We start from the raw sequence: 72089 nt of genomic DNA on the forward strand, positions 1-72089 counted from the left end.
TGGCAAGTGTTTTGATAAGTATCATCTTTGTAATAAACGCAAAAATAAAAATTCGAGAGGGAGGGGGGGATAAAGTCTGATGAGCTGGAAGCCTATTCAGGATCACACCTCCTACAAATGGTTTCAATTGTGTCTCATTCTGAAATGGGAATGCCCGACAATTTTTGTACAAATAATCACAAACTTCTGCTTGAAAGTTTATCAACTTACACACACTTGACAAACTAAATTGTGGGATTTTATTTTTAATTAGAAATATACTTTAATCTGGACTTGACTTGTTCACCAAATTTTAGTCATGAATGTCCAACAGACTTTGTTTTATTGTTATTTAATGATAAACACATTTGGATAAGACATGTAAAACTGTCAATTATTATGATGCACACCTCTCTTGGCATTGTCTTGAATTTGGCATCAGTTTAAAAATAGTCTGAGGATTGTTTTCATGGACATTATCTTCAAAATAGCCCCACAGATGAGAATAGGAGGGAGTTAAGGTCCTGTAAGCACGAAACCCATTCAAGATCATACCTCCTACTCATGAGATGATCACTAAAGTGTCCCCTTTATGATTGAATAGTGATAAAGCAAAGACTGTTTAACATTCATGATTGCAACTTGGTGAACAAGGCAGACATATGAATGGATTGTAGAAAAGAATGTGAATTTTATTAACAATTCCATAAGTGCTATGTTTTTTTTTGTGAGTGGGGTGGAAGGAGTAAGGGTGGAGACCCTGTATGATATATGGAAAGTTTAATGAACAAGAAGAGACAATCTAGGCCAACTTAAACAAACGTATCAACACTTTATTAAGGCCTTCCTAGTAGGGCAAGTGTTGAATATTGGGTCTGGCATAGCCGATATAACACCTGACCATAAAACAAACATTTGTTCATTTTATGCAGTGCCACCTGCAGACATGGAAGAATAAAATAGATATTATTTAAATTCTTCAGATTACTGTTCTCAGTTTGAATGTTATTTTCACGTTTCGATTGATATAACCTCCGACCATCTTCCGGTGTATCTTGTCGAATTCAGGAATCTTTCTGTTGAACTCGGGACAGGAAGATTCCAGAGTTTGACAAGATACACCTGAAGAATGGTCAGAGGTCACATTGACCAAAACATTCTGAAAATAACACTCAAAATGAGAACAGTAAGTCTGAATAATCGAAATAATCTAAATAATCAATCCTCATCCCAAAAAACAATTCAGAAACAAATACATCTGTTGCTAAATAAACAATACACGATTGGAAGCCACGTCTCATACAGGGACATAGCTACATCGAGAACATTCGCAAAAAATCCCAGAATGAGCATTGCAGTTACGGATGCATGGGTGTCCAAAAATGCTATATCAACTCGATTCACTCTCAACTATAATTGGTTCTACTCATTTACTACAACCAAGAAAATAAAAAATATTTGATTTTCATAAATGTCTGTTAGCAATACACAACACAAGATCAAGCCACAAATACCCAAACTGTATGCCATAAGTGAATACAGTTGAATAAAGCCTCCATTAAACCTTAAAAAGCCCAAGCACCAAATATTTATTGTTGTAAAAAGAATACAACGATTATACAATACCAGACGTGATTGAATTTATAGACTTCCTTTCGGCTAGGAATAGAGTGCTGTAACTGTTTTGATACTATACTTTATCTATTCTGTTCTCGATCAATGAGGGAGAAGTTCTTCTGGACTGAGATAATTTTAATTTTTATTTTATTTTTTCCAATCGAGAGTATTCCTTTCTGAAGAGCAGAATTTTAAAAATCGATTTTGTGTCTAACTCTGCCTTTGTAGGGAGGCAAATAAATAAGGACTTCCTGTTGTTCCATTATGTTAAATTCTACGTTTTCTGACGGGAGTCGCTGAGACTGATCATAATTTACGGCTGAATTTTTCAGAAGCAATAGTCATCTGCAAATATGCAAATAATATTTATACAAGACAAAATGTCTTTTTGTTCATTTTTCTTTTCTTCACACTTACAACTCCAATACAGACCAACAACCCATCTAAATTTAAATAAATGATTGTGCCCAGAGGATTATTTATAGCAACAATAAAAATATAGACCTGTGATATCCATTGATTTTCAATCTAAAAGCTGATCTCTGACTTTAAAAACAATCAAGTGATTCAGATATTCTCTCTTCTGAACATAGATAGAAAAAAATCTTGGTGCTTATTCAAATTGGCACTTATGGTGGCATTTAAAATTCAAGAAAATACAAAAATGTCTGCATGATGCATGTACCAGTCATGGAACGAAGATGAAAATTTCCAAAAGTCACGTAATTTAATCAAGTAGTTTTATATTTATTAAAAAAAAAAAAAAAAAAAAATCAAATTTAGTTTCGAGGAGGGTAAAAAAAAGCGTCTAACGAATCGGTAGATAAGGGTAGACAACTCTAATGCATGTTGAAACTGTCAAAATAACCACTGATTATCTTTCCTTCTTAAGTAAAACATGACCTCGTTTGTAACTTATTGGTAAAAAAAAAAAAAAACAACAAAAAAAAAACTGGCAAATTTATTTTTTGTAAAAAAAAAAAAAAAAAAAAAAAAAAAAAACTACTTTATTAATTTTTGGAATATAAAATCTTCATTCCATGACAAGTAGAATAGAAAAGTTTTTCTTCATTTTTGTCTTTCACTGTAGTAGGTACTAATCTGAATAAGTACCAAAAGTTTCTTTTTTAAAACTGTTTCTTTTGTTTTTCTTTCAGTTGAGAGATCAGATTTCTACAAAATATTTGACACATTTTTTAACATTTTATTTTAGTCAGATATATTACACATAATGTTTTGAACCCTTGTGTTACATTTTCATTCAGGCAAACCCGGGTAGTTCAGCTTGTTATTTAGAAATGACATTTTTTCCAGGATGAAGATTATGACATTTTGTCTGACAACTTAATCTTTTAAAATCTTCATGTTTCTCCTCTTACCCATTAAAAATATTGACTTCATTTCAAACGTATCTAAAATGTAATGAATAGTCCACAGAATTTATCTCATTTCTAAATAGAAATGGGGAATATTACATTATATATATTAATAAAACAGTAGATGCATACATATGTGTGACTGTGTGTAAATATTTAACCGATAAACCCTTAAACTACTGATCACATAACACTGAAATTACCAAGAAATAGTAATCATACACGAAGGATGGTTTATAACGAGTAAAATTTTTGTTTGGATGAATTATGCGTATAGAAATATACTGGAAAGTTGAAATGCAAAATGTTCATTTCAACTTGACAAATCTTTATTACTTTTTCATATGTGAACATTCAATCAAAGCTAGAAGTGATTGATTTAAAATTTTTCCTATCTGTTGGGTTAGCTCAAATAGTAGTGAATGTGAAGGGAATGCAAAATATTTTGGTTTTGATTCTAGCTGATGGCACCCAAGTCATTTTTTTTTAACTTTTGAAATCAGTACTATATATATATATATATATGAAAACATTCAATAGAAAATTGGCTCTGCAATAATAAATATGAAATCTACATGAATTAAAATATATTTAAGCATATTTTACGACTTAGTCAAGTTGGATTTTCCTCACTAGTAAATAGTAAATTTACAACCAATTACAGCAAATGTCATGATCAGAAAACGAAATGGAAACCTTGAGATCTCCAGTCACTGATTCTACCAATTTACCTATTTAGACTTTTTTATAAATAGAGCTTAAAATATTACCTTAAAAATAATTATAGTTTCAGCATAACATCATAGATTTACATCATGTTTCAAAAGATGAATCTAAATACATGTGACAATAAAAATAAAGAAATGAATGGATAAACATTAGTAGCATGTATACATTAATAGGATAGCACATGTGTGTTATTTATTTTGTGTGTCACGCTTACATGCGAATGACTGTCGTTTAATTGTTATGGACTTCCATTTCTTGTAATAAATAATTTTACCAAGAATTCCTTATAAGTTTTGTTTCGGTTTCGATTATAACTAATGACACTCCAGTAATATATTTTTCTTATAAATAATTTTATCAAAAAATTCTTCATAAGTTTCATTTATAATAATTTTATCAAAAAATTCTTCATATATATAGCTAAAGGAACTCAAATTTATATATATATATATATATATATATACATATACACACACACACATACATTTTTTTCATAAGTTGTGGTTTCGGTTTCAATTCCAGCTGATGCACCCATTTCATATGGATATATCTTTATTTTTGAAACTTTATAATATATATATATATATATATATATATAAAAAAAAAAAAATCGATAGAACATTAACTCTATAATAATATATACAAAATTTGCAAGAATTAAAATATCATATTTTAAGCGTACTTTATGACCAGGCTACACTGGGCCTCTCTGCTAGTTTAGATAAATACTTTGCAGTTTTAACAAAAACAGCTACAATAATATCAGAGTGTCTCCATATACACTGAACATCTACAGAATGCCAACATCAATATATTACATATGAATGAGTCCCTTGTGAAATTTCCACAGGTCCTGCTGGTTAGAAATTATTTCAATAGTCTAAAACAATTTCTTTTTCTTTATCTACATATTGTATGTAGTTCGTTCACAATTATATAACCTAAACATCCTAGAAATATGTTACGTGAGGAGGGGAGCATATATTTGTCGGTTGAATAAATTTTGATATTTGAATTCCTTAGACAATATTATTAACATTACCAAGTTTTTTTTTTTTATATTAATTGTATACTATTTAAAATTCTACCCAGAAGTTGCTTTTGAATCTAGTTCCGACATAGACCTGTTAGTTATATTTAAGTATTCTTAATTTTATTACATCCACGGGTTCTTTATAACAAAGTTGATACAATTCTATCAAATAGCTTTGGAGCCTATACATGTTTATAGCTGTGTAGCAACATAAGATGCAAGTGTTTAAAAATGGGGTTAGTGTGATAAATGCCTACATAAGGTTAAAAATTAAGTAAACTGGAATTTTCCAAGTGGAATTTGTAAGAGCAACATGTTCCAGCTGTGACATTAGTGTTAGAAGAAGCCACTAATGTATTATTGTCCAGGAACCAACACATTGTAGCCTCAATCGCAAAGGAGACAAACAACAGGAAATAACTCAAATTCACTTTTTCGTGCAACAACATTTATTTCCTCATTCTCTTGTTACTGCTGTGACATCCATCACTTGATCGTCTTCTTTGAATGTGCTCTCAAATGTCATCCACACCTCTAACGTGATCTCTGTGATTGTCTTCTCTAACATGCTCTTTCTCCATTTTATAGTCTTTTTCTTTACCTGTGACGTTATTTCGCATGCATTTGCATGCACATGTTCGCTTACATAGGAAGCAGGGAAGATCAGTCTCTTTCAACTGAACCAGTAGAGAGAGAAAAAGAAATGAGTTTGGGTAGCTGCTTGGGGAGGGGGGGGGGGATTTTGATGCTTCATGGATATATATGTATTCTATAGAGAAAGAAGACAACTAGTGATTTTTAAAATCCAACTTCATTTCTCAATATTTCTTTATTAATAACTAGCCTGGGTGTCCAGCATTGCCCGAGTGTTTGGAGGTGTGTGTTGAGCAAAAAAAAAAAAAAAAAAAAAAAAAAAAGTGGTAGTAGGCAGGCAGGCTTGAACTCGTGACGTGAAGAGGGAAAAGAAAGTGAAAGAAAACCTGACGTCTTACCGCTACTCCATGACGCGACTGGAAGTTCGGAATGTTAAAATTAGGCAAGGTCAATCCAATCGATACGATGACTTGCAAAAATGGCTCACAAAAAATCGACCCCTCCTTGTAGAAAACTGCCCAGTGGAGGGTGAAGAAATGTTTTGGGCCAATTTTTCGATGTTTGTTGTTTGAGACGTCGAACTTCAAAATGATACTGATCTCGTGAAAATCCATGGCCTCTGTTGAAAGTTTTAGGCAGACATACAAACATACACACATTTAAACAGATAAGTGAGATTTATATTATGGAGGTTTATGAAAGCTGCTGCTGCAGAGAAGAAAAGATAACAGAGAGAAGCGAAGACGGAAACACCACTGTGACTACATAAATTCAAACAAGCAGATTCTGCCGACAAAAAGTGTGCACATTTGGAACTGAGTAACACCCCAACTATGCTAGAATTATTATTAGTTGTAATAGTAGTACTATTACTAATAATAATTATAAACATGTATAGGCTCCAAAATTATTTGAGAGAATTGTACAAAATTTATCACGAAGTGCAGTTGGATATAATAAAATTAAAAATGTAATAAGAGTAAGATAATAATTTTGGCCCCTTATGACACACTCAACATCTTAAGGGTTCTTCAGACAAAATTTGGTGTAATTTTGTCTGATAATTTTGGAGGCACTAAGTGTTTTATTATTTGTACTCATTAGGAGTTTTCATGCAGGTCAACATCAAAGATTGCTCACTGACAACAACCTGCAGTATTCCCTGGAGTCTGGGTGACAACAAGTCTACCCGAATTTCCAGTACTCTCCACCTCTTTTGATAACCTTTGCCAATGAATTTGCATTATTGCAACAGTCGTTTGCCATTGACTTCTCCCTGGCAATGACCATTAGTCATCACTGGAATTTGGGTGATAGTAAGCTTCTCTAAGGTCTCAGTCCTCTTCGCACCCATCCAGTAGAAGTCTGGTTCGCACTTTCACTTCTGTCTTTCAATCCTCCTTGACCTTTATCGACTATTTAGTGTGGTGTCAGTCAATGTAGACTCTCCAAATTTTTTTTTGGGGGGGGGAGAGGAAGGGATTATTATTATTATTATTATCTATTATTAAATAGAGATTTTTTTTATGTCTATCTGAAGCTTAAACCATACAATTGTACAGTTTATTATCTTTTAAATCAGGGAAGAGGAATAGTGTAGTATCTGTTCGATGGTTATGATACCATCCTCCCAGGAATTACTTTTTCCTTTTAAGAGGTGGGGAGGGTTATGCAGTATCTGTTTTATGATTGTAATATTATTCTCTCAGCCATTACCTTCTTTTTTGGAGGGGCAGGTAGTGTAGTATTTTTGGAGGGGCAGGTAGTGTAGTAGGTGTTCTGCAACAATATGACCATCATCCCAAGCATTAATCCCCTCATTTGGGGAGGCAGTGTAGTATATGTTTGTTTGTCATATGTATTAGCAAAAATATGCTCCTTCTGGTCACATAGTTTTTTTAGTTATTAATTATTATTAATAGTAGATGCTGATTTATCATCCAAACTCAAACTCCTGACCCACTGTCTCAATGTTGCATCCCTCTGCCCATTTTACAAGTATTTTAATAGAATGTGCTCTGACAAACTCCTAACACTTGTGTCTCCTCGCTGTAAATCCTTTCAACTAATCTGACAAGCAACAAAATCCCACCCTTTAACTGTAGAGATCCTTAAATGCCAGAAAGACTTCTAGTCTAATAGTTTCTTCCTTCGGACTGCTAGGCTTTGGAATTACCACCTGGTTTACTGCTTTTCTGACTTTACAGATATGCAGGAGTTCAACTGTAATGTTGCACAACTCCCTACATAGTGTCCCTGTGCCTTGTATAGAGTGAATAAGAGTAAAAAAAAAAAAATAAAATAAATATAAAAATTAGAAGTATAACCCATTTTTGCAACTTCTGGCACATGCAGCATCTCAACAATGCTTATGTCAAATTTATTAAAATTCTGTCAAGTTGTTTTGAAGCCTATAAGTTAGTGGAGAGCAGACGCAAAAAAGAAAAGGCATAATTATAGTAAATATTTGTAAATTTTTTTTCTTTTAGACTTTAGTTATTCCCAAAAATGTCTGGATTTTTAAATTCAATTAAAATATTTTTTTTATTAGTAAATGTTATTACATACATAAGGGATTACTTATTTCTTTTTTAACGTTTGAATTCCTTTAAGATAAAGATTTGAGTTATTGTTGAATTCTTTTTGCTTTCAAATCTATTTTTACATACGTTTCCAAAGTTTGGAGATGAGGATTGATTATTCATATTATTTGGATTCTTTGGACTATTGTTCTTATCTTGAGTGTTATTTTCACTATGTTTTGGTTGATGTAACCTCCGACCTTCTTCAAGTGTATCTTGCTGAACTCGAGAATCTTTCTGTCGAACTTGGGAATCTTCAAAGAATTTGGAATGGAACCGTTTATTTAATCCAAAAGAGTAACATGCTCTAAACTATCAACCGTAGTGGATAAAGTGCATGGTAAAATTCAGTTGTAAAGTTACACTCTTCTGAGGGTTAAAAGTTCAATCCTCAGCGCGGGGCAACACTTAAAATACAATTGCAAGTTACTTAGGACATTTACCCAATCATGGCTGACAAAACGAGAACATGTTACTCCCGTGGATTAAATAAAGGATTCCATTCATATTCCGTGCAGATTCACAAATTCAACAAGAAACACCTAAGGAAGGTTGGAGGTTACATCGGTAGAAACGTTGTGAAAATAACATTCAAAATGAGAACAGTAATCCGAAGAATTCAAATAATATGAATATTTTATATTATTTGTAAATTTCTACTTTGAGTCTTCAAAACCAGAAAATTAAAATGCTTGGTTGATTCTAAAAGTTGGAAGTTAAACTTTTTCATATATATTTTTTATATTAATAAATATTAATTAATAAATATTAATTAATAAATATCAATTATAAATATTTACAATGTGATAAAAAAAAAATATGGCAATAAATTTATCAATGATGACACAGGCTTCACTATAATTACGGAAATGTTCACATTATTTAAACCATATTTTGTAGTGAGACTGTTTCCCTGCAGGCTACAACATGGTCACCTTCAAATCTAATGTAAACAAATATTGTCATGAACCATCTTCATAAGCGATCAAATTTTGTTCATTAAATTCATAATGCTTTTGTTATTATTATATTTGTCATCATTCAACTGACAATCTATCCACTTGATTAACATTTACGCTTATCATTGAGTGGCTTTTGGCCTAGATAAGTGATGAATCATTAGATATAAAAAAAAGCTGTTTTTTTTATAGTTTTTTTTACAATGGCCAATGATGGGTTTAACATGATGTAAACATAATTCTTTGTGGATTGTTGTTATTGTTGAAAAAGAAATAGACACTCGAGAAATATAAATTCAGTAAAAAGAAAGAAACTTTTTTTCTTTGCTTTTTTTAAAAAAGAAAGAAATAACATTCTTTTCCTTTCAATCTTTTTCTTTTCGTTTTTTTAAAAAGACATAACCATCTTTTCCATGCAATCTTTTCTTCTTTTTTTTAAAAAAGAAATAATCATCTTTTTCTTTCAATTTTTTTTCTATGTTCTTTTTTTTAAAGAAAGAAATAACTATCTTTTCTTTTCAATCTTTTTTTCTTTTTTTAAAGAAAGAAATAACTATTTTTTCTTTTTAATCTTTCTTTTCTTCTTTTTAAAGAAAGAAATAATCATCTTTTCCTTTCAATCTTTTTTCTTTTCTTTTTTTAAAAAACAATAAATGCCAATATTTTCTTTTCAATCCTTCTTTCTTTTCTATTTTTTTAAAAGAAAGCATACCTTTTTTTTTTTTTTTCAATATTTTCCTTTTCTTTTTAAAACAGAAACATGGTTAACTACAAGTCATTTACTCCACTTATTATGTTTTGTAAAAGTGTTCATTGAAAAGGAAATCATATCACAGATTGATTCATTGAGTTTGCAGCCTTTTTAGTTTTATAATTGTTCAACTGTCATCACTTCAACAGCATGGGTCGCATCGGGAACCTCTTCTTTGATTGCCTCACTGTTTCGTTCGGCCAAGGCAACTTGGAGAGCAATGTTTTGTGCCTCAATATCCGTCAGTGCTGTCAGGCTGGATTGCATACTTTGGTAGACAGACATAGGAATTGTCATTATTCCTAGTAAACAAAAAGAAATGCAGCAATATTTAAACAATCTTTTCTAAACACAGAATCAAATCTTAAGATAACTAAAATACCTTTCCTATGATAGGTAAAAAAAAAAAATTCTCCATAACAAAACAGTTTTGTATCAATATTACATCCCCTTAGAAAAATTCAAGATATAATGATACTTAATCTTATGTTTAGAATCCTTATTTTATGTCGATCAAAATCTATGATATGATTTTGATTTTAGAAAAGGTTTAAAATATAATAGTTAAGCTTAAGGGGTCTCAAGAAGAAATTAAAATTCAAGAAATCTTCCTTAATTGCTATCTATTGTCTATGGATCACATTCAATTCGAATCTGAATTATTTAAATTTTGAAATGGGAGGTTGTGCCCATATCTCCTCCCATACAAAAAAAAAAAAAAAACTTCAAAGAAATAGAAATTTGGGGAATATTAATAATATCTAATATATGTTGCAAAAATTTCACAATAATTGAAGGTATCTGAATTTCCACAAGGGCCTCCACTCTCTTTTTTCCTCCTTTGCATAAAATTAAACTAAATATAGCCCACATTTGGGTTCCAAACGCCTAACAGCTGTGTTCTTAAATTCCTAATGATTGGTTAGTTTAGGAGTGAACCCTGTGCATACAAATATATATATATATATATATATATATATATATATATATATATATATATATATATATATACACACTATACTAAAACTGATGATCTTCATCTGTACATGAATATTTTAGATGGTGAGAGGAGGGGTGAATAATGTACACAAAAGGGTAATAATAATAAGAGTAGTTGGAGGCAAATAATCAAAAGAGAAAAACAGGAAAGAAAGAAAGAAGAGAGGAAGAAAGAGAGAACATTAATGAAACTTTTGCATTGTCCCTCTTCCTCTCACTTATTTACAATATTCCACGATTCCTTTCAGTATTCCACTTATCATTCATCCATTTTTTCATGCCACGTTTCTGTTCTTACTATCTAAAAACTTCCCATCTATGGAACACTGTTCTGCTGACCTGCTTCCCAGCTAATTACATTATAGTCATCTTCAAGTCCAATGTAAACAAATTCTTGTTAAGCCATTCCCTTAATCAAATTCAACCAAATTTCTGTAGCAGTCAATGTTTATACATCGAAGTACAAAATCAAAATGCGTAAATGTGTGTGTGCACATGTCATCTGCGCATACACTATCCTAAATAAAAAAAATTATATTTTCGATCAATTAGAAAACTTTCTGAATTTATTTCAAAATAATCTGTCTGGGTGATACCTAAATCCTTTAAAAGGCCAAATTTTTCTTCAATAAACCAGTGTAACCCAGTCGACCCGTGTCTATGGATTGATTGCTAGCTGTCCCTCTTTGGACGTTCAGCTGTACAACATTTCTCTCCATTCACACACAAACATTAATGCATACAAAGAGACACACAACTCATCAACATTATCATCTGTCAATCTGTATAAACTTTATTCATTGAAATATTTCTAATCTTTCTCATTGAAATATCTTACTTATACGAAATCAAAAGAACACTGACTCTTATAAACAACATTCATAATTTATTTAATTGAGCAGAAAAGTTTTGAATACGATTTTTTCCTGACCCCTGCAATTCACGGCTATTAATTGATTCAGACTTTTTTTCAATGTCCAGCTAATGAATCCTCCTTGTTTTTACAAGAATTCTAAAAATATTTACAAACATTCTATTTTTCCTAACCAAATATAAAATATCTCTTTTCTGGATATATGCCTTTTGAATTCATTCTTTTGTTTTGTTTACCTTATAACATGTCTCTCGTTTTTCTCACATTTTATAAAACCTGCAAAATTTTTCATTGAAAATATTTCTCTTAATCTAACTCATCCTAAAAATACTTCTCACATTACAAAACATCCTAAAATAAAACCCAAAACTGGTGTGAAACCTATCCCTAAATTTCCATCATTAACGGTTACTACACTACCACCTTACATTCATTAACCTTCATCCTCGAGTGGCCTTTGTGTCTTAATAAGTGGGGACTCCCTTGTAAAAAAAAAAAAAAAAAAAATTGTACAAATTCAAGGAAATAAATATAAACAGAGGCTAAAAAGAGTTCAACATAGTCAACAAAATATTGGTCCTCTTTATTTAGATTAGAACCGACGGTACCAATGTTGTTCTAATCTTCTGTAAGATGTATATATATGAATAAAATATACATTTGATTTTTATCATTTTTTGTATACATAGAAGTTACACATTTAAAAAACAAAACAAATAAATAAATAAAAATGCATTCCCTTAAAAGGTGCAGCATTTGTGTGCAAGGTAAGTAACTCTATACTACTCAAATAAGTGAATTTGAATACACAGGTGGTATTCATGACACGCTACTACTATCATAAATAAATAAAAAAATTAAATGAATGAATAAAGTACCTGTACAACTTGTCCCAGCCCTTCTTAACCAGTTTTATTTTCATTTATTAATTTCTTAATTTTCAAATTGTAAATAAAATAAAATAAAATAGACCGTTATTTTTTTCCGTTCATGGACATGTGGCATGAATGCAGATCTCACAATATTATTGTAAAAAAAACAAAAAAAATAAAAAAACAAAAACAAACTGGATTCTGCATGAAATTTTACTCATAAGTCCAATCTTTGTATAGAACATCATACACCTTTGTGATTTTGTCGATCTCCTTAGGGAATCAGATCAGAGTTTCTTCTAACAAAAGATGTTTGCTACTTTCCATCTGGACTTCCTGCCCCCATTCAATTTCCTGTTAATCACACTTCCCAACATACATAAATAATCAGAAAGGGGTTAGTACTAATTTTGGCAACACTCTGGAGTTCTGCTTAGTTTTTGTCTTCTTACTCAAAATATTGTTCCAAAATAATTACACAGAATCACTTTTACCATTAATAAACATGAAAGAAAAAAAAACTTTGCAAAAAAACAATGTGCTTATGCATTAACCTGGTTTATACTTAAATTCTGTTAAACTTAATCTTTTAAAAATGGATTTTAAATTTTAAAACTTGTATTTTTTATCAAATAATTTATTGAATAAATATTGAAAAATGTTATTAAAATTGTATAAGTTTCTCATTTTTAACAACAAAATTAACACATTCATTTGTTTGTAAATAGGTGTCTGCTTGTGAATGTGCTGCTGCAAACTAGGGAGAGAACTTTAATGCCTACTAGACACTATCCTTGAGTGTCTAAGGTCTCTCTGTACAAGGGTTTGTCAGAACAACCTGGCATAAGGATACTTTTCCCTACAAGTAAACCTTGACTAAATATTCAAAATAACATAGTATTTGCAGTTCAAATAAGATCTCTTCAGTATGGCTAATTCACACTGGCTTTTCTAAGGAATGGTGCACCTTTTCCAAGTGATATTACCTCAAGGAATAGCATGAAACTAGATACTCCACCAGATTGGATGAATTTTGCCTGAAATCCAGTAAGATCAAGACACCACAAGAAATGTATAGAATAACATACACACCTGATCAAAAACTTAGACCACTTGAAAATCTTTAAAAAGAAATATTTTTTTAAGGATAGATTTTAAACTCCTCCCACTTAAGATTACCAATACTACAACAGAAAAGGTTACAGGAAAAAAAAAGCTACGTTCCAAACATTTAATTCAGAAATTTATATTTTTATGAAATGAAGCATTTTAAACTTCTCTTGCATCAACTCCATAACAGGGTAATAGAGAGTGTGGCAGAATAAGAAAGATCCGACTTGCGTTAACAAAACGTCATTTGGCTGCATGCAACCTGAATGATAGCAACCTTTTTCGATTGGACTGATGTGAAACGCTGCCTGGTGTTGTACCTCCCTCCTGAATTTGGGATGATGATGATGATGATGATGATGATTGCTGCTGTTGCTAAGCATCATTTCATGAAAATCAGATGATTTTCGTTGGCATTTGCTTTCTCCAATATCTTTCTAGTTAGAAATTCAGTATTTATGGGACCTAACATCCCTCAGTGAAAGTGTTTCTGTGGTATGAACTGGATTTGAACTTGGCACATCCATTAATAGTTTGTGTCATTGACCATTTAACCATCGTCACCTGATGATGATGATATGAAGTAGAAACTCACTAATAATTGTTTGCAAGATTCGCATAAAGAATCTTACTGTTGCAAGGGAGGTAATTATTAAAATATGAAAACCAGTTGAAGTGGATTGGCAAAAAATGACTATTCAAGTGTGAGGTTTTATTTACCTTCAAGTCCATGATTTCCTGATAATAAAAGTTGTCTGTTCTGTTCTGTGAGTGCTGTTGTTTGGTTAGCTTGTTGCGCATCAAGATCCACTTTGATTGGAGTTGATGCCAAATTACCGGAGGATAAAAGTTCAGCATCGGACACAGCTTCTACCAATGTCTGCACTGCTTGGTTAGCTTCATGTTGTACCTGCAACAAAGAAATTTAATGGGGTTTCAATTTCAATAATAAAAACAAAAACTTGAAACATGGTAATAGGTTTAAAATTAAGCAAAGACAGCCTTTGAAGCATTCTTGAGCCTCACCATTATATACTTAATAAAAACTCACAATTATGTCAGCTACTTCAGCCATTAGTAATTACTATTTTCGCTCTTTAAAAAGAGGTTAGGGATTTTATTCTTTAGATTATAATCACCTGACAGTAAACATTAAAAAAAAAAACAATATATTAATTACCACATTTTCTTTTTTTCCGCCTTATTAAGTTATGGTCATAATTTAGCAAAAGACAGAGGCTACTAAGCTAATTAGTGAATGCATAAAACTTAGGAGTATCACGATAGTTAGCCACCAGTGTGATTATGCAGAGAGTCTAATGTGAGTGTATATTATTGCAGGTTTGGTCTGTTCAGTCACAGCACGAGGTAGTATTAAAGCATTATGGTGGGGCAAGAACCATGAAATAATCTGTAGGCAACAGACGCAACTGTTACATTCCAACAAGTAGACAACAGATCTAATCCAAGAAAATCATATACTCCAGAGGGAACAGGGTAGCAGCAGCAAATATAGAGTATATATCTGATGACATGATGCTGTAGACACTCAAGAGAATCAGAGAACACCTTGTCAACTCCGGCGAACACTAGGGACCTGTATTCCAAGTGGGGATGACTCATTGCCTTGTAAAGCCTACTCAGCAAATGGCATTCATAAAGAATTTGATAGTTCAGGATACACAACTCCTGTGTATAATGATAGTATAATTTTATTTGGAATTTTTTTTATGTGTGTGAAAGGTGATAACGTATGCATGGAAATACCTAAACTATTGTAAAAAAATTATATAAAATTTAATTTTAATTTTATTTTGTTTTAGCTGGGGAGGGGGCATCCTACCGGATGCCAGGCATTCCCCCACTATCTCAGACTTCCAACCAAAAGATCTTTTAAGATTCTAACTGTATTTTTTTTTTTACAAGGTGGTCACCACTTATCAAGACCCGGAAGCCACTCAGGGATAAGGGTTATTGTAAGTACAGTACGTTAGTGTGGATATTTAAAGTGTCTACTTAAGGGGGCGGTTCATCAGGAATTTGTTTACGTTGGACTTGAAGACATCCAAGTTGTAGCCAGGAGGGAAGCAGGCAGACGGAACAGAGTTCCACAGGCATGTAGTTCTAAGAAAGAAGCTTTGTTCATGGAATCTACGTTTTGATTTAGGCATAGATAAAGAGTGGGGAAAGTTTTTGACAGTGGATTCAGCTATCATTAAGTGCAATTGTTTGTATTTCTTTTGTATTTAGTTCATCGGATATATTTGTCAGGTAGTTTTTTGAAATTCTTTTTCATGATTCCGGTTGCTCCTATAATTACTGGAGTGATGGAGATCTTAAGATTCCAATTTCTTTTCATGTGTACATAAGCCCTTGGTATTTTGTCATATTTTTCCTCTCAGCGCTGTTTAACTTAGTATCTACTACGGTTGCTCATCAAGTGTGTTCAGTAACAATCTTTCCGTGATAATTCAAATGACTATTTTTAACAGATTAGGAGAATGGCCAAACATCAAATGATGAAATTGTGTCCAAGATGGGTATATTTGCTAATGACACTATACTCTATACCAGACATATGGGAAAAACGAATGTACATATATCCAAGGCAGTGTGTGACACCTTAGAAAATGGGATTGTAAATGGTTGGTAACATTTAATGCTACTAAGATAAAACTCGTTTTCTTTAAAAATAATAAGAAACTTTCCAGTCACAAATTGACACAGATAATAACACTACACAGTCAAACATTCAAACTCCTTGGTCTAATCACCACAATATTGCATCCCTGTGCTTGTTTTGTGTAAATGTTTCAGCAAACAGCAAAATCCCACGCCTTCATGTAAAGCCTTCTACTCTAATAGTTTATTTTCTCGAAATTTTAGACTGAGATTCTTTCTTTGCTGTTTAATAAGCAGAAATTTAAATGTAATGTGAACAGACATCTCGCTGCTTAACTCCCTACTTAGAGTGTCCCTGTAGAGACAGATCTTAATTCACAGTAGTCCCTTACATCTCAGTGGCAATGTGCCTTGTTTGGTGTAAAAAACTAAAACAGAAAGCTATGTTTCTGAATTTTTCAGATGGGGATTGATTATCTATATTTTTATTTGGATTCTTTGGACAACTATTCTCATCTTGAGTGTTATTTTCATGTTTCGGTTGTTGTAACCTCCAACCTTCTTCAAGTGTATCTGGTCAAACGCGGGAATCTGCATGGAATTTGGAACAGAATCCTTTATTTAATCGAGGGGGGTAGCACGCTCAAAATACAATTGGGAATTACTTAAGACTTCTACCTAGTCATAGCTGACCATGCTAACTCCATGGATTAAATAAAGGATTCCGTTCAGAATTCCATGCAGATTCCAAAGTTTGATAGAAAGATTCCCCCCGAGTTCAACAAGATATGCCTGAAGAAGGTTAGAGGTTAAATGAACCGAAACATTGTGAACATAACACTGAAGATGAGAACAATAGTTCAAAAATTCAAATAATACAAAAAAAAAAAATTAAAAAACGAATTCATTTATTTTCTTTAATATTGTCAAAATTGAAATACTTTACTGAAACAGATTATAGCATTGAGATTTAAATATAAGAAAGACAAAAAAGTGTTAAAAAGCAAGTATAAGGAAAAAAAAAAAAAAAAAAAGAACTTACTGCATGTAAGACAGTGGCTTGAGTGCCATCTGCCAAGGTGACAACTGCCCCATTAGTTGGATTTGTGTCGATTTGAATGATGGATACACTGCCATCAGGGTTATTAATGGCCTGCACCATGGTGCCGGCAAGACCATTGCCGTTAGGTATGGCAAACGTATTAGACAGGCCGTGTGATGTCAAATTCTCTTCTGCATATTCTGGTAAAAGATCTTCTCGTCCATGATGTTTGTAACAGTTCTTTACAATCTGTCTCAAGGCATGTGTCCATGATATCTTCCAGAAGAAGCAGTAAAAATAGTAGTGTTTTAAAAACAAAAATTGAAAAGGAAATATATATTTGGTTTTGATAAAACCAACAGTAAAACACTGTAGATCGTTCACTTCAAAAGAATTACAAGAAACGAGTCATTTATTTGGTTAGCATCTCCGGTTTTGAAAAAATAAAAAAAAAAAGCGAAAGAAAAATATATTTTTTTCTTCAATAAGAGCAGTTGAAGCACTTTTTAGCATGGTGGTCAATTATCTAGAAGTGATGTCTTGATGAAAACACTGGTTTCCATCACTTCGCTGGGTTGGTGTCAAGAAAGGCATCTGGCCTATAAAAATCTTGCCTCAATTAAGGAAATGTTTGAAAGCCAATTTCTAAAATGGAGCATCTCACTAGTAATTATTCAACCAGGAAACCTCTTCTAAGGATGTTGGGTTAATTTTAATTGAGTAAATGGTACTTATGCAGCGAATGATACATTTTTCCATAAATGCTGAGTTGGCATATTCAGGCAGTTTATGTAAACTGTCGGAATATAGTGAAATGCTCAGCCAATGCAGCAGACAACAGTTGATAAAATGGAAGAAATATTAGTTTTAATTGTGCAAAAATTAAAATCATTAAAAATAAATCATTCTAGTAAAGCCATCACAATGAATCTATCGGTTTTGCAGATTATGCTACAGTCGCCGGAAAAAGTTCTTTCATTTTGCCAGGAATGGAAATTAATCAGAAATACATGTGGTCCACAACATTGCAAATGTTAAAAATTTACAGCAAGAATGTATCATCAGTTTAGAATACACTGATGAATCGAAATATTTTAGGTAGATATTTTTGTATTGTTTGGGTTAGTTTCTATTTTATGGTTATTGTTTTGCATTTGTGAAAAAAAATTGGTTCCCAAAGGGAAGGCAACTCTAATAAAGATCGACAGGGGATTATCTCCCATTCATCACCGAAATTTTAAGGGTGTACAATATTTGTTTTTCTACAATTAGAGGCTTACAAACGCTACTAATCTCTAGGCTTATTCTGCTTAGTAATTTTCTTTTTTTTTTTTTTTTTTAGCATATATACTGCCTCCTTGAGTCCCATGACCCTCCACCTTGCTTTCCTGTCAATTATGTTGACCTCGTTCCACAAAGAGAAGTGTGTTCCTATTTCTTTCCATATGTGATCAGCTACTTCTGACTTTTCGACCTCTCCCCGTGTCACACCTTTACGATGTTCTTCTAACAATAGTCTGAAAATATTTTATATAAGACATTTGCAACGACTACTTCGTTTTTCTTCATTAAAACAGCTTGACGAAATTTAACAGATACTTTTTTAATAAGCTGATTTGTTAATTTTTATTCGTAAAATCTAAATCTGATTTCATGCCTTGAAACTTATTGATGATATTTGACTTTGCCTTCAAATTTGAAAGTAAAATTGATAGGTTATCGATAAATGCCTAGGCACGAAATAATTGATATAGTGTCATCCAATATGTAAATATTTTATTAAATAAATATATTATTCATGCCCACGCTTATAATATGATATGAAGAAAGCACAAAAGAAAATCAAAACAGGTGAAATTTGACCAAAATAAAATATATATTTAGAATAAATATTCCGTTAAAATGTATTATCACTATACATTATTAATGCAGTGATTTCATGCAATTTGAAATATTTTAATTTTTAAAGGCGTGTGTAAAAATTTGGGGGTTAAATATCTCACCTTTTAGTGTAACTCAAGTTTTCGAAAAAAAAAACTGAAAATTTGAAAATGTCACTTAATTTGTATCTAATAATATTGTGGGTTCCCTCCACTGTGCTAGAAAACTGCTCTCACCAGAGAGTATCCTCTATTTTTACAAAACCACAATTCATCCGTGCATGCTACATCTTGGCTGCTGAATCTACCACTAGCCTCTTACTCTTAGAAAAAAAATCCAAAAAAGAGTCAAATCTAATAGATCTTGGACTATTGGGCAGTGGGCACACTCCAATATCTGTCCCATCACCACAATGTCACATCTCCGTGCCTGTTTTACAAGTATTTTAATGGAATGTGCTCTGATGAACTCACTGCACTTGTGCCCGCTCAATATAAATACTCCAGACTAACCCAACAAGCAGCAAAATTCCACCTTTACACTGTTGAAATCCCTCGATGCCAGAAAGCTTTCTACTCTAATAGTTTCTTCCTTTAAACTGCTAGACTTTGAAATTCCCTCACTATTTCTTGCTTCCCTGACTGTACTAACCTACTAAAGTTTAAACGTAATGTTAACAGACATTTTGCTGCTAAACTCCCTATAGTCCTCTGTTAGACATAATCTCAAATAGTAGCCCTTACATTCCAAGTGGCAATATGCCTTGTTTGGGATGAAAAAGTGTCTAAAAAAAAAAAAAAAAAAAAAAAATCTATTGTTCAGATTTCATATAAATCAGAAATATTTAAATTTTAATATATATCGTCACAACCTTTAAAATTTATCATTAGTCATCATTTATTTTGAGATTACATCTAATTTTTTTTTTTTTTTTTTTAGATTTAACGCAAATTATGGCTTCACCAACAAATACTGTTCTATTTCTATTAAAGAAAAAGTTGAACTGCTGAAAACTTTCTGTTGGTTTAGAGACATAATAGGTGAATAATTAGTGTGTTGATGAATTATTATTCATGTGAAATCGAATGGACTGGCAAAATGGTTAATCCAGAAAGTCTCTGGAAGCGAGGATCCGGAAAAATCAATGTTAAACTTGTATAAGAGGGTCGTTCCAAAAGTAATGCCTCCTATTTTTTATTCTGCCAGAATAGATCAGAGAGGATTGCAAATTGCATTATGATGACTGAATTTATGCATTCATAACCTAAAAGTTTCATCTTTCTGTTGCAGATATTGATGGCGTGAGACTCTAAGAAAGCAACCCCTGATATGGAATGTGTCAGAAGCAGAAATGCGTCATTGAATTCCTGGCAAAAGTGGATTGAGAATATTGGTGACTATGTAGAAAAATAAATTCTGGAACACAAAAGGACGTTCGTGTTAATGATACCACTCCCATCTTCGTAGTGCTTCAACTTTTTGAGTTAAAAATAAAGGAGGCTTTACTTTTGGAATGGCTTTCATATGACAAAGCATGCTCTGGACACTCATACACAGCCATCGTTCATCGACATTTTGAAGAGACATCCCTCATACAAAACGAATTTCATGCAAAAATTAGACTGGCAGAATCTAGGCCATTGTTGAATCTGGCTTGTTCTCTGTCAGCCTGAGGTATGGTCCTGGTCAGTTCTAAAAGGTTGAGAAGAAACTAGTTTATTGCTAATCACCTGAGGCACTCTTACCAGGAAATGTCAACGGGGCTACCAAGGCACTTTTTGTTTGGCTAGAGTGCTCTTTCCTCAAGGTGGTGGCTTCAAATCCCAGTTTCCAACCTTGTGTCACATCTTTGCTGTGGGAGGAAGATAAATAAGCAAAAGGGGTAAACTTTAAAGGTTTTTAATGAGTTGTCTTCCTGGCTGAGTCGAAAAAATTGAATTGCGCCTTGTTTACTTGCCAAAGGTTGAAAAAGAACTAAATTTATCTTTCTTTTGTCGATAGTCAGAACTATTTACAAAAATAACCTCAATCACCTTACCTATTAACTATTTGTGGAGCAAAACACGTAATAGAGACCACCGTACATATACAGGATACATATAGTATTTGAGGTCATATTTTATTTATGATAATTTGCATGTATAAACTTAAATAGTTGACTTGCAGATTTATTCCATACAACTGCCTTCCACGTCATGACTCCCACAATCCAGTACCAGAATGTGTGGACCAAGTGGTTCTTCCATATTTTGGACATTATTGGTGATATTTCAAGAATCTTTTATAAGGTTGTTGATTAGTTTTTCTTTCATTAATGCTACACACATAGCAGTTCAAGAGATACAGATCTTATGCGTTTCTGTAATTCAATACTTATTTTCTTGGTCTTCTTTCCTTTCCTCTCTAGAGACAGGACTTTGTAATGAAGCAAGAGTCATACAATCCCGAACATAATTTCACTTGTGTTTTGATATGTCCACCCTACAGATAATAAACTCTTCCATTTATAATAAAGACTGGTAGAATATGTCTCATAGTGTTAGCACACAAGTTATGCACGAGTCATGCATTTTATTTGTTCTATTTGTTTTTTGTTTCCACTAATTACCAAGTTGTGCTTTTCTTTCAGACCTTTACAGGACCACAACAACTTGACTTGATGTTGCTTAAGTCCAGTAACAAAGAGAAATCAAAGATGATAATCAGTAAAGGACTGATGTTACTTCTATAAGATTAGTTGCTCTACCAAGGATTCAGGATCTAGTATACACTACTAGTTCATTCATTATTGGAAGAGAGATCCAAGCATATTAAAAAAAAAGTAATTTTGCAGTTGCTCTACCAATAAAATCAACTGTAGAATTTTTTAGAAAGGGGTACGTTCAAAATGATTGTTTCTTTTTAGAGCACAATTGAACTATAATACTTGTCATTTGTACATTTAACTTTATTTCAAGTGATAACCTAGCAGCAAACAGAAATAGACTCAATGCACCTAGCATGAATGAAACGAAGCGGGTGGAATCAAGAGTTAGTTCCCTAGACAAAACATGCCAAAAGTCAGGTGTCAAATAATATTACAGAGAAGATTACATCACATGTTTGGGAGACAGGACAAAGTTTCTAGGAGTCCGAGTTAGGGAAGTAGACAGACAAAATGTGCCCGACAAAATACAAATCTAGTGAATACCTTTTCGAGACTGTTTGTTTGTCAACCATTTTAAGGTCAAGTAAGAAAACTAAGTAAGAAAAGATTAATTTTAGCCTCTCCCCTTGTGAACGAGCTTCTCTCTCCAATAAAATCTTTGAAACTGCAACAAGTGTCTATTGTTTCCATGCACGAGTTTTAGTCGCCTTGGTTAAACATCCGATCACCAGCCATTAATGATAATGCATGTGTACAAGTGTGCGTTTGTGTGAAAAGGCCATGTGAAATGGCACGTTTAAATGTTCATTTAAGCTTTCGCATATGCAAATGTTACAGCTGCAAAACAAATAAACACAAATAAATACATACTTGATCTTTGTCTACTTCTGAGCGAACATCACTGCGTACATTTGCCCACGGCAAATCACAAGGCCACCAGGGTGGTCGGCATTCAACTCGACCCCAACCTGGCTTACCTCGACCTGTTGAATATTTCAGCATTAAGGGTATAAACGCCCGCAACTGAGCCTGAAACAAAAAAATAAAATAATAATTGGTGCTTCTTTAGTATTAGTCATGATTTTAATTCACATTTCCAGAGAAAAACATTATAATGCTACTTTCTTTAATATTCATTGATGAAAATGCAAATCTATGAAATACTATTACTCCTCTTGAACGTCGTCCGTCAACGATATTAGGGTGGACAAGAATTGGATATAATTCCTATTTAGTTTGCTTTTTGTTATTTCATGAAATGAAAATATTTAAGAATTCTTTGATTGTTTGATGTTTCATTATTATCAATCACAATTGAAATTTGAATTTTAAGTAAAATCACTTGATCACGTGTCATGCTAAATTAAGTATCCTCACTAAAAATTAGAAAAAAAAAGATTGAGTAGAAGATTGCTTAAAAGTTTATATCAAAAATAAACATTGGTTTTATTGTATTTTCTCGATCCATTATTGGTAAGAGTGGAAGTACCAGAAAGTGCCGTAAAACGGGGAAGATAAGTCAATCTTTCATTTAAGCAATTAAAAATAAATGATGTAATACGACAAAATTAATCTTCTAACAACGTGCGCGATGATCACATTCACATGTCTACAATAATCATTAACACCTCTTGCAGAAGATCCACCATTTTCTAGAAAGCAATGAGTAACTTTTGTGCACTCCTAACCCAAACCTCAAACTCCTTATAAACATTTTTTTTTTTTTAATTCTTGCATTATAAATAAATAAAAAAAAATTACATTCCCCCCCCACAACATTATTGTACAACATTTGATTAAAATTAAATATACTTATGCAAGTAGTCATAGTAATTTAGTTTCTGAATATATATCTATATATATATATATATATATATACACACTGATGAAAGTTTACATCCAAAACCCTAGGAGGAGTTTGTGAACAATCATGAAGTGTAAATTTATATGGAGAGATAGATAAGTAAAAATATTACGAAAGAAAACAGTTCTCATCCTGAATTTTAGATTTACAACACCCCGGCTGATGCAACCCTGACCCTCCTCATGGTCCTGTTTGAGATTCCGTACAGAATCACGAGTTTGACAAGGCAAGGAAATTTGAAGTTGCATCAGCTGACAAGTTGTGAGAATTACAGTCCAGATGTGAACGGCAATGCAAATAATATGAATAATTAATCCTCATCTCAAAAATTCAAATACATGACTAAAGAAATACTTATTTTTATACGTTTCTTCTTCACAGACTTTGACCCTATCACAAGTGCTGCTTTTATAGGGGAGCGAAATTTTTCCCACATTAAAAACCAATCTTATGTCTAATTCTGCCCTTGTTAGGATATAAGTAAACAACCGGGTATTAAACACTGACAGTACATAAAGAACTTCCATTTTTACCCATTTCAAAGTAATATTATAGGAGGGGTAGGAGAGAGACAAGAGGGGAAAAAGCAGAGGTTGGAGATAAAATTGTTTTAATTGCTAACAATTGTGAAGTTTCCGCAAACGCAGCACATGTGAATGATTTCTATTGATTTCTATTGATGAAGTGACAAATTGCTTTGAATCATTCATTTAGAAAAATAAAAAATTCGCAAAACTTACCTGCGTCATTTTATCTACAGGTGTTGGAATTCCATCAATGACCAAAGGTGGCAGTTCGTGAAGTGAGGGGTCATCTCGGTGAGCTGGAGGGGCTTGTTGAGCAAGGGCCGATTCGAGATTTGGCATTACCATCTCCCGACAATTCCGCAACTGAATAATAATAATAATAATAAGAAGAAGAATATATACGGGAAGAAGAGAATTTGAACTATAATCTTGAATCGGCAGGAAATATACAGTTAGCTCTTTTAACCATCAGTAATTATTATTTCCTACACTGAAGATTACATAAGCATAAAACACTAGTGTCTGTAGGTGATAATATATATATATATACTAGACTACTCGTGATCCATTCAGTTAGCATATATTATATGTAGCTGTGGAATAGTTAGTATATGGAATTAATGTATAAGCCTGATTTTCATGACAGAAAGAAAATATTTTTAAAAATTACATAAATCAAGTAGGTTTTTTTTTTTTTTTTTTTTTTTTTTTTACATAAAAACATTTTTATGAAAGTATATTAAAATAAAAAAAAAAAAATATATATATATATACACACACATATATATATATATATATAGATAGATAGATAGATTATTACAACATTAAACTTGATTATACTGCCAGTATGTGTGTTGTGTGATTATCTTTAGTCGCTTTCAATTTATATATGTGTGTGTGTGTGTGTGTGTGTGTGTGTGTGTGTGTGTGTGTGTGTGTGTGTGTGTGATTGTCTGGACATGCTTTCAACTGAAAATAGTTAAATAGAAACTACTTCTCTTACAAGAAAAACAATTTATTTGTTTTTTTTTTATTGTAAAAAAATAATTTAAATGCAAATAGTAGTAGTTTGAAGAATCTAAAAAATATGAATAATAAATCATCTAAAAAATTCAATCTTGAACCTTACAGGAAAATTTAAAAGAAAAAATCAATAATTAAAAAAATTCAAAATATTTTTATGAATTACAATTTGTATATCAGAGATAAAAATGAATATTTTCAGAATCGGTTAATCAAAATGTTAAAATTATTTTCTTAAAGTTACAAAGGCATATTTAAAAATCAAATAATTTCATTCAAAAACTAAAGTTTATATAAAATACATAAAAGTAGTAAGATTGGTTTCTAATTTACTAATTTGGCGATACATTAAAAAAAAAAAAAAATAAATAAAAAATAAAAACTGAAACAAACCAAATTTCAATAAATGCTCCTGTTTACTTTCCTCCCCATTAGGGCAGAGTTAGATATAAAGTAGTTTTTTAATGTGGAGAAAATCCAACTTCTTAAAAAGTGGCACTCTGAATAGGAACAAAAAATGTTACTAGTTTGTGTTCAATCCTATTTATTAGTAATTAAAGATGAAAATCTCTAACTTATTAATATTATTAGTGAAATCTGAGTAAGATGTGTTATATCTGCAAAGAAAAATTAAATCAGGTGTTTCTTCAGACTTGACTTGACACAAAATTCACTCAGGATGTGTTGAGCTGACTCGTCCAATAAAACACATAGTATCCTGGATGAACACTGACCACGCACAGTGGGCTGCAGTAACCAAGATACTTATGGACAACCAGTTGCAGGACCAGCGGCAAGCACTGTAGACTGTAACTAAGTTCAATGTCAGCTTTGATGGTGTATAATCACATCTTCAGCCAGCCTCTGGAGTGTCTTAGCCAATCTTAGAGTGGTTCTAAGGCTATTGCTTCGTAGATGAACTCTCTTGGGTTATGGCATGCAGGATAGTCAAACCAACAAAATCTCGTCTTTAAAAGAGGTTCGTTAATGGGGATGATCCTGCATCGCACCCCAATTTGGTTATTGGAGACAAAATAGTGCCAGCAGATCTGTAGAATTTGGTGAAGGCAGTATAGGTCGAACACTACCCACTTTTTGAGATCCACAGCTCTCATTGGCCAGATCTCGTAGTCATAGAGAAGGATTGTCCAAACACCTGATAAATCCAGACTTTCATGCCTATTGTGATCTTAAGATAAATGAGGTTGTAGGTGACGGAAATACATTTGCAGTTTTGCTCTCAGCCATGGACACCATAATTACCATATTTAATCCATATTTTTATTTTGTATAACTAGTTTATTCCCATTCTCTGAGCAAGGTTCGTACAGTAGCTGGGTATGTCAATTTCCATCTTTACCTAGCTTCTTCTACTTTATACAAATATTGCGTGATTTCATATAAAAAATATTGCATGAGAGAGCAAGTAACTATGATGAATGTATGTATGTATTGCTTTTATGAACAAAAACATTTAAAATTATGTTTTTAAGCAAAAATAATTCGCTTTGAACTAAGAGCGAATATTCATTTTTTGCGAATTGTCAACAAAAAAAAAGAAATGGTTACTTAATTTTAAGTAAAAAATATTTATGCAATGTTTTTTTAGTGTTATTTTTTATGTTAATTTCTTTAAATTTATAAAATATCTATCCAGTTAGAAATGTTTTTTGGATTTATGTAAGATTTGAATTGGAGTATTGACACCATAAAAACTACTGCCTTAATAATGTGTATTCTGCCTATTCTTTTTTTTGATAACCAATCACATGTTTCTATCTGTGCAGAAATAGATAAACTCTAAAAATAGCATAGCTTTTAAATAGTATATACATAGATTTTTCTCATAAAATCAGGCACAAAAACGTTGCAAGCTACAGTATTGTACACATCTATATACTTTGCCTGTTTAATATCCCCACCCCACAAAAAAAAAAAACAACAAGTTTGTGAATGTTTATACTAACCACACCTTCCAATGGCTGAGAACCAAAGACTTTAAAAGAATTATAATTTTGGGCAGATTTGCCTGGAGTGCAACACAGTACAACAGCTTGCTGCCCTACACGGGTGGTATATTCCTCAATCGTAGCTTTTAGCTTCCTATATTAAAAAAGAAAAAAAAATGTGATTCTGAATATAAAAAGATTTGGTGTTTATCTACAATTAAACCTATTTTAAAAACAAAAATACAGAAAAAAAAAGCTTTTAAAAACTTTATAATGTATGTACACATCTCAGAATAAAGATGTCATATTCCAAAAATCACATGAATCTATCACATATTTTTTTAATTAAGATAATCAAATTTTATGACGAAACAAGACATTATGTTTTAATCCACCATGTTTTATAAATAAGGAAACAACTCAATTCGAACTATCGAAATCAAAGTCAGCTTGATAAAATTAAATTAATTAGATTGCTAAATATCGTGAGAAATGATTTTCTATATATAAAAAAGACTATTTTACCAATTTAATCGATTTTTCTGCAATTTAGTTTCTTAAAATAGGTTCAATTCTAAAGCAAATATAGACAGCAATACTTTAAACTGCTGCAAAATTTATTTCATTAATCAATTAAATCCGCAAAAGAAATTGACAAAATTCAAATTGATTTATGGAAGGACAGCGAAAAAAAAAATGAATAAATAAATAAAAAAAAAACAGAGATTAAATTTAACTATTCTAGTTGTGCAATTTCGATTTTTGATTAAAAAAAAAAAAAATTATAGAAATAAAATAGATAAATCAATATCAATTAAATTTGTTCAGGAAAATGAATTCTGTGCCCTACAAATGTGCCATACACATAAAAAAACATTGAAATAGCTTAAAATATTTCAATATTGGTATAAATAGAAAGAGCTTGATGAGCTAAGAAAGAATATTTTTAAATTTTAAAAATCTGATTAAAATTAAGGAAGTTATGGCTATTTTTGTGTCTCACACGTTTGGATATTTTCCCCTCTTTAAAGACCATATGTGTTTCGTCACATTTTTTACACTACTTTTTCAGTAAAAATGTCATATCTTTGTTAAAACACAAGACTAAGCAATGAAATTTATCATATAAGTGTATTTTTGTACAAGGAATTAGAATATGCAACTGAAAATCTCCAAAAGTTCATGGTTTCCAAATAATCTGCAGTAAATGTGCATAAATATGCTGCAATTCCTTAAAAATGCCATGTATCCATAAACGGAAAAGAAGTTGGAGAACTCAAAGTTGAATTGTAATGTGCTTTATGTACAAAAAACTTAAATCTAAACATAGGACCATTTAAAAATTAATATATTGCAATATTTCTTTGGTATTATTGTAGATTAACACCTTCTGTTTAACCCCACCCAACCCCTTCTGACCACTCCTCCAAAATGTGATTCTACCTTTTTAGGCAATTATGTATGAAATGCCATGAAAAACTTTAATAAAAGATAAACAAATTATTTTAGAATTTAATGTAAAATAATTCCCCATTACAGGTCATTCTAGCGTTTTAGGGCAGTTAACTGTTTTTTTTTTATGGGAGATAAATCCTGTATGCTTTTTGTTTTATTTTTTTAAGACGATTATGTGTGGTTTTAAGAGGGTTTCTATGCAATGAGAATATGGGGAGGGTTGCCATTCGGACTTTGAATTAATCGTAGGGCTAAAGAAAATTATGTGTGAACATACTGAAGACTTGACAGAAACAAAAACAATATTAGAGGGGGGGGCAGTTAATTTCACAAAAATTTAATTTCAAATAAATATCTGACAGAAAGTTATGTGTGTGTGCGTGTGCGTGTATTCAACAGGTAAATAAGTCAGCAAATGTTATAGTTATTTAGTTTTAATTTAATAAGAAACTGCGTTAAGAAATTTTGAAGGAAATTCCATAAATTTGTTGATTTCCATTTTCGAGGTTGAAGGTGTTTATTCCATAGGCCGTTTATACTACGCTGGAGCAGGTTGTAAAAATACCTTTCGCTTAATAAGTAGAAAAAAAAATAACGGGGTTTGTATTACTGTACACATAGATTCGAAAAAGTTATCAAAAAGCAAATACATAACAAATAAATGTTATCAAAGGCACGATAAGTTACTTTTCTACCTAACTGGATATGTTTTTAGTGTTTTTATTTAATGTAACATGTTTATTCAGCTCGAAAAACATACAGTGCTTACCGATGTATTGGAAAGTTAAAAATGGTGGCCGACTATCTCTTTCACATGGTAAGTTTGGGAAAATGAGTTAAAAATAAAAAACTAGTCAAAATACTGTTAAAAACCCGTCAAATATATATCCGTCTATGTCACGGTAACATATATTGAGCGAGCTTCTAACAGTATTTTGTCTGGTTTTTTATTTATAACTCATTTTCCCAAACTTATCGCCTCAAAGACAGAGTCGGCCGCCATTTAAAATTTTTTAATACATCGGTAAACACTGTTTTTCGAGCTGAATAAACATGTTACATTAAATATAAACACTAAAAACATATCCAGTTAGGTAGAAAAGTAACTTATCTTGTCTTTGATAACATTTATTTGTTATATATTTGTTTTTTGGACAACTTTTTTAAATCTATGTGTATAGTAATACAAACGAGATTTTCATACATCTTTTGATTTTGAAAAAAAACATTTGTGGCTGTTCGCAGTAAAACATTGTTTTAATTCGCTGTTCAAAACTAATGAAATGAATAAAAGTGCATGCAAGCTATATATCTACAAAAGTTTATTTTGTTTTTTTAACCATGTTTTTAAATTTGACCAGAAATGTGAGAAATTATAATGGATTCATAATGCCAAATTGGTTGGGATTGTTGTTATTATACATTCTGAAAACCGAATAGTTCTAAACTAATGTTATTCTGATAACAAAATAGCTCTAATTAAACATATCAGAACATTTATATTCATATTTTCATGTTTTTCTTAATTCGTTCGTGAATAAAAATTAAAGAACGCGTGTTGTTTTAACTGTGCTATGACTAATATTACAGCTGCTGCTACTGCTGCTACTAATACTAAATTAATTTGACCAAACTCGAGAAATAGAAACATTTTTTTTCGGGTAGGTCCTTTAAAATTATTATTAATTACCGCGGTCCTACTCAACATAGAATAATACTTTTAATTGATAAAGATAGTAAAAAGAATGATTTATTTACTAGTGGGTGTCCGATGAAATGTTTTTTCAAAATGTTCGATACTCGTCATATTAAAGCCTTATTTTTAATACGACAAAAAAAGAAATGGTCAAAAATATTTCGGACACTTGACAGTATTAAGATTAACACATCTTCTGATTGTTTCCTAAATTTCATAACGGAATTCTTCATACAATCATGGTACGGGCCTTTAGAAAACAGGGAGGGTCATTACAAAACCTTACCGAAAACGCCATTTTATGACGTTCACATTTTTATCACTTTATTTGCTTAAAACTCTTAAAATATATAATGTACATTCATATTTATTAATTCATTTGAAAATATATTCATTTCCGAACAAAAGAGTAGTAATTTGAAGACTTGAAGTGCTTTGGTTTGAAAAATATGGCTATTTTAGTAGAACTACCTTGAAATCTGTAAATATCCAAAGCGTTTTTTTCGTCTGTGTGTATCACTACTACAAGGTATAGGAATTGAAATATGAATTCTTTAACACCTCACAAGGGATTGAACTTATTTGTAGCAGTTATACTATTTATTTATTTGCTTCCCCACTGAGCAAATTAGGCACAAGGCCGTTTTTTAGTGTGGGGAGGAAAAACCAGCTCCCCCAAGGGGGCACTTTGGCAGGGTCCAAAATTAGCAATTGTCTGATATGAAGGGTTTCCCCCATATTGACCAAACTAATTGACTTAAAAAGTAATTGTCCGATATGAAGGGTTGCCCCCCACATTGACCAGAACTGATTACTTCCTTTTCCGCTCCTGGCCCGAAGGCCAAGAACAGCCTCTGCACCTCACATTCTCACATAAGGCTAACAAATAATGATTAGAAAGTCAGTTGATGGGATGCTTGATTTTATGGCATGTTAATCCTTGTTAGGTCGATTTATGTTAAAGCATACACATTTTTTGTGTGATACTATAAATTACCCCCACCCCCACACGTCCAACCAGAAACCCTGAGAGAGAGAAGCTAAAAAATGAATGACTATAAAAAGACATTAAAGAAAGACATTAAAAGCAACAGGCCATTTGAAAAAAAAAAAAAGCAACGTCATGACAGCCGTTAACAGCCAGAGGGTCAAGATAGAGAATTTGAAAGATGAGAAAGAAAATGGACGTCTCTGATTTGCAGAAAAAAAAGTAGAGATATTCGGGAGATGCTGGTTGTTAGAAAGAGAATAAGGAAAAGGGTCGACAACAATGGAATTAGTCTTAGGTGAGATTTAAAGTTGAGAGATGAGAGTTCAGCTCGAATGTAGAGACACTAATGACATGTTTAACAAGCCGCTTATCTACAATGTATGTAGCTGTGTGTGATACCTTATTATGTACATAAACTATGGACTAAACTTTGTGTCCTAATGACCATCTATATACTAGATGGTTGGTTGTTTTTGTTTTACGGCATATCAACCCATTTCAGGTTATTTAATGCCGAATCCAGTGATTTTGAAGAAAAGATTTTAATAGAATATATTTGTTGTTGCTTTTTTTTAAGTCAGTTTCTATTTAACCCATAGTTGGGACCCTAACAAGTACTACCACTCCGGGTCGGAGTGGACCTGGAAGCAATGGCAATTAAAGGGTGGCTCAACACTCCCCAAAACCTGCAAGCTGGGGCTTCACCATTGGATATAGTTTAAGGTCATATCCAGGACTCATCTACACTAGAATCCCAACACAACCTAATATGAAGAAGAACCATGGCACATGCGTAAAGCAGTTGGTTAGGGATGATACAAAACATGGACAGATTAGGAAATAAGGACCCTGACCGACTTTACTTAGAAAAGGACAGGTTTTGGTTGACACTAGTTTAACCATCACCTTGGCATGTTCGAGTGAATTTTCACAACCAAGAGTGCGTCTTTTTATATATTCACACGACTTTAATTAATCTTTGGATTTATATTTTTATTTAAAAATAAATAAATAAATAAAAATAAATAATAATAATGAGTTATATTATTCATTCACAACCAAGATTGATTTTTTATGGAGAGTGCGTTTATTTACAATTTTTTTTAATAAAAATAATAAAATCAAAATTTGATATTTTTACCAAATAAAGACTTACAATTAAAAAGTTAATGTTTAGGGGTATTTCAGTCTGTTTTGAACGAATATCACATTTAAAATTGTTGTTGGCAAGTAGTTGTTTACAAATAAAAAATAAAAAAAGGTAATGTGGCCTAGAGTACTGTCTGTGCAGGAAAAGTTTTTTTTTTTTATAGATGGGGGAGGAGAGGTCATTTTTATTTCTCCCTTTTTTTAAGTGGGGTAATTCAAATCTGCTTTTTTTTTTTTTACATTTATATATTTACAAAACTTAAAAGTTTTTGAGTGGATTTTCGTGACGTGAACTGAATTGAAAATGTTTGGGCATGGATGACGAGAGATGTTTATTGAAATGCCAAACAATATTCAACAAAAAATGAACTTCGTGAAGCCATCTTCAGAAGCTGGCGCAACATCCCCACACCCTAATGGAAATGCTTATTTCTAGCATGCTTCAAAGAATTTTTGAAATCATCAAAACCAGTGAAGGTAGAACTCATTATTAAATTTGGTTGTTCAATATTTTCATACACTTTTTGTACAATTTTGAAGAATTTATACCCCTGGCCTTATAATTTTGATTATGTGTAAAATATCTCATTTTATAAAAATGTAAACTTCTGAATTAAATGTTTGGAATATAGCCCCCCCCCCCAACCTTTTAGGCTGTAGTATTCGTAACCTTAAGTAGGAGGAGTTTAAAATCTATCCTTAAAAAAATGGTTTCTTTTTAAAGATTTTCAAGTGGTTTTAAATTTTTGATCAGGAGTGTATATTTTTTTTAAAAGAAGATTTAGGGAAGGAAAAAATAACAAATTTAGATTATTCAGACTACTGTTCTCATCTCGAGTCTAATTCTCACAACATTTCGGTCGATGTAACTTCCGACCTTTTTCTCAAACTGGGGAATGTTTCTGTCCAACTCAGGAATCTGCACAGAATTACAAACAGAATCTTTTATTAATCCATTCTAAGTTCCATGCAGATACTCAAGTTTGACAAGATATACCTGAAGATGGTTGGAATAACACTTAAGATGGGAACATTAGACTGAATAATCGAATACAATTATCAATCCTCATCTAAAAAAATTCAGAAACATTTTTACATGTTTTTATTATTACTAAAAACAGATTCCAGAATTTGACAAAAAGATTTCACAGTTTAACAACATACCCCTGAAGAAGATTGGAGGTTATGTCAACTGAAATGTTGTGAGAATAAACTCAAGATGAGAAAAGTAGTTCAAATCAATCTTTATCTCAAAAATTCAGAAACTGAAACAAAATTTAGAGCAAAGATTTCTGTTGGTGAGAACACAATAGGATGACATTACCTTAACAAACGTGTCTGTTGTCGCCTCCGTATGGATGGATTGGTTTCAAATGAATGTGCCCGCTTCCTTTTCCTCCCACTCACAATGGCCGCTGCTGCAGCTACCCCAACAGGACCTGATTAAAAAATAAATGAGTCAGTACTACTATCTAATCATCAATGCTAAGCTAACTGACAATCTATCTTACAAAGAACCAACAATGCGTTATTGCTACCTACTTATTAACTTGTCGCTTTTTGTTTCATTTTACTTCAGTCGAAGTTCTTAAAAATCAAAGAACCTCTTTCCTGGGGCTAACATGTGATCTCTATAAAAGATACAGTGTTAAGAAGATAACATGGTTAAAGGGAAATAACTATTTTCTGTAAAAGCAAAGTTGCCTCCACTGCTTTAACTCTGAGATAACAGTTATACAAGAACAACATGAGACTACATGCCAGCAGCCATGTTAGGAGAGAGCAGGACACCGTATGGCACATGCAGATAAATCGGACTAAGCCTCAATTATACAAATAGACTTAAGAACCTTTTTCTGACTTACAAATAAAAGACTTAATTCATAAAACGAATCACAGCAACTGGCGATGATAAGTTTTGAAAAGTTCTCTGCATGATGTAGTCACGTGTTCCTATTTACTTGCCTGGTTTTTTATTGTCTTTAATGTCAGTTGGTGTCTGAGCTAAGACAGAACGAAAATGTCCAACCTGTCTGATGATCAGGCAGAAAATAAAGGAATTCTAATTTGTTTATCTTCTTTGTTCCACAATCACTGACCTTCATATCAGTTAAAATCAATTCAGGTAAAAGCTTAAAAATATTGGAATAGTTATTCATCACAAAGTTTGCGACTTGAAACATTATTTTAAAATAATAAACATTTCATTCATAATTATATTATAAACATGAAACAAAATCTTTCTCACTTATTCATACATAGATAAACATTAACTTTTGGTGATTTTGATACAAATTTATTTATCTTTTAAATGTGACCGTAAAGAAAAGAAAGGAAAAAAAAAGTTGATTTGCCTTTTTCACTTCCAATTTAGAAATAGATCACAATTGTCTGAAAATCAAGTTGATTCCTCTAAAGAGGGATCTTGCCTCCGATTGCCGGGCTTGGGCCGCAGCGGTAAGAGATGTGCATCTTCATGAAGCCGACTCAACTCCTCCAGGGTGAATGTCGTTTCAAGTACAAGTACAAGTATTCCTCTAAAGAAAGGAATATTTGAACACAAATGCTAAATATTTGTCTAGGAAATAAAACCATTTATAAACACATAATTATTTGTTATATGAAAATCAAAACGATCATTGAATTTAAAAACAATAAAAAAATAATAGTTAATCAATAAAATGCTCTTTTTCAAAGCCAATATGCAAATTAGTTAATCTTGTAACTGATATTGCATATACATCTTTTTTTTTTTTACATAGGCATCACCACTTATCAAGGCCCAGAGACCACTTGAGGATAAGGGTTAAGAGTGTACAGTAGTCAATAGGATAATATAGTAATCGTTAGTAATGGAAATTCGGTAAATTTGTTAACTTAAGTGGAACAGCTCATCAAGAACTTGTTTACGTTGGACTTGAAGACAATCAGATTGTAGTCAGCTGGAAAGCAGGAAAACGGAAGACAGTTCCACAGGCGTGCACTGCTGAGAAAGAAGCTTTGTTCATGGAATCTACGTTTAGGTTTAGGCAAAGATAAAGAATGGGGGGGGGGGGAATTATTGATAGTGTTTTCAACTAGACGAGTGTTTCTTGTGGAAGTTTGGTGAGGAGGAACCATAGATTGAAAGCTCAATCGAGCATTTGCCATGAAAGTAACGATAAAGCAGAGACAAACTCAAAACATCTCTTCTGTGAGATAGAGGTTGCAGGGAAGAGAAAAGGACATCTTCTATGAGGCTATGAAGTCTATTTTGAACTCTATCAAGGCAGAACAAGTCCTTTCTAGCAGCTCCTGCCCAGATGTGCCTGGATGTACCTGGCTCTTATATAGATAGAGAATTGCATCAGCAGTGAGATATCTACTGGATCGATAGAAGGATCCCACCATTTTTCCAGTGGTCTTGGCAACAGATTTGATGTACGTATTCCATTTCAGATCAGGAGTCAAGCCCAGAAGCTTGTCAAAACATGACGCCTACCCAAGATGAGAACAATTCATTTCAATTGATGCCAGATAGGGATCAGAATGTTGATGATGTAAAGATAGAAGCTTGGTTTTAGATGCATTAAAAGTAACCAGCTACTCCTTTCCCCATTGTACCACGTGCTCAAGATCAGAGGAGAGAGAATTGGAGAGAACTTGATCGTTTACAGTCTTAGATGTGCTACCATAGATGGTAGTGTCATCAGCATAAATGTCTACAAATGATGTAAGGATGTGATTTGCAAGATCATTAAGGTAAATCAGGATGGACCCCTGAGGGACTCCAGCATTAATACTGTGAGCTTCTGATTTTTGTCCAACTACTACTCATAAGCAATATAATAAAAAAAACTGTACATCCTTACCGAAATGGTCCCAACTGCCACATTTATTCATTCAGATTAGAGATTTGCTTCAATTAGTCATGTTGTAATTACATGTCCCTATTTACTTGCCTCTCTACGAGTGCAGAGTTGTTTTTTAATATGGGAAAAATCCAGCTCTCCAAAAAAAGAGTATTCTGAATTAGGACCAAAATAAAAGTTTGTCTCCTTCACTGACCAAGAATGAAGTGTTTTATCAGAACAGATATGACACATTGCTCCCAGTCAAAAGGCCAAGGAAGTTGTTGATTAGGTAGTCATATTTTCATACTTTATGTAGGATTTGGAGTTTTAATAAAAAATATATTAAGATTATTTTTTTTAAACATAATCTTATTTTATGAATATTCCAATTTAAATAATCCTTTTTCTAAATTATGGAATACATGTATTCTTGCATTATAAAAAGCTTAATATTTAAAATAGAAATTGAAAACCAAAAATCATGCAATTTTTCGATATCTATTTTAAAAATTCATACATGATGCTTCATAAGATATGAAGTTTTTTTTATACAAACACGTGCCACCAAACACAACACATCACCCAGACTTGACATTTTCTATTTCAATGGGAGCACTCCTTCTCCATCCTAGGATTAATACCAATAAAATGACGAAAAGAAAAAGGAAATAAAAAACACAAAAAAAAGACAAAACAAAACAGGTTTTCTATCAAAGAAGACATTTTTAAATGTCAAAAATCTCAGCTTAAATAATCATAATAATAATTAGATTTTTTTTTCTCAGTGTAAGCATTGTGTGAATTTGACCTAGAATCTGTAAGTTAAAAAGCCAGTATAACACAGAATTTATTTTTTTTAATAAACATTAATTTATTTAAAAATTAAAAAAACCCAGTTTCAACAATATCTGTCTTCAAATCATTTTTTTTTTTTTTTTTTTTTTTTTTTTATTGCTCTGGACATGATGTCACTAGAAAATCAAAATCCATGTGATCTTTAACTGTGTTTTTTTTTTTTTATTGCTCTGGACATGATGCCACTAGAAAATCAAAATCCATGTGATCTTTAACTGTGTTTTTTTTTTAATTGCTCTGGACATGATGTCACTAGAAAATCAAAATTCATGTGATCTTTAACTGTGTTTTTTTTTTTTATTGCTCTGGACATGATGTCACTAGAAAATCAAAATTCATGTGATCTTTAACTGTGTTTATTGCTTTTTCAAATGCTCCAATCAGAAATGAGGAAAAGAAAGAAAAAATACAAAAAGAAAGTCTTGCTCTAAAGAAAACATTTTAAAATGTCAGAAAATCTCAGCATTTTTATTTTTCTTCCTTGGGAGTCACTACTTATAAAGGCCTGGCGGCTACTCTAGGATAAGTGTTAATGAGTATTAGGCAAATGGTGAAACAACAGCATGATGGTCGGTAATGGTGGAACTTGGGTATGGTTTAATTATAGAAAGATAGCTCAACAAAAACATAGCTTTCAAGTTTCATGTAAAATATCATGTTATAGCCAGCTGAGAAGCATCCCTACGATACTGTGTTCCACAGACGAACATTTCTGGAAAAGAAACTCTGCTCATGAAATTTTCGTTTAATCTTAGGCATAGACAGAAAGTGAGAGAAATTGTCAGTGGTTGTTATAGATAGACGAGTATTATATATTAAAAAAATAAATGATTCTATTGATTTTAAAATTGCATCGTTTTTGCTTTTCAATTTCTATTTTAAATATATATGCATATGTGAAGTTTAAATAGGATGTTAACATTTCTTTATAAAAAATGCCAATATAAATAGTTTGCGTCATTAGCATGCACTAATCAACATAGGATGGTTCAAGATACAAACAGTAATTACCTGCATTGGCCAGTTGGGAAGTAACTGAGTCGTTGATTGTGTTGTTGAGGAGGTCAGTTTCATCAAAAGGTTCACTTTCTGGAGAACTCGGCTCATCACTGAGGCCATCACTCATGATACTTCCAGTGTCCATGTGAGCAGAGAGGCCACTGAGGTTGGTCATGGCAGACAGGATGACACTACCACTGCTGCTGTTCATGAGGAATAACTGATTCAGAGAACACAGAGAAAGGAAGTGGGGGTGCTGGTAAGCAACCCAAGTGGAAGACAATAATAGTCAAAGGGCCAGAGCTACACCAATGGACTATGGGTCAGTAAAGGCTGCAAAGAAAAATAAACAAAAAGAATTAAAGGAAATCCAGTTACGTGATTTTGTTTTTTTTGTTGTTGTTTGCCAAACGTTGGCAAGATAAGCTAAAATAAAGTGTAATGAGCACATAGTGATAAGCACAATGTATTAAATCATAATGAAGAATATGTTTTGCCTCCATCCTGTCAAAAGTAAGTGCCTGACAATTGGTAGTATTGGGACGATTAATCGGGATTGGAATTAAAAAAAAAAAAAAAAAATTTGGGATCAGTATCGGAAAAAAAAAAAAAAAAATTGTGTCTATTTTCCAATGCCAAAAACAATTCTTTTCATGGTTTTTATTTGCTTGTTTTTGATTAACTTAATTTTCCATGGCTCGCATTAATGATGAAAAGATAAGTATTCATTGGTTTTAAACTACCAGTAAAACTAAAATCCGTAGATCATTTCCACACATGTATTTTTACATTTAAGAAATTATATGTACATATTTCATATTTTTTTGTGGTAAAAAACAACTCTACATTTAGAAATTTTAAAGACTTGGAATCAGAATTGGTAATTGTAGATAGGTTGCAGGGAAGAGAAGAGAGCATCCCCCACTAAGCCACAAAGTCTATTTTGTACTTTGTCAAGGCAGGATAGGCTGTTTTTTGAAGCTCCAGCCCAGATGTGGCAGCAGTACTCCATCTTTGGACATACTTGGCTTTTATAGAGATAGAGAATTGCATCAGTAGTGAGAGATCTTCTCGAGCGGTAGAAGGATCCTACCATTTTCCCAGCGGCCCGGGCAACAGACTTTATATACGTGTTCCATTTCAGATCAGGAGTAAAGGTCAAACCCAGGAGCTTGTCAAAACATGAAGCCTCCCCAAGACGAGAGACATCCATTTCAATTGATGCTAGATGAGGAACAGAGCATTGATGATGTAAAGTTAAGAGCTTGGTTTTGATATGTCAAGAGCAACTGCCCTAGAAAAGAAGCCTTTGTCGAGAGATTCACTAATCCTATGGGATATAACTGTTAGCACATCAGCTGTAGATCTAGCAGAACGGAAACCATATTGCATGTCACTAAGGATGTTATTTCTGCTGAGGTGGTTGGCTACTTCTTTATTTAATATGGATTCCAGTAACTTACTCATGACACACAAGAGACTTATTGGTCTGTACTGAGAGGGGGATGATTTATCACCCGAGTTCTTAAATACAGGGCATACTGACGAGGTTTTCCAGAGTGTTGGAAAGCACTTCTCCTTAAGGCAATGCTTAAACAGTTTTGTAAGTATGGGGGCAAGTTCTGGTCAAAGGCTTTTTAACACTATAATTGGAATGCCGTCTGGGCCAGTTGCTTTACTGGAATCAAGGTTCTTGATTAGCTTGGCAACCTTGTGAACAGATATTTGTATGTTGGATAGGGTGTTGTCTGTTGTAGGAGGAAATACGGGGAGTTGATGCCCTTTGTCGCAGAGGGTAGAGTTAGCTACAAAGTTCTTGGCGAATAGTTTGGCCTTGTCTGATGCTGATGAGATGACCTCAGGTCCATTGATGATGGTTAGGATGGAACGCACGCTTCTGTTCAGGATCCTGTTTGCTATCCTGTTTGCTTTTGCGGATATACACAAAAACGCACAAACAGACAAACAAGCAAAGACACATTTTCGCTTTTATATATATATGGACAAGCGGGGAGGGGGGTACCTGGCATTGCCCGGGTGTTTGGAGATGTGTTGTTGTTTTAGATCAAAACATGGCCGGGCGTTTGGAGGTGTAAAAGAAAAAAAAAAGCTTTAGTAGGAAGGTAGGCTTGAACCCCGAAGCCTTGACGCGAAGGTGGAAACGAAAGGGAAAAATTGCCAGACACCTAACCATCTCGGCCACGAGGGAAGAGGAATTGATAAGTGTGTTAACGTTTATAAATTGAAATTGACAGGTGCGAGGAAGTTAAGGTGCGTGATGTTTGACCTTGAAACATGACGTAAGCAATGGCTGTTCAGCAGTTAAGATTTTGTGCAGGACAGCCTTTAACGAATTTTGGGGAACGAAAAGCAGCTCCCCCGTTTATTAGGGGAGTGTCTTGAAATGAAAGCAACTGTCTGATGTGACGACATTGACCAAACGTTACATCGCTTTCTGGAGACCACTGACCGTGGGCCAGGGAGCTTAATATGCGAATTGAGTTTCACTTTTTTTATACCGAAAAACAAAAGCAACATGTGGCAATCCAAAAATGTGGAATATTTAACGTTTCAAAGTCGGGCAAATTAAATAGACAGGCAACCCCATTGTTAACTCGTAGATATTATGATTTAGACGTGATATAAAAAGTTTTAAGAATGAGGGCGCCAAGCGAGAAGCTCGCCAAAAAAAGCCTTTTGAGGACATACACAAAAAGTGAACATACATACACACACATTTTTGCTTTTATATATATAGATGTTTATTTGTTGCATCTGATAAGCATCGAAAATTGAAAAATCCAATTAAAGAAAGAAGTTTGGTTTTGACAAAAGTTAACACTTTTATACAATCTAACATCAAAGTGCATTTGAGAAGTCTTATCACCGCACAAGCAGAAGGTGTTATGTAATGGATGGCTGGGACCATCCGATACATAACTGAAAAGAAAAACTTCTTTAAAAAAAGATAATAAAAGATTTGAAAGGTAGCCATCGAATATCGATTGTCCACCAGTGGAAGCGGCAAAAATAATTACGTCGTAAACAGAGAAATCGGACGACGATGTTTTTGTTTACAAAAGTGAAGATTGTGGGGAGACGCATTTTTGGCTGAAACGTGACATTCCTTGCACTGCAATGTAGAACGGAATGTCATATGAAGCTAGCATGAGTTTGGCAACGCATGTGTATAAACAAATTCAATAGTCGGTCAACTGAAGAGAAATGGGTTACGATGTCTCTGGGTCAGATGCAGAAATGCATGTGTACAACGAAAACTGAGAAACGTGACCAGGAAATGCGTGATCCATTATCGATAACAGTTGATCGACCAGTGGCGTGGAAAATTACCGAGCAAAAACACATGCTAATATAAAGAGGTGATTTTTGGAGTCCAGCAGTAGAGAAGAAGAGGAGAGGAGAAGAAGAAAAAAAAGTGAGAGAGAGACGTCGATAGATGAGACGTGCATTGTCGAGAGCATAACGTTTCCCCCCCTCTCCATCACTGAAACAGAACAGTAAGCCGCACCGTTAAATTGTGAACTGTTAAAAATCTCTATGTACAGAACGAGAAAAATAATTCTAACACAAAATATATTTTTATATAAAAAGCCAGCGTGTCTTACGTCTTGATTGGTATGCTGAGTTACGGCTGATCTTTGTGTGCATGTTAATTTTCTTTCAGCCGGCAACATTGTTATGACAAGCGATTGGCAGCTGACGGCAAGTAAGAGAGAAAAATGCACGGTCAAGGGGAAATAACTCTGCTGTCTTGGCCGTTACCATAACAACCAGAAAACTAAACAAAATAGACGATCAATAAAAGACGGCTGCTTGGTTTTGTTGCAGCGGGGAACTTACTAACTACGACCGTTCCCAACCTGGGGTCCTTGCGCAACGTAACAAAGGGCCCAGCCTATAAAATCACTGACTTTTGCATTTTAAACTTTAAGTGAAGCCATTATTTACAGAAAATTTTATAAAATCAACAATAGATTCTCTACAGTGCAATGTAGACTACAATGTATTGTGGACTAAATCACTGCAGTGGGAGTGGGGGTCCCTAATTGGAGCAGGCAATCAATCAATTTGATTAAAACGGAATAGCTATAGGTATATGTGTGAATATTAGCGTGCATTTTTTTGCCAATAAATTACTATAGGTTAGCAGTGTGTATATGCTGTCGTTATGTTTATCAGTTCATGTATCTCTTGTTATGTGTGTGCTACTTTCTGAAAGCTTTCCAGTGACAAAGGACCTAGGCTGGATTGTGACATTCACATGTGTGTTGTCTCTAGAAAATGAACAGGAACAAGGAAGAAAGCTGTGTGAGTTTTTACATTATGTGCTGGAATTGGGAGTGAATATTCTTGCATCTGTGATTGACTAAAAAGAACCTAGTGATTGGAGATTTTGTCCAATAGTGAATCGATGCGTAAAACAACATTCACTGCTGCTACTAACAAACTTTTAATAAGCTGATGTAATGCTATTATTTTTAGACTTCATCTTTCTTTTGTATATATTCTATCATTAAAAGAAAATAGATAATGCATGATAAACTACGTTTGACTTTCTTATTTGTAGGCTTAATGTTGGTGACTAGTTTCACTGGAACCAAGTTTTTAAAATTTGCAATATCTTGCTCTTTCTTTGAATCAGTGTACAAATTGTACAAATAGACTTATCAAGATGCATTTTTGTTTTCACAAACTTTGTTCTTTCAGCGACGAATAACCTTTTCCTTGGTCTGATATTCCTTTTTATTGTTGTGCCAATATCTTTAAAGGTCATCTCTTTCAAATTTTTTAGATATTGAAACTCTGAATTGCTTCACATGCAGCTTATTAATTTATTTTATTGCGGACTATTATTCTCATCTTTCCTAGATGTTGTTTCACAACGTTTCGGCCAACTATTCCTCTGCCCTTCGTCAGGTGGTAACTGCGACGAGATAGGAACTCCGACTCTCCTAACTGCATTCTCATCAATTACTGCCTTCTATAGTTGTTGCCATCACACCACGTTTTTAGCCAAGTAAGTTACCACCTGACAAAGGCCAGAGGAATAGCTGGCCGAAATGTTGTGAAACAGCATCTAAGAAAGATGAGGATAATAGTCTGCAATAAATAAATAAATAATACTAATCTCAATAATGAATTCCAATTAAATCTATAATATAAAGCTGAACGTCTGTGTGTGTGTGGGGGGGGGGGACTTTTTTGGTCTTATAAATCCATGTTTATTCATTGTCTGATCTTACATGGTCGGGTCCTTACCAAATGGTATATATATTATTTTGATTGGAATTCATTATTGAGATGATTATTATTTATTAATTTATTTATTGCGGACTATTATCCTCATCTTTCTTAGTTGTTGTTTCACGATGTTTCAGCCAACTATTCCTTTGGAGTTCCTATCCCGTCGCGGTTACCACCTGATGAAGGCCAGAGGAATAGTTGGCCGAAACGTTGTGGAAGATGAGGATAATAGTCCGCAATAAAATAAATTAATAAAGAATACTCATCTCAGTAATGATTTCCAATTAAATGATATATATTGACATGCAGCTGTTGTGAAGAATATGCCAGTAATTTGATTTTGATCCCCTTTGCTTCTTTTATCTTTTAGTTTTCTTACCCTGGCCAATGCCTTATCCATGTTTCTACATCATCTGGATTGTCTAGTGGGCTCATGCATTCTATTGGCGATGCGATTTTTGTGTTGCCATAACCACAAGACTTGCTATGCAATTAACACCATTTAAATTAGATTGTGACAATTTAAATAAGTAAATATTACTGTGCAAAAAGAATATGTTTTGTTTTAATAAATTGAAATAGATAAGAACTCAGATGTGGAGAAAGTTATTGTAGTTGTTCAGAAATGTTATTGATGATGTTGGCACACAGAGAGGATCAGGTGCTAATCTGATGTAGAATGAAGACAAGAAGTCTTTTTCTAACTTTTAATAACAAAATTTTTGATTATCGTCGTTAGTATGCTTGTATAAAGAAAAGGGTTAGTTGTGGAAAGAGTTATCATGTACGGATATAGATGAATGATTAGACAGTAGGTCCATGCATTGAAGTCCATGTGCAGTGGTAGCCATGTTGGCTTGTTTGTTTTCTCACCAGCCAAGGGTCAAACGGCCCAGGCGAAGTCACACTTCAATAGAGAAGTGTGCTGTTAGCAAGAGCTGGGAAGAAAAGGGAGAGAGAGAATTGCTATGGCTTAATCTTTATGCACTTCTGTCATGTGTTCCACTCAACTGAAAGATGATGTCTGATTGGGCAAGCCAGAAAGGAAGTTGACTGCTACAACCAATCAGCAGTGCTGTTATAGAATAAACATATTTAAAGTCTTAAGCTGTGAGTATACGCTGCTCCTGCTGCTACAGTAATTGAAAGAGTTAGGAGTAGATGAAGTAAGGTCAGGGAATTTCTGCCATTACTAATGAGCGGAACGTTATTATTGTTGACCAAGGGAAGAGTTTATCAAGCATATATATGTAGGATGTGATAACTAGGGCTATGACAAGAGAATCTTCTTTTCATTATTTTGACTCTGGAGTATATACCAGTTAATATCTTATATGTTTTTAGATAGAATGGTGTGGTTCTCGATTGATTAACTGTGTCTAACTGTGTCAGATATATACTCAAGAGTCAAAATAATGAAAAGAATATGCTCATATCATAGCCCTAGTGATAATGTATGGAAGTGAAACCTGGCCAGTGAGTGTTGAGAACATGTATTACATGGATGGAAATGATATAAGAATGATATGATGTGTAATGTGAGTCTTAAAGATAGTCATAAATCTGATGATCTTAAAAGAAATATTAAACCCGGACAGTATAGGGAGATGTGTGCAGAAGAGTAAACTTTGACGGTATGGTCACATTGAAAGAATGGATGAGAATTCTTGGGTTAGTAGATGTAGAACAGTTGAGGTAGCAGGGTCAATTCACAGAGTAAGGCCAGGGAAAACATGAAAGGAAGTGATAAGGATGTACCTGAGAGAAACAGATAAATAAAGACTTGTCCAGAAGTAAATTTCTAAAAACAGTCCAATGCATGCCAGCATATAAAATGGACGTTAAACTGATGATGATGATGATGAAGAAGAAATAATTTTAGAATGAGGAAAGGCAGACTTACCTGTTCTAATTTTCCTCACTTATTCATGGTTACAAGTCATCTGTTTTGTGTTCACTTGATATAAAGGAGGCCACAATTCTTCTGTTATTTAATAAATTATGTCAATCTCACACTTAAAGAATTGGTTGGACACCTACAGGGAAACAAAAGAATATATATTTAAAGCAATGCGTTGTTTGATATAGCAAGATTATGAGTAACTACTGGTGGCAAAAACAAAAAAGCTGAAATCAAGATAAATTTGCCAACCTGCTCCCCTTCTTCACCGTGTGTGTGTGTCTGTTGACAAGACGGTGCAAAAAAAACAAAAACAAAAAAAAAAAACAGCAACATTTTTGCTAAACAACTTTAATCCATTTCAATTAAGACACTGAGTACACATGTACGGCTACAGAGACAGGTAGTCATTCTTTAATGAAACCAAAGGCATCTAACTCCTCTACCTCCTTCATGAATCGTTTTAAGTCTTAGTAGCATTACAAATTGATTTTTTTTTTCAACTAATTATTATTTTATCAACTTGGGTTAAAAGAACTGTTAAATAAGCTGGAAACCATTTAAATTATGCAAATACTATCAGCAAAGTTTTGTATGTATTTCTGCTTTACTATAATAGAAAAAAAAACATTGGATAAAATTTGTAACGTTAGCACTGCAATCGAGACCATAAGTCATAAAATAAGAACATGATTACATCTAATAATTAACTAAAATGGTTACTCATCATTCAAACACTAGTCAGAAAGTGGGTGATCATCTTCCACACAGGATTATGCTTATTTTTCTTTGTTATAAAGCTCTCAACTAATAATATATAAATTATAATAACACATTTTTAGTTTTGGGTTCTGTTCAATAATTGAACCACTGACAATTGAACTAATTTAATAATTGAACCACTAACCATTGAAATAATTCAATAATTGAACCACTGACAATTGAAATAATTCAATAATTGAACCACTGACAATTGAAATAATTCAATAATTGAACCACTAACCATTGAACTAACTCAATAATTGAACCACTAACCATTGAACTAATTCAATTATTGAACCACTAACCATTGAACTAATTCAATAATTGAACCACTGACAATTGAAATAATTCAATAATTGAACCACTGACAATTGAACTAATTCAATAATTGAACCACTGACGATGATACTAATTCAATAATTGAACCACTGACAATTGAAATAATTCAATAATTGAACCACTGACAATTGAAATAATTCAATAATTGAACCACTGACCATTGAAATAATTCAATAATTGAACCACTGACCATTGAAATAATTCAATAATTGAACCACTGACCATTGAAATAATTCAATAATTGAACTAATTCAATAATTGAACCACCAACCATTGAACTAATTCAATTATTGAACCACTAACCATTGAAATAATTCAATAATTGAACCACTGACAATTGAAATAATTCAATAATTGAACCACTGACAATTGAAATAATTCAATAATTGAACCACTGACAATTGAAATAATTCAATAATTGAACCACTGACCATTGAAATAATTCAATAATTGAACCACTGACAATTGAAATAATTCAATAATTGAACCACTGACAATTGAAATAATTCAATAATTGAACCACTGACAATTGAAATAATTCAATAATTGAACCACTGACAATTGAAATAATTCAATAATTGAACCACTGACAATTGAAATAATTCAATAATTGAACCACTGACAATTGAAATAATTCAATAATTGAACCACTGACAATTGAAATAATTCAATAATTGAACCACTGACAATTGAAATAATTCAATAATTGAACCACTGACAATTGAAATAATTCAATTGAACCACTGACCATTGAACTAATTCAATAATTGAACCACTGACAATTGAACTAATTCAATAATTGCACTACTGACAATTGAACTAATTCAATAATTGAACTACTGACAATTGAACTAATTCAATAATTGAACTACTGACGATTGAACTAATTCAATAATTAAACTACTGACAATTGAACTAATTCATCTTTCACACAGGCCAGATATTTATCATGCTTGTCCCTTTTCTATGTTCTTGCATTGTGATTTTTTTTTTTTCTAATTATTGACTTGTGCCATTTTTACTGTGCACTATTATTCATGTAAAAAAGAAAAAAATTCAGTTCAAAATAAGCATTTCTTTTTCAACTTACAAACATTCAAAGATTTATTATTTTTTTTACATTAGCGGGGCGAAGAGGGCATTTGGCCTTGTACAGTTGTGAAATATTCTTAAATATATTTTAATTCATGCAGATTTTGTATTTATTATTATAGAAACAATTCTCTATTGAATATTATAGTGTGCTTAATATATAGTACTGATTTTAATAGTTTAAACAAAATGTATATATTACTTGGGTGCTATCAGCTAGAATTGAAACCAAAACATTTAGTGCTCCACTCACGTTCCCTATCATTTGAGCTATCGATATTTAACATCATTGCACAGTTGCTGTAGCATTCTTTCTAAATGACCGCTTACACAGGTATGTACATACACACATCAACGTGTATAAATGTCAAGACATATTTACATGTTGAGCATTAAATTTCTGATCATGTTTAGTTAAATACAAGTTGTTATTTTACCCATAGCTATGGAGGGGGGTAAACTTTAGCTTCATACATTGCTCTATAGTAATAATGTGTAATTGAATGCAATAGATTTTATAGGATTTCCACTCGGTATAGACGATTCCATAGTATGTGATAGTATTAACTGGGCCAACCACACTCATCAACAACGATAATTGAAAGAAAAGTTGGTATTGATTTAGAACCTAATCAAAAGTTGTTTTAATATCTTCTAGCAGTTTATAGTAAGTTACTGAAATAGAAGCCAGAAAAGCCTTATGTGATTCGCCAATCAGTAATCAGTAAGTAATTGTTTTAGTCAATAGAATTAAAAAACACTTTTCTGATATTTTTTTTGAAAAGAAAAACAAATGTTTTTGATCATGGTTGTTTCTATAAAAAAATTTCATTGTTACAAAAAAAAAAAAAAAAAAAAAATACTTATTTTATTGAAACTTTTCTTGAAAAAGCATTTTTTTTTTAAATACTTTGAATTCTTAGTGCAAGCAATACTAAGAATGCAATTGCAAATTATTTAACAATTCTACCTGGTTATGGTTAATGAAATGAGAGCATGCTACCTTCTAAAGATTTTCATTTAAAGTTCCCAAGTTCAACAGAAAGATTCTTAATTTGACAAGATGTACCTGAAGAAGGTTGGAGATTACATCGAAACGTTGTTCAAATAAGACTCAAGATGAGAACAGTAGTCCAAAGAATCCAAATAATAGAAATTACCAAATTTCCATTATATTCTCAAAACTACGAGAAGTCAGTGTTGGGTTATTAAATGCTGACCCCAAAGTTGGGAGCTGGATTCTTTTCAATCTGTCTAAAGTCAGAGTTGAGAATCAAGAAGCAGAAGTTAGGAATCACCAATTTTTCTCAGAAATCTGTTTTTCAAAAAAAAAAAAAAAAAAAAAAAAAAAAAATGACTTCATGATTAGATTTTTTTAGCCAATTTCCCATTTCTGAGGTAGTGTGTTAAACTTTACTGTCAAATGTCAGAATTTTTGCAGGAGTTTGGAATAAGAATTGTTTTTAAAATCTGAGTTAGAGAGAGGTGGGGTGATTCCCCACATCTAGCTATGAGACAGATGAGTAGCTTTAGTAAAATTAGGCATATAGAATAAAGTTCTTCACCCGCCCACCCATTGCTGCCACCTCAAAAAATAAAAATAAAAAAAATCCTTAATTAATCTACATTAAAAAATTTGCTATCAAACAAACAATTATATCATTTTTATATTTAAAAATGATATGATTCTCATGATAAAAAGTTGGGTTTTTTTTTTGTATTTTTATCTTAAAACAAAAAAAAAAAAACTTTTAATGTGAGAGAAACTGTTTTTCCTACCAGATTAGATTAAGATAATTGGACCAAGGTTAACTGGCCCAATTTGGTTTTGTGCTTTCAATTGGACAAAAAAAAAAAATATGAAAAGTCTTAAGTTGCCTTCAAAAACTGGTTTCTTCAGAAAGCTCATTTGGATTTTATACAAGAGATGGAAATAAAAAATTATTAACACATGATCAACTGATAGAGCAAGAGATTCAGGGAGTGGATGTGAAATAAATCTGCCTAAACCTAGTGGTGGTGGTAGTGTTAGTGGTGATGATGACTTAGTTATTAAAATATTTGCATGAAGAACACAAAGGTGATTGGATGATTCCAAAATTTTTCCCTGATTCTTATACAATTACCGATTCTGTTCTAAATTACCAATTCCCATGCAATAACTTTAAATTCTAAAATAACTGTTTTTTTTTTTTTTTTTTTTTTTTTTTTACAAAGGCATCACCACATTATCAAGGCCCAGAGGCCACTCAAGGATAAGGGTTAAAGAGTGTACAGTAGAAGTTGGTCAATATAGTAATCATTAGTAATGAAAATTTGGTAAATTTAATAACTTATATGGAACGGCTCATCAAGAACTTATTTACTTTAGACTTGAACAAAACCATATTGTAGTCAGCCGGAAAGCAGGAAAACGGAAGACAATTCCACAGGCGTGCAGTTCTAAGAAAGAAGCTTTGTTCATGGAATCTACGTTTAGGTTTAGGCACAGATAAAGAGTGGGGGAAATTATTGATAGTGTTTACAGCTAGACGAGTGTTTCTTGTGAAAGTTTGGCGAGGGGGGACCATAGATTGAAGCTCAGTTGAACACTTTCCATGAAAATAACGATACATCAGAGACAAACTTGCAACATCTCTTCTGTGAGATAGAGGTTGCAAGGAGGAGAAAAGGACATCTCCTACGAGGCTACGAAGTCTATTTTGAACTCTATCAAGGCAGGACAAGTTCTTTCTAGCAGCTCCTGCCCAGATGTGGCAACAGTATTCCATCCTTGGACGTACCTGGCTCTTATATAGATAGAGAATAGCATCAGCAGTGAGATATCTACTGGATCGATAGAAAGATCCCACCATTTTTCCAGCGGCCTTGGCAACAGATTTGATATACGTGTTCCATTTAAGATCAGGAGTAATGGTCAAGCCCAGAAGCTTGTCAAAACTTGAGGCCTCCTGAAGACGAGAGCCATTCATTTCAATTGATGACAAATGTGGATTAGAATGTTGATGATGTAAAGAGAGAAGCTTGGTTTTAGATGCATTAAAAGTAACCAGCCACTCCTTTCCCCATTGTACTACGTGCTCAAGATCAGAGGAGAGAGAATTGGAGAGAACTTGCTCGTTTACTGTCTTAGATGTGGTACCATAAATGGTAGTGTCGTCAGCATAAATGTCTACAAATGATGTAAGGATATGATTTGGAAGATCATTAATGTAGATCAGGAAAAGAGTTGGGCCCAGGATGGATCCCTGAGGGACACCGGCATTAATATTGTGAGCTTCTGATTTTTGCCCCTCAACTACTACTCTTATGAATCTATCAGAAAGAAATGATTTAATAATTGAGAAGACTTTTCCAGCTATACCATAGCTAGCGATCTTATGAAGTAAACCTTTATGCCATACCCTATCAAAGGCTTTAGATATGTCAAGAGCAATTGCCCTAGAAAGATTGCCACCGTCGAGAGATTTGCTAATCCTATGCAATATAACTGTAAGGACATCTGCTGTAGATCTAGCAGAACGGAAACCATATTGAGTGTCACTTAGAAGGTTATTTTTGTTGAGATGTTTGATTACTTCTGTATTTAATACAGATTCTAGCAACTTACTCATGACGCACAGGAGACTTATTGGCCTGTACTGAGAGGGGGATGAGCGATCACCTGAATTCTTAAATACAGGGCATACTGATGAGATTTTCCAGGGAGATGGGAAACTATTCTCCTTAAGACAACGTTTAAACAGTTTTGTAAGTATGGGCGCTAGTTCAGGTTGAAGTTTTTTGAGTACTATAATTGGAATACCATCAGGGCCAGTTGCTTTACTGGAATCAAGGTTTTTGATTAGCTTGGCAACATCACGTACAGATATACGTATATCACATAGCGTGTTTTCTGATACAAGAGGAAATATTGGGGGTTGGCGGTCTTGGTCGCAAAGGGTAGAATTAGCTGCAAAGTTCTTGACAAAGAGTTTGGCTTTGTCTGATGCTGACGAGATTACCTCAGATCCATTGATAATAGTTGGGATGGAGCACACGCTTCTGTTCAGGATTCTGTTTGCTATTTGCCAAAACTGGTGGGAACCAAGCCGCTGCTCAGCTACTTTGGACTTAACAGATTGAGCATACAACTCTCTTGCGTTCCTTATTACTTTCTTACAATGGTTGCTGGCAGTCCTGAAAACGGCTTTAGTTTCCATACATCTATTACGTTTGAAGCAGTGGAAAAAGTGATTTCTGTGCGCAATGGCAGCAGCACATTCTGGAGAGAACCATGGCTGGCTGTTAGGTTTTTGCTGAAATTTTTTAGAGGGTATGAAATGGTCAATACCTACAATTAACCATTCAGTTAGGTCTAATACTATAGAGGACACATCCTTTTTAAACATGGAATGCAGAGGTAGATCAGATATAAATGTACGGAAGCTATCCCAGTCAGCCTTAGTGTATCGATATACTGTACGATGAAGAGGTACGTCTGGGGACTTATTACATTTCATTTTTATCTTAATTGATACAACAGAGTGGTCGGAAGATCCAAGAGGCGACAGAACAGAAACTGAACATAGTTCAGGGCAAGTTGTGAGAAAAAGGTCTAGTAGGCTCGCATACTGGCCGTCATTATCGGGCACACGGGTAGGTTCCTGAACAATCTGAGTGAGGTCATAGGCAATGGAGAAATCATGACAGAACCTCCCCTCATCATCGGTCTTGTTTGAGTGGGTCAACCATTCGACGTTGTGAACATTGAAGTCTCCACATACGTGAATGTTAGCTGAGGGATAAGTAGAAAGGACTTGGTCAATTTTCTCAGATATGCTTTGAAAGATAGTAACTCCGCTGTTGTGGGGGCGATAGAGAGTAAATATAAATGCAGTAGTGTGAGCTAAAGCAACCCGGAAGCACATATAAGGTAAGTTAGGATCTTCCCTGGAGATGTCCCTCCCACATGGAAAGCTATCTTTAATATAGGCACATATTCCATGCCCATGGCGATCTTGGGGGTCAGATTTAGAAGTTAAGTTAGAGTATCCTGTAATTGCAAACTCATCAAGGGAAATAGCCTGTCCAATGCCAGTTTCACTTAAAAATAAAAGGTCTGGTTTAGTCTCCTGTAATTGGGTTTCAACCTCTGGAAGGTTAGAACGTAGACCCCTGATGTTGGAGAAGGAGACATGGTAGTAGGGGTCTACGTTGGAAGTTGGAGAACCGGGTTTAATCGTGTATTTTTTCTTGAAACTTGTCATGATGAAATTTTGGAATTTGTGGACTAGGTCGACAGATTTACTTAGAGCAGGACAGAGAGGGGAAACTAAGAGAGAAAAAGAAACGAAGAATTTTTTTTTTTTTTTTGTACCACATGATAAGGTAAAGCCGTAACAATTACCCACTAGTATGGCATCGAGAGGCCCCACCAGAAGCTACTGCATGGTCCAGATTCCATTCACCAAATGGCAATACAGCAGCCCCAGTACTTTGCACCTGCTGATAGGACAGCCTCCTTAGTGGTTAATCCAAGGTTCGGGTCCCTGACTATCAGGCGGATAACGTCAGCCCAGACAAAACGTTTACCTCCAGCACCCTTACTAGTGACATGGCTACAAGGATAGACATAGAAACAGAAAATTTCCACCAACTCTGCCAACTGTTCGCGCAAAAATACTGCCAACCTAGAAAACAGCTTTTTCTTCTCCCTTTGTCAGAAAAATCACTCATTTAAAAATGAGGACTGAGGGACAAATAAGAAGAAGCGAGAGTAACAGGAGCTGCCGATAACGCATCCACAATGCGTTTTCTTTGTTAATTTGTTAAGTGTGTTCACATGTAATCTATATATCTATAAAAGTGAACGTGTCTGTGTACATTTCCCTACGCAATAGCTCTGTCAATTTTTAGTCTACAGACTCAACATTTGATATACAGGGTACTGAGATTTGGGAAAATCGATGTGATTAGTTTTCAGCCAGAAATTTGACTGTTAAGGGGTCAATGTTCAACGATTTGACCTTTGAGAACTCTACCAAACTCTCCAACAATTTTGGGTCTAAACACTTGAAATTTTAGATATAGGTTCCTTGGACATGGATCTAACTTAATAACTTGATTTGAGCCCAAAACAAATGTTAAGGGGTCATAATAGGGGTCAAAGTTAAAAAAAATGTACCTCTTTTTTTTTTTTGCTCAGCATACACCCCCAAACACCCAGGCAACGCCGGGCTGAAATGCTAGTCACCTATAAAAAATAGAATCTTATTTTGGACGAAATAGGGAATAAGGACCCTGATCGACTTCACTGCAAAGAAGAAGAAAAAAAAAAAATTCACCTTCTCACACACATTTTTTTTTGGCGGGGGGGGGGGTACTTTTAAACGTAGATATTTCTTTTTTCAATTTGACAAACTTCTAAAATGTTTTAATTTTATCCAAGATTTTGATAAACTCATTGTGAAATTTTTATTTATATTTTCCACTTATCTTTCGGCCACTATTTAGTTTAGACATGAACTTTTTTTTCTATTTTCGGCAATAATGAGCACAGAGAAGGGTAAAATGGAGTTTGTGCTCAGTTGACTATAGACAAGCCAGAGGAACAGTGTTCCACAGGTAGGCAGTTCTGGGAAAGAAGCTTTGTTCATGGAATGTGCGTTTAGATTAAGAGCTTTTCAAAGTGTTAGATGGAATAGATTCTGACCCAGAAAACAGCAATTCTTTCCCAGAAACATTGCTTCTAGAATGTGACGATTAAAAGAAATAATAAGGGAAGCAAGAGTTACCGAAAATAAACTCTCTATACTCCTACGTCCATATTTATCTATTAATGAAAATTTGATATTTGTATGAATCTGAAATGATATTATTAGTATAATAGTTTGAAATAGTATAGGGGAAGCTAGTGTAGAATAGTATGCGGAGAGGCAGTAATGTACAATCTCTTATGTTGTTATGAGATCATCTTCCTAAGCATTACACCATCCTTTGAGGATAGTGTAGTATCTGCTGTTGTGATACCATCATTGAAGGCATTACCACATTCGACACACCAATTCTTGTTAGATCACCAAAGTTAAGCAATGTTGAACCTGGCTAGTACTAGATGGGTAACCCTTTCGGAATACAAGACACTGTAAGAGGACATTGACACCTTCCTGCAATAATTGCAAAAACATTATCTCCCTTGGCCAAGATATACATGCAACGAGGCACCGTTTGTGAATTTGATATTCCTTAGAAATTTCTTCCTTTGAAGGAATCCAGTTCAATTCACCCAAGGTAAAAGCCGTCTGTTTTTTGTTTTGTTTTTAAATGGCCCAAGATGCCTCAGGTCTGAATAAATTTATAGCATTCTCAACTTAATCCTCTATTTATGTAAGAGCCAAATACGCCATAAAATGGAATATTGTTGCAACATCTAGACAAGGGCTGCTTAGAACATCCTTTCTTGCCTTGACAGGGTGCAAAACCGGCTTTGAAATATAGTGGGATATGTTTGCTTCTCCACTGTCTTTCTCACAGAAGAAAAGTAGCGAGTCTATCTCTGCTCTATTGTTTTCATACCAATTGCTTGGCGGAGTTTCATTCTACCCTCCCCTAAAACATTCACAACAAACACTCACCTAGCTACAACCACTGCCAACAATTTTCCTTAATCTCTATCTGTACCTAAAACTAAACGCAAATTCCATGAGCTAAGTTAGCGCTATCCATCTATGAAACAATAACACAGAGCTGCTCCCCACCTGACTATAACATGGTCCTTTTCAAGTCCAATGTAAACAACTTCTTGATGAGCCGTTCTCAAAAATAATCAATTTCTGTCCAATTTTCACTGTTACAGTATTCAGTCATTAATTCTTATCCTTCAGTGGTCTCTGAGACTTGATAAGCGACGAGTTTTTCCGTAAAAAAAGAAAGTACTAAAACTGTGGTTTTTGCTCATTTTTGTACCTCAATGTCTTCTGCTTTTGTAAAATCAGTTGTAATGAAATGCTCTAAATAAGTAACAGAGAGAAAGAAAAAGAGGAGTTAGAGGAGGGAAAGAGAGAGAAAACAAAAGGTGAAAGCAAGGAAGACATCACAATGAGTTTTGATTTAATGAAATAAATAGTTTGTAAACCTTATCAAGACATGATTTCTTACCAGATTCAAAGTTAAGAAATTTTATTTTTAACAATATATGTAACCAATACTGGCTGTTTTCCAAATACTTTAATGGAATGTGCTCTGATGAGCTCATAGCACTTGTGCCCCTTGACGCACATACTCCTGACTAACCAGAAAAGCAGCAAAGTCCCGCCCATTCACCGTTAAGGTCCCTAGATGCCGGGAAGCTTCCTACTCTAATAGTTTCTTCCCTCGAACTGCTAGACTTTGGAATTCTCTCCTCATTCCCTTGACTGTACTAACCTGCAGAAGTTTAAATGTAATGTGAACAGACACTTTACTGCTCAACTCGCTACAGCCGCTGGTTAGACATGATTCCAAATAACGTTTTAAGTGGCAATATATGTCTTGTTTGAGATTTTAAAAAATACTGACCCAATAAAATGTTTTTAAAAAGTTTTTGTGTACAATTTTCTTGTATACTAAGATTTTTTTATTCTTAGTTAATTTGCACAACTAACAATTATAAAGATAGCAAACTTTATCAAAACATTTATTTTAACTAAGTAAGATTAATGTGTGTAAGAATGATATTTTTTTTTTTAGTTTTTTTTTTTTAAGTTTTATGCGTTGTTTATCTAAGTGTGTGTTAGCAATAAGATTTATTTACTCCACAAATGAAATGAATGAGGATATATAGGGGGGAAAAAAAGGAAATGAGAAGTTTTGGGGCAACTGCGCATGGGTTTCGAGTAAAAACGGCGCAAATTGCATGTGCGACTGCGTACGAGTTTGCGCGCAAGACGCCATTACTCCTTCCTCCCATTCGCAATCGACGCCATTTCGGCTCCGATCAATTCAAAAATATTATTTTCCCTTCAGCGAACGCTCGATTATTCTTGGTTTATATATAAAAGAATGGATCATACAAGGAAGATGAATCAAGCAACAGGAATTAATTATGAAAAAATAAGACTGAAAAAAAATCTGCCGTAAAAAAAAGAAAGGAAAAAAAGTAGTAAACTGTCTACACAACCCGCCATGTTTGTTATTGACGTATTTTGTCGCCATTTATAAAAAGAATGTTTTGTTTTTCCATCGGAAACATTTTCAATCGTATTTTTAATACGGTGTTGATATTCTAAATTCGCTTTTGTATATTTGTGGCAAGAGTGAAGTTTAGGTGGCAAAATACTCTCGAATTTGCACGTGTATTCTCTTTTTCAAGTTTTGAAAAAAAAAAAAAAAAATTGAAATTTATTAATTTTTCCTTATAATGGATTATGCCAACAAGACGATTGTGGATCATATATTTACATTTGATGAAATTAAAAAATGGACTTTCACGTATTTATCCTCGCTAAAGAATTACATAATCACACCAGCAGCCTCTTTGGGCTTGTAATGAATAGCAGTTTCTGCAAAATATGTGAGAAACTTCGAATATTAGATAAAGCTTAACAAAACAAAAAAAAATAAAGATAGATGGATTTATTTGGAGATGCCCATCTTGTAGATCCTCCAATTCTATCTGGAAGGGCTCTTTTTTTCTTTTTCTTTTTTTCTTTAAATAAAAAAAAAAGGCCACCTACAAAACTTTAATATTTTGTTGGAGCCCCGAGTTACTGGATGAATTTCATACGTAACGTTTACGAATGATGGGACTGACGAAATAACTTACAAATAAGTAGACGAGTCCTACTTCTTTAAACGAAAATATAACAGGACGAGTCAAGAATGATGCCGCATTCCCGATAATTAATTCGTGGATCCTTCCTGCGACACGAAGTTTTGGAAATTAATTTGCACGAACCATGAAAACAATATGTAAACAAACAATGGAAACTTGCATTTATGTTAATTTTAATTTTTACGATATAAATTAAGATACTCTAAAAAGTCCCTATGATACTATTGAACCTATTTATTTTTAACTGAGAGCATCCAAGAATTTTAAAATTATACACTTTTTGTTTAAAGAATTTTTTAAACGTTTATTAGTGTCATACTTTTTGTTTTTAGATTAATATTGCACTTAAAGAATTGTTTTGTTGTGAACATTTTTGTCAGCCTGTTGAAAGATTCGTTTACAATAAAAATTAACTCTTATTGTTTTCATTTTTTTTTTTTTTCTTAACTCTTTCGGATAAAATCTATATTATAAAATTAAATTTTCAACAATGATGAAAATTAGTGTCCGATGACCCTGCCAAAGTAAATGTGGTATTGTGGTGACTGCAATAAGTTAGATGATAGATGAAACTACCCCCCCCTAACCTTTTGATTAGCTTGTGCCTAATTTTTTAAATTGTATTTTTATCTTTATATTACATGAATAGATAAAAGTGTAGTAACTGTTCTGTCATTCCTGGCTGAGACTTTTTTTTTAATATTCTATATTCACTTTTTTTTTTTTTGAGGGGGGAGACTAATTTTGTGTCCTTTTTTTGTTCGTATGAGTCGTGGTATATTTTATTTTCGTCTTTTTTTCAGCGGATTATTATCGAATTACCAGATTATCAAAAATTGCAAAAAAGTCAATATTTTCGTGCGCATTCAATGTTTGACAATAAACATGTAGTGAAACCGATTATTCCTAAAAAATCAACTATTATTGCCCTTAGATTGATAAATGGAAAATCCTTTATGTTAAAGGGTGTGCGTATTCTCGTCGAGTGGGTCTAATATGGAGGATCGATTTATTGTCTTCTGTGCAGTGGCAGTGCACACACGTAAGTATGCCAGTTTTCCTGTTAATTAAAAAATTTTAAATGTCGGGTGACGAAACTTAACGATAACCATAAATATGTATATAAAATAACCGTAAAGGCTAAATTCACGAATTGGGCTTAAAAGCATCGAGTGGTTCTAAAATGGGCGATCAATTTACCAGAACGTCGCATTGAGCACTGTCCATTCGATAATAATCCGTTGAAAAAAAAAATATATATATATGGGGTGGAGTCACATGGGTATTATTATACAAACACCGTGACAGCGTTAGGGTTAGGGGTTAGGGTTAATTCGCTGTCACGGTGTTTGTATAGTTTTACCGTCACATGTGCACGTGCGATTTTAGAAATTATGGATTTCATTTTTAGCATTGTCTATTTACGTCCCACTTTAAACTATTTTTTAATACTGAATGAAATTCTATCAACATAATGTTGACATTATGGCTCAGGCTACAAACGTTGTAGAATATAAAAATTGAAAACGCTTCACTATTTGTCTCGTAAAAAGTACTTTTGTTAGAAAATTAATTCTTTAGTATTCTAAAAAGTTTTATTTTTTTTTAGTTTAGCTTTTAAAGGTGCTAATCATTAGCGCGGATCACTCGTTTAGCAGCTAATGCAAAGAGTGATCCGCGCTATTTTTAAATTGTATTTCCACGTTTAAAGTTGTTGTTTTTTTTATTCAATTGTAAGGTTAAAGTACAGAATAGGTATAAAACACCCTCCCCTCCCCATGTTAAGAATGGCTTTTTAAATAATAACGTTATTATTTCAGCACGGATCACTATGAGTACCATACGAAAAATATCAACTCTTACGTTGTTAGGAAAAATAATTAAATCCTGTATAAAAGTAGACAGCAGTTTTCATAAAATCAATCGATATCTTTTCTTTAAAATATCAAATTTAAATATTAATGATTCTCTTAATAAAATAATTTTCATTAAAAAAAAAAAAAATGAATGTTTTCAAAAGTGACAATTTGAATTTTGTTTTCGAATTTTATTTTGACCTCCGGTGTCGCACTGCGCATGCGTGATCATCAACGGAAGCTGTTCTGTTTACTGTCCGCCATTTTTTTCTTTTTTACACTTAAAGCTTTCTTTGTCATAAATAACGCTCTTTTTACCATTTGAAAAAAAAACAAACAAACAAATTTACTTACCCGCCACAATTGTAGTCGGTTCTATAGTTTAATATGTTAACATGGTAAAAAAAAAATGCCTGTTCTCTGGAAAAAAAATAAAATAAAATCTATTTTTGGGAATGCATGCGCGGCATAGTCTGATTTAGGTGAGATCTGAGCATAGATGATGGTTCGTATTTCGGCCGCTAGATGGCGCTGCGCGCATATTTATCTCCCACCATCACTCCGTCTTTCGCTATACGTAATCAATCCCATTTGAAAAAAGAGCCCCCCCCCCTCTCTCTCTCTAATGTCTACAATACTCTCCTCAATAAGGCCGTATATAGCTCTTTATCATTAGACATTCTTTCAGTGTTTCATTTTTATATTTTGGTACTTCTGCAGTTTACAGATGGTGTGGAAATAATAGTTATTATTCAGAAACTCTTTCTTAACATAAACAAAGGCGATGTGTTAATTATTCTGTACTTTCACTTAACAATTTAATAAAGAAAAGCAATTAAACAATAAAAATGCAGAAAATCTTCATAATCCCGTCAAGAAACGAAAATGTCATATTCCGAAAATCATGACTTTATCAAATATTTATTTTTTTAACTAAAAAAATAAAATTTTATAATTTTAGCAATTAATATTTTTTCAGCCATTACAAGGCTGATTAAAACAATTTCGGTAGTCGAATTGAATTGTTTCCCTTTAATTTCTAAAATCTCTTATCTGTCGGATTCGTCTCGGTTTTTAAATTTTGATTTTCTTGGTAAAAAAAAAAAAACGATCAATTTACATAACTTGGCGCTTATGTCAACGGATCATTAAATCTAAGGGAGATAACTAGCATAAACAGCAAAAATAAGCATATTTTGCAAGATATAATTTGGGACGCTGAAATAATCAGTAGAACAATGAAAAAAAAAAATGGTTACACGATTACTGTAGCCGAGTTCTGGAAATTGCTGAAGCAGTTTATGAAAAGGAAACAAATTAGCGAAGTTAATCAACGAACTTAAAAACATAACAATGTTAAGTAACAAAATAAACTTATTAATTAACGTACAAAAAACAAAAAACAACCTGCTACAATGAAATACAATGTTAATTAATCAACAAAATTTAGATAAACTTGTTAATTAATCAAGAATTTGTTATCCAATTAGCCCCCCCCCCTAAAATGCTTCCCTTATTTAAGAGAGAGAAAAATATCAGTTTATCTTGTTCAGAATCTTTGAACGTTGTAATTTTTCCTCTTTTTTAAAAATAGATTTGTACATGATATAAAAAAATAAAATAAACTTTAATCATAGACAGAAATGACTGATTACCTAAAATAAAGAAAAACAAATTTCTTATTTTTTAATTTTTTATTTTCGTTTTAAAAAATCACAATGACGGTTTAAATACTTCAAAATCTTCAAAAACGTTTTCTATTTTCGTTGTTTTTTGTACGTTGCAAAATGTTTTGTAGCTTGCAAAATGAAACTACATTATTATTATATCTTGCAAAATATGCTTATTTTAGCTTAGCTATGTTTATGCTGGTTATCTCCCTTAGATTTAATGATCCGTTGACATAACTTTTAGAATAACATTTTCGTTCTTTTTCTTTTTTTTTTTTTTTAGGTTGAATTCTGGACAGGCATCAAAGAATTTCTTTCAAATACTTAAATAAGATTATTTAAACAGCTAAAATAACTGAAGAAAACGGATTTGTATGCTTAAAAGAGGCTTATCAAAATTATATTTTTTTTTTAGTTTACGTCTAAATTTTGATTTTATTTGAAAGATAACAGACCAGGTCATATCTAAAGGGGGTGGGGTGGAATGATCACTTCTACTCTATCAGAACGAAATTTTGAAAATCATAAAACTGAATTTCATATGAAAACAATGGTATCTACATATTCCTCATATTTTTAAGATGATTGTATCCCAAAATTACGAAAATCGATAAAGCAGAAAATTATTTGTTAAAGAAAATAGAATTTGAAGAAAACGATCGTATTTGCTTATGTAAGACACAGGTGAGTTAAAAAAAAAAAAAAAAAATTTTGTTTCGATTTAAACAAGATGGCTGCAATTTTTCACGTGCTAACACGATTAATTTTTTTTTTTTTTTTTTTGTTTAAATAATTCAGCGAAGCTAATGTAACTTAGATTAAATTTCGTTTTGGTAATGTAGAAGCACCAAAAAAATATATATTTACGTGTTAAAAAAATATTACATTTTGTTCGAATTTCAAATCAGAATAAATCAACAAATCATTGGAAAAATAATTATCCGTTTTCGGATACTAATATAACTATAATAAATTAAACTCGTAAGATATTAAAAAAAAAATGTAAATACATTTTATAACAAAAAATGCATAAGTAAAAAAAAAAAAAAAAAAAAAAAAAATTTACAATATAAAAAACGTTTGGTTGAAAATGTAAACACAAATAGTGCTGATGTTTACCAAATTACTGATCGCGATGAGCATAATAATTTTGTCTTAATATTTTATCGTTGTATTAAAACAGGAAAAGCTTATTTAATTAGAATATTTTATCAATGTACACAATTTCTTTATATTTCTCTGAAAAAAGTTTAACTTGATATGTTTTTTATTCAATAATATAAAATTCTTGAAACGTTTCTTTCATTGAAAAGAAAAAAAGTTAAAACCATTATTTCTTAATCCATACTATAATTCTTTTTTTTTTTTTTGTGTGTTTGTGTGTATTGATATTCATATTAAAACTATTTTTTCTATCTATTTAAAAAAAAAAAACTTTAACTTATATATGGGTCGTGGAATCTGCAAAAGATCTATCTAATTTGCATATTCTTTTAAACGTTCATTTTAAATAATTCCCTATAATTTTTTTTTTGTTTTCTTATGGGATGATTATCTTTAGTTAAATATTACATGTAATTATATTCATGCAGATATTCTACATGATTTATACTTGTGTAAAAAGGTTGTAGTAAACACAAACCTTTTTCTAATATATATATATATATATATATAGTAAGTTATAAAATTTTTCTAATATATATATATAGTAAGTTATAAAATTTTTCTAATATATATATATATATATATATATAGTAAGTTATAAAATTTTTCTAATATATATATATATATATATATATAGTAAGTTATAAAATTTTTCTAATATATATATATATATATAGTAAGTTATAAAATTTTTCTAATATATATATATATATATAGTAAGTTATAAAATTTTTCTAATATATATATAGTAAGTTATAAAATTTTTCTAATATATATATATATATATAGTAAGTTATAAAATTTTTCTAATATATATATATAGTAAGTTATAAAATTTTTCTAATATATATATATATATATAGTAAGTTATAAAATTTTTCTAATATATATATATATATAGTAAGTTATAAAATTTTTCTAATATATATATATATATATATATAGTAAGTTATAAAATTTTTCTAATATATATATATATAGTAAGTTATAAAATTTTTCTAATATATATATATAGTAAGTTATAAAATTTTTCTAATATATATATAGTAAGTTATAAAATTTTTCTAATATATATATATATATATATATAGTAAGTTATAAAATTTTTCTAATATATATATATAGTAAGTTATAAAATTTTTCTAATATATATATATATATATATAGTAAGTTATAAAATTTTTCTAATATATATATATAGTAAGTTATAAAATTTTTCTAATATATATATAGTAAGTTATAAAAAGTATATGGCGATTAAGCTACACTGAATATTCTGCGTTTCATCCACTCTAGGATTCTTCAGGCTAGCTCTACCTATGTATTGAGGACTTTTGAAGTAAATACTTAAGGTTTACGCATAAATCTATACTTTCGTATATTAATTTTGTGAGTAAATGAAGTAGTTATATATGTATACGTGTTTAAAATATTTTGCCTACCAAACTCCTCTGTCAGTTTTTATCTACAGATAAGAAACTTAATATATATGCTTAATCCCTGTTTCCATTCTGAACAGCTTGATCCCTGTTGATAATACAATGATATTCTGCCTGAGTAAGTCGGGTATCTCTGCAAAAGATAGAACATCCATTTTATTTAAAAGGAGAAAGCCTCTCTCTGTCTTTTTATTTTTTAAAAGATCATGTCATGTTTGTGTCTGCTTATGCTGCTAAAATAAAATTAAATATCGTGTATTTAGGTGGCCTTTCTTTCAGGCAATATTTTTACACCAAAGTACAAGTAGGAAAAATGTGCCCTGACGAATTCATTGCACTTGTACTCCTCAATATACATACCCTTGCGACAAACGTGTCTATCAGCAAAATCACACCCCTTCGCGGTAGAGGTCCCTAGATGCCGGAATGCCTTCTATTCTAATAGTTTCTTTCTTTGGACTGTTAGACTTTGGAATTCTCTCCCTATTTCCTACTTCCCTCATTAGTAGCCCCTTACATCCTAGTGGCAATATGTGACCAAGAGTTAAACAAAAGAAAAAGTCATTATAGCATCCGATGAGGTCCATGATCATTGTCGTGTGTGTCTTAATTGTTCAGTTCTACTACATTATACCGTAAAAGTATCCATAGAGCAGAAACAGACTTGCAACTTCTTCTGTGAGAGAGTAGGGAGACAATAAGCTTATCGCCACTAAATTTCGAAGACGGTTTTGTACCTTGTCAAGGCAGGACAAAGTATTTTTTGGGGCTCCACTCCAGATGTTGTAACAGTACTCCATCTTGGGCCATATTTTGCTCTTGTACAGGTAGAGGATTGTGTTAAGAGGGAGATACTTTCCTGAGCGATAGAACCATCCCACCATCTTTCCAGTTATTTTGGCAATGGATCTGGTGGAGGTCTTCCATTTCAGGTCAGAGGTAAAGGTCGGTTCTAGAAGTTTGTTGAAATCAGATGCTTCATCTTTGACGTGAGAGCCATTCATTTATACAGGTGCAAAGCTGGCATCTGAACATTGGTGGTTAAAAGACAGAAGTTTGGTTTTGGATGTATTTAACACAATTAGCTCTTTTTACCCCATTGTACTACACAAAGATAATCTACAAAATCCTGATTTTTTTTTTTATTGACTATTGAAGTGTTGCCGTAGATGCTAGTATCATCTGCAAAAAAAATCAACGGAGGATGTAATTTAGGAGGTCGTTGATGAAGATCAGGAAGATAGTTGGTTCAGAAGACATGCCAGTGTTAATACTGTGAGTTACAGATTTCTGCCCCTCAGCGACCACTTGGATAGACCTATCAGAGAGAAAGGATTTGAAGGTTGAGAGGACATTTCCAGCTATGGAATAGCTGGAAATGTTATGAAGAGGACTTTTGTGCTAGACCCTGTCAAGTGCCTTAAATATATCAAGGCCTATTGCTCTAGAAATGAAGCGTTCGTCTAGAGATTTAATCCTGTGTGATATTACCATTACCACATGGGCAATTGATCTCTCGGAATGAAAACCATATTTTATGTCGCTGAATAGTTTGTTTTTGCTGAGGTAGTTGACAACTTCTCTATTTATCACAGACTCGGGCAACTTAGTCATGGCACACAGGAAGCTGATTGGTTTGTACTGAGATGCAGAAAACCGATCCACCATGTTTTTAAATACTGGTTTTCCAAGGTGTTGGGAAACATCTTTCCTTAAGACAGCAATTGAACAATTTTGTTAGCATTGGAGTTGTTCTGATTGGATGTTGTCAGTGCCAGTTGCTTTGCTGGGATCAAGGTTCTTGATAAGATTGGAGACATCTCGAACAGATTTGTGGATGTTGCTCAGAATATTGTCAGTCCTGAGAGGAAATTCGGAGGCTATGCAGTCATTATCACACACGATGGCGTTTAGTTTGAAGTTCTTGGCGAAGACTTTGGCTTTGTCGAATGCTAAACTAATCATCTTAGGACCGCTATGGTGGAATGGAAGTTATAGCATCTGTTTAAAACTTTGTTTTGTGCCCAAACTCGTAGGAACCGAGCTTCTGCTCTGCTACTTTACAGTTTGGGCAAAAGACGCTCTCAGATTTTTGGTGATCTTTTGGTAGTGGTTGCTGGCAGTTCTATAAGCAGCTTTAGTTTCTGAATATCTGTTTCATTTAAAGCTATTAAAATAGTGACTTCTATGTGCAATTGCAGCAGCACATTCATGGATGTATCACAGTTGGATATTTGGTTTAAGTTGAATTTTTTTTTAGAGGGTATCAATGCCAATAATTATCCACTCTGTCAAGTCGGATACATCCTTTTTGAACATAGAGCTTAGGAGTATATCCAATATATATATGTATAGAAACCGTCCCAGTCGGCTATAGAGTAACGATGCACTGTGCGGTGGAGAGGGACATCCGAAGAATTTTTGCTGTTTTAATCTTGAGACAACCGAGTGATCAGAAGATCCTAATATAGACGTAACAGAGGATGTACACAATTCAGGGCAGGAGGTTGGAAAAAGATCCAGAAAGTTTGCAAATTGATCATTGTCATTGGGAACATGGGTGGGTTTGTCTACCATCTGAGTTAGATCATAGGCAAGAGAGAAATCATGACAGGACCTCCCTTCATAATCCGTCTTATTAGAGTAGACAAGCCATTCAATGTTATGGATGTTGAAGCCACCACAGACGTGAATGTTGGCTGATATGGGCAGTCAGGATGAGATCAATTTGATTTGCGATCCTCTCAAAGATGGTGATGGTACAAAATATTTCTAATTCTACTCCTTTTGAGGTCCCTACTGTTCGTCCACAAGTCTAGTTAGCTATTTAGCTCTTCCTCTAAAGTATGGTGACTTAGTGTGTGTTTTTGTTTTTTTTTCTCATTCCTATGATTGTAAATCTATCAAGAGAAAGAATGTACTATTTTATCATCTAGAATGTTTGTTGAACCTGAAATTCATCTCAATATGGAATGTCCACTTCAACCTGATATTACTTTGAAAAGAAAGAATCTTTGCTACTATTTCAAGTGGTCATCTTCTGGTTGGCATTTTCTAATTTTCCAAATGCCAATGAGTGGGGGGGCTAATCTGGTACTATGTACGTAGATCAAGTTTTATAGCAGCTGCGTCAAGAATGTCATGCTCTATCGCAGCGGATACTGGATCATCACTCAATGACAGATTCTTGATTGGATCATTCTGCAAGGTTAAATCTGACCAAACCAAACCAAACCAAACCAAACATGGATTAGCACTAGATTTGCCAAGGTTATCGCTAATTTTTGCCTACTTTTAGGGGAACTGGTTTTTACCTCCCATTAAAAACGGCCTTGTGCCTAATTTGCTTTGGTGGGGAAGCAAATAAATACATTAAATAAATGGAAAAGAGGGTTTTTAATATGAATATCAATGCACACAAAAGAAAAACGAATTCATAGGAGTATATATATATATAAAGAGAGAGAGAAAGAAAGTACTAAAATATGCAGATAGGCACAACCTGGGATGCACTATTTTACGTTGACACCATCTTAGCATTTAATTCACATCCTTTTGCGTCATCCACAACTTTAGAGAAAAGATGATTAAATATTTTCTCTCAATATGGAAGGAGAATATGTTCTACCCTCTTCTTACTATGCTGTTCTTTGGTTAGATGATGATTGGAGCAGAAGACCAGTAGAGATAATCTTTAACCAAGGGACATAATCCATGCTTTCCATTATTTAAAAAAAGACAATTACCATTATAGGTGTTGCTAAGAGACGAGTTATATCTTTATCTTAATATTTCATACTTGCTATTTCATCAAAATAATAGAAATCCACATTTTTCGAATCTAGTTTTTCTGTACCGTTTGGTCTATACCAGTCAATTTGCTACAACTTAAGGTTTTTTTATTTTCATTTTTTTTATTACTAAAACATGATTTTAAGTAAAAATAAGTGACCCAAAACTAGTAACTTACTGATAATTCTTTTGAGTCTAGCAAAACAAGTGAAGCATGCATGGTCCCCCGTGAGTGCACAGTGAATGAGGCATAAAAAAATGTTTAAAAAAATTAAAAAAAAAAGTTCAGCATTTGCCCCTCCCCTCTCCATTTAGCCCCAAAAGTCCCCAGGAGACATCAAATTCTGGTGAAAATGAACAAACGGTGCAGTTTTAGGCCTGAACATTTTCAAATTTGAGGGAAACCAGAGTTTTCCCGGAAAATCCGTTCTATTACTTTTTTTACTCATATCATGTTTAATGTTTGTACAAAATTTCAAAAAGTTCCAAGGTGTAGTTATTGAGAAAAGTTTGGATAGACGAACGGACAAGGGTAAATTTACAGGTCCACCCTCCTTTACTCGGGGAACCCATTATTTTGAAATAGAAGTTATTTATTAGTCATTTGGGTCTCAATTGTACTTATTTTTTCATTTTGAATTCTTTTTGAATGAGAATCAATAAATTATATTATTTGAACTACTGTTCTCATCTTAAGTGTTATTCTCACAGCATTTCGGCTGATGTAATTCCGCTCAAGGAACCCATAATATAGCAGAATTCTATACAGATTCCCGAGTTTGACAAGATACAGTTGAATGAAGTCGGTATTTTTTTTTTTTAAATAGAAATTGCTCCGGACAAGGCCTGAAACCACTGGATGTGAGGAGCTAAAAAGAATAGTAGTTCAAGGTTAAAGCCTTGTCAATGATAAGTGTTAGATTGAATAGATTCTGACCCAGAAAGCAGCAATTCTTTCCACTTTGTCAGAGATATTGCTGTTGGGATGTGAGGACTAAATGACTAAATAATGGAAGCGAGAGTTACGCGGCTGATGAATGTAAACCCAAGATCCACTTTCCACTCTCCTTCTTCTGCCAAGCCATTGTGAAAATGACATTCAAGATGAGAACATTAGTCTGAATAATCCAAATAATGTAAATTATTGGATCAATCCAGTTTTTCTATTCCATACTAATCATTCAGTTTTTTTTTATACTAATGGTTCTGCATTACCGAGGCTAAAAACCACTTGAGGATGAGGGTTAATGAAATTGTCAGTCAGATGACGGAACAGTTCAATGAAATGATTAAGAACAATTGACGGAATTGTCAAAGTTTGATTAATTTGGAGGACAACTCAACATCTTTGTTGACAGGTTTGAAAACGACCATGTTGTAGTCTGTAGCGAAGCAATTCTGTGATAATGTGTTCAACAGGTAGGAAGTTCTTGGAAAAGAAACTCTGTTCATGGCAGTTATGTTTCATTTTTGGGTACACAGAGGAAGAAAGATTTCTTTGTAGTATTGATAGAAAAACAAGTTCTTGCTGTGAAAGTTTTATGGGGATCGGAGCTCAGTGGAGTTCAGTTAAAAAAAAAAAGAAGGAATGGAAAATTATGACGTAAGGGAGAAGAACCAAGACAATATGATCGGACATTTATTTCTGGTTCGAGTCTCAAGGGTTTCTTACTAACTCGAGCCCACGTTTAAGGAGAGTAGGAAGTGGATCTCGGGTTTATTTTCGATAGCTGCGTAACTCTTGCTTACATTATTTTGGTCTTGTCCCCACATTCCATAAGCAATTTTTCTGACAAAGTGGAAGGAATTGCTGTTTTCTGAGTCAGAATCTATTCCATCTAACACTTATTGTTGGCAAGTTTTTGACCTTGAAGTAGTATGTTTTTTTTCTTTTTTAAATTCTTACATCCAGTGGCTTTATGCTTTGTCTGGAGCGATTTCCATAAAAAAAGCTACCATGGAAATAAAGATAGAATAGAGAAAGACTAGCAAGGTTTGTTTCTGTGAGAAAGCTGCTGTAGAGAAGAGATCATCTCTCACTAGATTGCTAAGTTAATTTAAGTTCTGTTGAGGCAAGAAAAACTGCTCTGAGTGGCAGCAATACCCATCTTTGTCCATCTCTTACTCTTATCTAGGTAGAGAATTGCATCAGGAGTCACATACTTTCTGCAGCAGTAGAATGATCCAACTATTTCCCAAGTGACTTTAGCAACAGATTTAATGTAAGCCTTCCATTTCAGATCTGGGATGAAAGTCAATCCTATGAGGGGCATGCAATAAGTAATGCCTCTGACCCACTTCCCATAGAGTAGAGCAACAAAACTTGGCACAGTCATTAGTTTTTCTCTACATAGGAACCACCTAGAGTTATGCATTTCTCCCATTGTTTGATGCAGCTCTGGAGACCGTTTTTGTAGAACACACCAGGTTGGTCCTCCAACCAAGACGTGACTTCAGAAATCAAGGCTGCATCATCTGGGAAACACTTTCCTTTCAAAAACAACTTCATGGCTGGGAAGAGGTGAAAGTCAGAGGGTGCAAGGTCAGGAGAGTAGGGAGGATTTCATAAACACGCCTGTGCTTCTGATCTGGCGACATGCAAGTTGTGGACCGGAGTGTTGTCCTGCAGAAGGAGGGTACCTTTGCTGATCTTGCCCCGCCTCTTGATTTTGATAGCTTCCCTTAATTTCCTCAAAAGTGAAGTATAATAGGCTCCTGTAATTGTGATACCCTTTGCCAGGAAATCTGTCATCACTATTCCGTCCTGGTCCCAGAAGACTGTGAGCATGACCTTGCCAGCGGAGGGCTGCACCTTGCCTTCTTTGGAGGTGGTGAGTCCAAGTGCTTCCACTGCATTGACTGGGCTTTGGTCTCTGGATCATAGTGATGGACCCAGGTTTCATCCTGTGTAATCAGTCTTTTGAAAAACTTTGACTCATCTTCTTGGCACATCTCCAAATTCATCCTCAAGCACTCGACGCGTTCTCGTTTCTGGAATGGTGTGAGCAACCTGGGAGTCCATCTGGCAGACACCTTATGCATATGCAAATTTTCATGAATCATAGTTTCCACAGACCCTGTACTAATCTTGACATTTTGGGCTATTTAGCGAATAGTAATGCGCCAATCTTCCAAAATGGTAGCCTCAACTTGACGGACAGATGCCTCATCAATGGCAGAATGGGGGCGACCAGGTCTGGGAGCTGTTTTCACAGAGTTCCGGCCATGTTTGAATTCACGATGCCAGCGTTTTACAAGGTCATATGATGGGGCATTATCGCCATAAGTTTCTTTCATTTCATCAAAAGTCTCCTGTAGTGTGCGTCCTTTCAAATATAAAAACCGGATCACTGCTCGACATTCAACAGGCTCCATTTCACACCTGACTCAGTTCAAACACCTGTAAAACAGAAACCACAATTAATTCAGAGCTGTAATTTGCCACATAATCCGTAGAGATAAAAATCATTACATATGCAAAATTTCAGCTAGATCAGACAACTGGAAGTGGTTCAGGGGCATTACTTATTGCACACCCCTTGTAGGAGCTTGCTGTAACAGGCGAAAATTGCAAGAAGCACAATTGCAAAAACGAATTCTCGCAGCTGGAGATTTTGAATCCACTTTCTTCCTGGCTTATCCAATCAGAAGCCAGCTCTCAGTCACATGACCGAGTATATAAAACGTGAAAATGGCAACACACACTCTCTTTTTCTCCCTGGCTTTTGCTGGCAGCAGACATCACCTTTGAGCCCTAGGCTAGCATGAATACAAACATAGTTAGTTCTGCATGTGGTACACACACAAACTTTCTTTCTCATGCTACAAGACTGCCCTCATCTATACATGGACGCATGCTCCTACCATCAACTTCCACATGTATGCACTGAACTCTTCTCTCTTTCAACATTCAATCTAAGTTTCCACAAAAGAACACTTTCAGTTACTAATTTGTTTCTGTCCTATATTCTTACTAACAAAGATAACCAAATAAAGTTGCTTTGGAATTTTAAAATGAGACTTTTTTTTCATGTCTTCATTTTTAACTAAAGATCCTCAAGGGGCAAAATGAGGGGTTGAGCGTTGGTGATGAAAGGAGACAACTTTGTTTTAGAGGTATTGAATTTTCCTGAACTCTGTATTGACTAGACATTGGCCAGCGATGACAGATCGACTTTAGTATATAAATATATTTGCCAAAGCTGCACACAAATGCAGTGATCAGAATGTTAACCTGAAAAACAAAGAATATAAACATAACAAAAGAAAAGGAAGCTGCGACTACTTTTTAAAATGTAATAAAATTGAGTGCTTGTTAAGATAGAGTCGACAGATCAAATTTTTAAATATGTCTTTGTAATCAAAAATATTACTAAATTGTTATGTCGAAAGTAGTAATATATCCAAATAATACAAAATTTTACTGAGTAGAAAAACTGCTATTGTGTTTTTAGTAAAAAAAAAAAGTTTATCGCTATAGACTAAAATGTTGATCGCTTTTAGCCTCTGAGTTATGTCCCTTGTGTTTGAAATCTTACCGTCTATGTTGAAACATCTACGAAAAATACAGTTTTCCCCCATCTATATATATAAAAGGCAAAATGGCTGCGTATGTTTTTGTATGTCCAGCAAAGGCTTTTTTTGCTGGGGTTCTTGGGGGGTGGGTTATTATGTTTTAGAACTTTTTATATACTCTCTAGATTATAATATCTACGATTTGCGAAGGGACGTTGTCTCTAGATTTATTTTGATCAAGTTTTATAAAATTCACGCTATTCCATCCTCTTGCGTGTTTGTGTTTTTCGTATAAAAGCGAAACTAATCGAAAGCGAAGACAGCTTCCTTGCTTTTCTGCAGGGACGTCCAGAAAGCAGTTAGCTTCGATCAATGTGGTGTAAACCCCTCATATCAGACAATTGCTATCCATTTGGACACTCCCTTTTTGTGGGGAGCTGGTTTTCCCAACATCATGTGGAAACAAATAAATGAAATGACGGAAAGCTGAACTG

At 33.2% G+C, this 72089-nt stretch overlaps 1 protein-coding gene across 1 annotated transcript; it reads right to left on the reverse strand.

The window, feature by feature from the left end:
* Positions 1-9531: 9531 nt before the first annotated feature.
* Positions 9532-59556, reverse strand: LOC145293925 (DNA-binding protein P3A2-like). Its single transcript, XM_080140749.1, has 10 exons — positions 59370-59556; positions 45177-45309; positions 38021-38341; positions 33646-33760; positions 27049-27184; positions 24272-24421; positions 22538-22696; positions 17140-17415; positions 14196-14385; positions 9532-9922 (listed from the first exon to the last, which is right to left on the reverse strand). Exons 3-10 carry the CDS (start codon positions 38217-38219, stop codon positions 9738-9740), a joined length of 1410 nt encoding a protein of 469 aa, XP_079996875.1. The 5' UTR covers positions 38220-38341; positions 45177-45309; positions 59370-59556; the 3' UTR covers positions 9532-9737.
* Between the last annotated feature and the right edge of the window lie 12533 nt (positions 59557-72089).

The sequence above is a fragment of the Euprymna scolopes genome, chromosome 15 (genome assembly GCF_053919585.1).
Source record: "Euprymna scolopes isolate OS-2025 chromosome 15, ASM5391958v1, whole genome shotgun sequence".
Classification (NCBI taxonomy): domain Eukaryota; kingdom Metazoa; phylum Mollusca; class Cephalopoda; order Sepiida; family Sepiolidae; genus Euprymna; species Euprymna scolopes.

Coding starts and splice junctions, on each gene's coding strand:
- LOC145293925 (XM_080140749.1), bottom strand. CDS start 38,219: ATGAACAGCAGCAGTGGTAGTGTCATCCTGTCTGCCATGACCAACCTC. Junction 33,761..38,020: donor TTCCCAACTGGCCAATGCAG/GTAATTACTGTT, acceptor TTTTTTAATCAG/GTCCTGTTGGGGTAGCTGCA. Junction 9,923..14,195: donor AGGAAATCATGGACTTGAAG/GTAAATAAAACC, acceptor TTTGTTTACTAG/GAATAATGACAATTCCTATG.